We start from the raw sequence: 72089 nt of genomic DNA on the forward strand, positions 1-72089 counted from the left end.
GATTGATGTCAGCCTTTGACATCAAAGAAGGAAAAATGCAAGTGTCATTTCTGCAGCCCAATATACAGCAACCAAAGACCTCGACAGACTACAAGAAAAATAATTTTGAAATGTTGGCCAGGGATGTTCATTCCATTAATCAGATAGAGTTCCATAAGTAGGCTAGAGAAATGATTTACTCCACCCTCACAGCAAAGGCCATGGTTGCACACACGCTGCAGGATTCATTGGATAATGTGACAACCCAATACAAATTGGAGAAGGCCTTCTCACAGACCAAAGACAACAGGATAAAGTCCTTGGATGACTTGGTCATTGAACTCGGCCATGATTCAAGTGACATTAAGGCTGTTGAACAACTGATCAAAAAGAAGAATGGGGATATAGCAGCCCTCAAGAAACAAATTAAACTTCCTCATTTACAGCACCCACAGACGAAGGAGGTCCTAGAAAGTTAGAACAATCATGAAGAGATGATGGACCCAGTGTTGCAACTAAATGATTAGTTAAAGGAGATGGAGAAAGAGTTGGAAAACTTGATGCAGCTTAAACAAGCTAGTCTGGATGATGCTCCTGCAACTGTAATCCCAACATTTACCACTGTGGTACCTTCTACTTTGGCAGCATCCTTAGCCCCCACTGTTCCAATGGCTACAACACTACCGGCATCTACACCAACTACATCAGCAACAGGATCTACAACAATGGGCTCAACAGGTGATGAGGCAAACATGAAGGTCAAGGCAATGGAAGAAATGTCCATTTAAACCACTAAGATGATCAGACTTAAGGAGAAAGTGACCAGCCTGGAAACAGATTACAAACTTTTTCAAATCATGCACAAACAAGAACAAAAAAAGGCCACAAGGATGACCGAAAAAATCAAAAGCCTGGAAAAGGAACTAACACTCAATGAACCTTTAGGTCAGGCTAAGGAGAAATTGTGGGATATTTGGCCATCCATCCAGGTTATTTTTGAAAAAATTGATCTGATAAAGCAAGCTACAGAAGCCATTCAGAGGGTTAAAGCAGAAATTGGAGATATGCCAGAGGAAGCCGCAAGGATCATTCATTTCCTCAACTCCAAGAACAAGTATGAGATGCAGGAGTTAGAGATACCTGACAGGACAGGTATAATTTTGGAAGTTAAAAGAGTCCTTATTAAGAGGAATTTGATGTTGAACTTAGAGGATAAGTGTCAAACCATGCAACTAGCCATTGACAGGTTCATGGTTAAATTCGAGATTTTGAGGCAAAAGGGATTACCAAATCCCTTGGTTATAAATGATAAGCTAATGACACAGGAGGATTATAATAAAAAGATCAGGGAAGTAGCCAAAGATCAGGTGAATACTTCATCCATGAAAGGTATACCTACTGGCAAAGTATTGTATCAAACATTTGAGAATTTGTTTTACCTCCAGCATGAGGTAAAACACCTTTTTATTAATAAGCCAACTTTTGCCAAGTATACAAAGGCAGATGAGATATACAGAAAAATGCTCAATATCCAATTACTAGATGCTGAGACATGGGAAAAACTCAATGATTTACTGTAGGAATACACAATAAAAATATGAAATGTACAGTAAAAAGTAAAAGAGCACAGTAAAAGGATATTGACAGGTCAGCAAGGTCAAAGTGTATCAGATGAAAGGTCAAAGTAAATATAACATCCAGCGTGAAGACCAAACAACAAAGCAAATTAAAAGGCAAAAGATCAAAGCCAACAGAGCCTAAATAATAGGGACAACAAACACTAGTTCAATAACTATCTCTATCTTCTTGCACGAAGATATTTTTTTCTCCTAGATTAATTCCCAAGACAGTTTGGGATATTTTGTAAATTCTTTTTGTATAAATACTTCATAGTTTGAAGTATTGGGTGTGGATTGCTATACATTTGTAGAGTTATTTTGATCTTAAACCTAAGGGTTATTCTACCAATTTTCAAGTCAACAGACTGGAGCAAGTAATAAAAAGATTGCACTACAAGATTCATGAGATGAGATATTGCAGTGAAGTATCTTCTTTGTCTGATTTTGTTACTTTCTTATGTGTTTCATAAACTTAAATGTTATCTATATTTGAATGAATTAACTAGAAATTTAACTCAAAATATGTTTAAGTACACTCTATTTTGCACAGTTAATCACTTATATGTTTTCCTCTGATAGGCAGATTGGAGAACCCTTAATTGCTCTCCCACCCCGGTTGACCTCTTTCATTTCTCTTCATAATCTGGCCTAGGGAACTCTTAATTGCTCCCTGGATCCGATTGGAAACCATTTCACCATCAAGCCTTTGAGATCTATAGTAACTTCTCTATCTTGCCCTGTAGACACTGTTTTTAGAACATAATCCAGTAATGTTTATCTGACATTTGACCCCATAGCCCAGTGGTAAAAGACAACCCTTTTCATCTAAGTAAGTGATCCCACCACCCAAGTTCAAATTAAAAACCAAAGCACAATCATAACTAGCCTAAAATCAAATAACTAAACAAAGTTAAATTAAAAAGAGAGAGCCCTTTGTGAGATTAGGAAGGCTAGATCCTGATCTCCAAAGTTGGTTTGTGGTTACCTCTATCATTTATTTTTTGAACAACTTAGAAGAAATTTTGGAGTGATAACATTATTGGCGACCATACTAGGGACTTTGATCGTTAGTCAAATAAAACTTTAAGGAAACCTTAAATTTCATCTTGAGCCCCTTAAGGTCATTTTTATAATTTGTCCAAAAAGTTTCATAAAAAACAATTAAAAAGTTAAAATTCTGGCTCCCAAGAAGACTCACTATACCAGGGCAAACCCAGATCCAAACCCTGCTAATATAGTTGATGACCCAGACAGGATTTTAAGAAAATCAAAAAAGGCAGAAACTCAAGCAGGTAGTAGCCAGTTAGTTAAAGCAAATTCACTCCCTGAAGAATTATCAACTTTAGAGGAAATTCCATTTGATTTGTCATTTGATCTCTCATTGTTTAGAACTAAATCAGAGAATGCAATTCATGAAACTGTGTTAGACCCTGATTTTATTCAACTTATTGAAACAAAAAGGGTGCCTATCCATCCGGATTTAGATAAATTTGTCTTGGACACTTTTGACAAGTTAGAAGCTTTAACCTCCACATTGATAAGCCATATAGATGATGCTTACCTTCAACAATCTGTTGAACTAGCTGCCCTTACTACTGCTGCCTCTGAAATTTCTACACAATCTTCAATCACTGTAAATACACCTTCATTTACCACCACCTCACTAATAGTATCCACCACAGTCCATTCCCCTAAACTAGTTATTCATCAGCCAAACACCTCATCCTCATCTAGTTCATTTCCATCCATTTCAAGCCCTTCCTCAAGTACCAGCTCCTATCCAAGCCATGGCAGACCGACATGCACCCCTGGTTTTACCAACACAACTCCATGCCATGCCCCAATATTATCAAAGAAAAATATTTTTGTTTGATGCTACTGGTCAGTACACTGCCCAATAGCATGTGAACAAAATGACTGACTATTTTGAGTTGCATGAGATAGATGAATCAGATGTCCAAATGAGGTTGTTTGCTCAAACATTAACTGGGGATGTTAAGAAATGGTTCAAAGATTTACCTGCCCACCATATTGCAGACTTAGCTGCTTTTCATAGATTATTCATTGATAGATGGGAGAGAAAGAAAAACCCTCTACAAATACTTTCTGAATATGATAACATTAGAAGAGCTCCTAATGAGTCAGTTCAAGATTATTGTACTAGGTTCAATAACATCTACAATGCAATCCCTGCTAATATCAAGCCTCCACTTGATCTAGCATTAATCAAATTCCCTGATGGTTTTGACACTAACATGTCATACCAATTAAGGGAAAGAAACCCAGAAACATTGGAACAAATGCAAAGTAATGTTGTTAGTGTAGAGGCCAACCCATTAGTCAAGAAAGCTATAATGACAAATGAAAGGAGAGTTGTAATTAAAAAGGAAACTTCCACTTCTGATGGAAAAATAGACAATTTAGCAAAGAGTGTAGAGAGAATAATGGATAGATTATAAAACATGGAAAGAAAAAATCAGTGGGAGAATCGACAACCACCCCAATAAGAAACCCCAACTTTAGGAAGAATCCTAACACTGGAAAGAATGTTATACCAAATCAGCAAATTAGGCCTCCCTTCCAGGAAAACTATGTTGAGGGTTCACGGAGCCATGAAGGAGAGGATAACACTCAGATAAACTTATTAGGAATAAAGAACGAAGATGTTGTTTTTCTTACTCAATAAAAACAGGAGTTGTACATGTTGCAATAATTGCAATTAGAATCTGGTGAGTCCTTCGACTTTAAACAGGGTTATGAGTCAACCATATATGAGGTTCACAAATAGTATAACTTAAGAAGTAAAAAGAACAATGAAGCTCCCACTAAAAGATCAATCCAGACCCACTCGGGGCACGGATCTCTCGGTTAACTGCTGGAATGGCAATGGCTCCTTCTGGTCCTCACCAGGCCTACTTTATGAAGCCCTTAGCTCAGCAGACATCCTCCTAGTTATCGAGACTCATGCAAGCCCAGTCCGTCCTCTCCCTGACATTACAAGATACCAGTGGACCGCAGTTAGCAGACAGGAGACAAGGAGCTCAGGAGGTGTCAGAGGATCAGGGGGTGTTGCTTGCCTTGTCCGTGATAGCCTCAGGAGCAGAGTTTCAGTGGTTGCGACAGATGAGCATGCCAGATTCTTGTGGATCCAGATCAGAGCCAGAACACCACCACCGAGAGACATTTATGTCGCAGTCTGTTACTTCCCACCTATCTCATCCTCCTACGCTATTCACAATAGCTCAAATGGAGACCCTTTTACAGACCTGTACTTTGACATCACCAGGTTTTCGACAATAGGGGACATCATTCTCATGGGGGACTTCAACGCCCGGACCAAAGATCTCCAGACCCCTATACACGACAGGACAGAAGATATATTTTGCACTCGGGGGATTGACCTGACCACGATTGGCATGTACCAGACCTCTGAGGATCACTTGGGACCCACCACAACCTACGAGAGATATCTGTTACAGTTGGGAGAATCTCATGAGCTGATAATTTTGAATGGCCTACCTTGTTTCCCTTCCTCGCACTTCTTTACCTGCAGACCTTTTGGAGGCGGGCAAGTGTGGTTGACTACGCTCTTGCAGATCCAAATCTCCTCCCTTACATCAAAAATTTCTCAATTACCCCCATCCCTCTCGCGGACCACGCACTCCTCTCACTCTCACTGCAGTTTGATTTCCCGAATCCACCCCCTACTCTTCCCCGAAGCCCCCCCAGAACCACCTTCCGATTTGAAGAGAGTGACCCTGATCTCTTCTCCTCTATCCTTAGACAGAAACTCCCATCGATGTCCCAATTCACCTCTCTCAGCGCCGCCAAGGACAAATATCAGTGTCTCTCTTATGCTATCTGGAAAGCTACGCCCCAATCCTTCCCCTTCTCCACTCGCTCAGCCACCACCTCCCGCAAACCGAGAAAATGCCCTATGAACAACTGGTATGACCAAGATTGCAAGTCTTTGCATCAAGACCTCCATCACGCCTTCTGGAACTCTTTGCCAACATACCCAGACCTATGTTCTGCTTATCTTCGCCTCCTTCACCGCAAGAAGCACCTTTTCATTGCCCATAGGAGACAAGTTCTTTCTACTCTCCTCCTTCGCTCACCTAAAGATTTTTGGGGAGCCATCCTTTCCCGGCGCTCACCTACCCCTATCGACCTTGATCCTGCCTCAATGTTCTCTCACACCTCCCAGCTGTATGACATCCCTGGGTACCCTCTGATTTAGGTTACTTCCCCCCCACCTCCTGCCATCTTTTCTCTGACAAAGATATCAGAGAAGCAATATGGACAATGAATAGCAGCAGGGTAGCAGACGAAGAAGGTTTCCAGGCATAGTTCTTCAAGCATGGACTTCGCCCCCTAGTAGGATATCTGGTGGACCTTTTCAACCAGGTGGTTCGAGATGGATTTCCGAACAGTTGGTCACACCACATTATCTACCCGATCCACAAGTCAGGGCCCACTTCCGACCCCAACAACTACAGGACAATCATGGTTAGGCACACATTCTCCAAGTTATATGCCACAACACTCCACAGGAAACTCTCCCACTTCCTTGAGCAGAGACAACTCAGGGCCAAGGGCCAAGTAGGATTCTGCCCAGGCCACCAGACGATCGACCACATCCTTACTCTCCGTGCGGTAATCGAGGAGGCCAGGTATCGATCTTCTAAAGTGTACTGCTGTTTTGTAGACTTCCAGAAAGCTTTTGACTCAGTCCCGAGGGAAGATCTTTTTCAAAGGCTAAGCGAGATTGGAATTTCCTCTACTCTCCTAAATGCTATCATGTGCCTATATGAGGCCAGGCCGTCCTTGGTCGTCTCCACACAGTTGGAGGAATGCCGGATTTTATCCAAAGCACCATTGGAGTCAAGCAAGGATGACCCCTTTCTCCTACTCTGTTCGGGATCTATATCGATGAACTTGAGTCCTTTCTCCTGGAGCATACTCAGGATATGGATGGATGTCTTCTTAACCAGGTCCTAATTTCCATCCTTCTCTTCGCAAACGATATTGTCCTCATTGCCTCCTCCCATGAAGGCCTTCAAAGACAGCTGGATGCGCTCGCAGCCTTTTGTGACCGGAGGCATCTCACTGTAAACTTGGGCAAAACCAAAGTGATTATCTTCAATGGAGTAAAGAAAACCTCTAATTTCCATTTCCTATTTAAAGGAGAAGAGATCGAGATTGTCAATGCCTATACATATTTGGGAGTTCAGTTTTCAGGACCTCGATTCAGCGTGTGGCCAGCCCTTCAGCCTCGGATCAACAAAGGGTATGGCTCCCTAGCCCTTCTAGAGAGACAGTGTTTCCAGAACCATTTCCAGGACATCTCGTCCAAAATGTGCATCATGGATACTTTGATTTGACCCACAATGTTTTATGGCTCAGAGATTTGGGGTCTCTCTCTCCTAGAATCAGATTGGGCTTCAGTGGAACGTGTCCAGACTCTCCTTCTACGTCGTTTTATTAGGTGCAAGCAGACAGTTCCCCAGCACATCCTTCTAGCCGAGTTCGGGGCTCAACCTTTCCGCCTAGAGGTGATATTCAAGCTAGTGTCACTCCTGCACAGACTCCGTGGCCTGGCAGAAGTGAGGGAGGGTCGTGACAGATACCCATATTTAGGATATTGCTCCTCGGAGAACATCGCCCGTATACAGACAGGCCGATCCAAATGTTGGTACACCGGTGTGACAGAGATTCTGGAGGCTTTGGGAATCTAGATTGAGTGTCTCCCTCCTTTTCAATACTCTCTGAATGCTCCAGGCCACCTCCTTCCCAATCAGCAAGAGCTGAATAAAATCATTAAGGAAGATATTTACAAACGTTACATTCAGATTACATGGACCAACCCTCCCAATGGGTTGCGCCCTAAAATGGCCTTTTACGCGGAACATTGCTTGGAGATCAAGGATGGGCTCATCATCAGACCCCAATACACGTTCCAGCATTGGATGCATGCCCTTAGAATCCCCCTCGGGCAGCTCAGAGTTGGATCTCACAGACTCCGGGTGGAAACAGACCACCACATTGATAGAGCAGATAGGATCTGCCAGCTTTGTCACTTACAGGAGATAGAGATAGAGACACATTTCATCTTCGGATGCCCCGCATACTACGAGATCCGGGGCCGTTTCCATTGTCTCTTCAGGTCTTCTCAGACCCTGTCCATCTTCCTGAGATATGTTGACCAGAGATGCCTAGCACTTTATCTCCAGGAGGCCTTCAGATTCTGGGCCCGCTTTCTTCAACCACCAGCCAGACCGGACACCACACAAAAGATCACAGACTTCTTTAGAGCACTACCCTCAGCGCGAGGCACCAAAAGAATCATAGACCAACCCACAGACACTGAAACCAGATCAGTGTGGTCCCAGGGGGGCCGACCCACCAGACTGCACCAGCGCTCCAGGATCAGTTCCACCCCTGTGAGGCGTTTCAAAACTTCTAGGAGACATCAACGACAACCCAGTATGCCCACAAGACAACAGACTTTGATGAGCTTCTCTCAGTTTTCTTCTCTCGACCTCGGATGTTAGGAGTAGGGGTTAGACAGGCCCCCCACCCTTCTTCTTCCTCTTCTCCTTCGCTGCTTCATCATAGCGCTTTGTTCCGAAGTCGTGAGCTTCTTGACTCTTCATTTACCTTTAGATGTATTTCTTGCTTTTAAAAAGAAATGTTAAAAGGGACCGTCTGGTCCACCGACTTGCATAATGTAATCATTTGTAACCGAGAGTCCTGTTGACCTATTATGGTCATTTGTTGGACATTAATAAAATTATCTTATCTTATCTTATCTACTGAAACTTAAACTGAAACAATTACTGAAATCAATCCAAACAAGAGAAATCAAAGCAAAACAATTGAAACGTAGACTGGATTGCCTAGTAATGAGAAACAAGATAAAAACACACATACTACATTTGTTAAGGAGGATCTCATCCAAACAAACAAAGCTCAGCTGCCTTTCAACCTCAAAGTTGAAATAACGAAATTGAAGATATCAGCTCCTTTGATCGAGTTAGTAAAGAATGAATCCTATAGATCACAAATAACTGAAACTTTAAATATAGGAGAGGGAGAAGATGTTGCCAATTTGAATGATGATCAACCTGAATTATTGTTTGGCCTTGAGGTGAATGGTACTCATCAGCAAGGGGGAATCCCTCCTTTCTACATTAGCCTGAACATTCATGACAAAATATTACATAATGCTATGTTAGACTCAGGGGCATCCCATAACTTGATGCCAAAAGCAATCATGGAGAGACTAAACTTAGACATTACCAAACCATATAAGGACTTGTTTTCCTTTGACTCTAGCCAAGTTAAATGCCTTGGCTTGATTAAGGATTTATGTGTAACTCTAGTCTAGTGCCCAGCAAAGAGTATTGTGATGGACATAGTAGTTGCAGACATCCCACCCAAATATGGAATGCTGCTATCTCGCTCATGGGGAGCAAAATTGCAAGGATCCTTGCAGTTAGATATGTCATATGCCACCATATCTGTTTTTGGTCAACAAAGAAAACTATATAGAGAGACCTTGATGAAATACATGGTGAGTAGTGTAGAAAAACCACAAAATTTCCCAATATACTCTATGCATTATGATATGGACTCTTTCATCTTGTACAATTCAGACCATGACAAAAAGGAAATCACAGTTGAAGAACTGAAATACAAAACAACTGACAGTGAAAATATTTTTCATGAATCACTTTGGCATTTAGACTTTGATGGATCTATGAATAGACTAGGGGCAGGAGCAGGAGTGTGGATCCACAATATGGAGAATAATCATTCTGAGGGACATGCATTTAGGTTAAATTTTAAATGCACAAACAACATGGCAAAGTATGAAGCTCTGATCTTAGGATTACAAATGGTTAGAAAACTTGGAGCCAAGAGAGTTTCTATACTTGGAGACTCAAAATTGATTATTAAACAAATTAATGGTGAATACTTTGTAAACAATCCCAGACTGAGTCAATATAGAGAGACTGTCCTAGATTTGATCAAAGACCTTCTGGAAACAAACTTTGCTACCATTCCTAGAAAACAGAATATGCAGGCCCACAGTCTGGCTACTTTTGCTAGTACCTGCAAATTGCCCTTTCAGCCCAACCATCAGTACACTGTAGAAGTGAGACATAGGCCTGTCATACCAGACAATTTGAAGTATTGGCAGATTTTCTCCCAGGATTCTCAGATTTATAACTTCATGAATGCTGAAGGTGAGTTTCAGAATTGTAATATAGATACAGACTGTACAATAGACAATGACATAGATAGTGACATAGATGTAAATATTTTAGAAATAGGTAAACCCACTAATTTCACTAAATTAGAAGTAGATAACTTAGAAAATGTAGAAATAGAGGAAATAATGAATGATGATCCTAAAATTCTTAATCTTAAAAATATTTTTTTGCCTAAGGGATTAGTCCCCTTAAAAGATTTGTTTGATTCCAACGATGTAGCTAGGAAGCCGAAAATGGAACCTTTGAGAGCAGATATAGAAGAATGTAACATAGGAACGGAAGAAAAACCTAAGCTCATTCAATTATCAAAATCGTTACCCCCAAATGAAAAGTTTAAATACAAAAATCTGTTTAAAGAGTTTCAAGATATATTTGCATGGAGTTACGAAGATCTAAAATCTTATGACACCAACATAATTCAACACAAGATACCTATCAAAGAGGATCATAAGCCCTTTAAATAGAAACTTAGGAGAATTAATCCAGTTCTTATGCCATCTATTGAGAAATAAGTTAAAAGAATGTATGATGCCTGTTAGACTCCGTCTTGTCAGCCCGCTGCAGTCAAATTCTCCAAAGTTCATTCCTTGTTATGCACAGTCACTGATGTTACTGTGGTCCAGAAAAGAGTCATTTTAATTCTTGAGTCCAGGGTTTTGTCTGCAGACTAGAGGAAGGTTCAGTAAGCTTTTATTTTTATGTCATTGTTAATAATGTGAAATTGATTCTTCTTCAAAACAATGTTTTGAAGAAGAAATCATCAGATGTATCTTTTCACCATGTAGTTCCTCAGTTGCAGATGCTGGTTCTCCTTGCCAAAGTTCGATGTTAATTATCCCTGCAAGCAGACAGAGGAGCCATCATTTAAATTCAGGAAATCAGAGAAAGCAAAAATTCATGAATAGAATAACCACTAAATTTGGAGGCCAAGCTTGTTTAGCAACATCAAGCCGAGGGAGCATAGGTCGTTATAATCTAGCGCCACAACATTGTACATGGGTGTTCAGAATAAAGATGTTAGCAGCTTTAATGGCATATTTCCTTTTCATACGTGGACAAGCATTATAGACTGTAGTATGCAGACCACAAATGAATTGGCAATGCAGTCAATGGAAGCCTTGACAACAAGCACTTGGAAAGAATCATCCAAATACCGATCCATTCTTTATTAACCACGCTAAGTATCACAGATCAAGCAATAATTGGTAAGGTTACAAGTGATACCAAACATGCTGGCATTAAGGGTGCGCGCTACCCATATAAGGTGCGCTACCCACTTAAACTTCCCAGCCCTTTGCAAAGAACACGGGCGCTACCCATACAGTGACAACACTAAACAATTTTGTCTTTGCGTCCGATTTCGAGCCAAAACGCCACGATCAGCTTGCAAGTGTGTTTTTAATGGTTGCTCAGTGATTTTTTTTAACAGGATTGTGGTGTTTTTAAAGGGGGAAATTAGCGTGTTTGATGTGGATGTTTGCTGCTTTAGAGAAGATGGAAGGTAATTTGTGGTTGAAAGATACAATTGGTGTTGTACCAAAGAATGCTTGGGCAATAAACCCCTTCAGTCACTCACCTACAATGGCATATTTGCTTCGTCGAATGGGTTTCAAATAATATGCTTATTCAGAGAACTCATGATGAAGTAAAGAAGGAATTAGCGCAGGAAACACATGAAAAGAGCATATTTTACCCAATCGTGAAATAGTTACTTTGGATGATGTGGCAGGAGGAAGTCGACGCACCAAACTTTCACACAATATTATTTTTGTAGCAGCTGAAGTTGCTCCATACTCAAAAACAGGAGGTCTTGGAGATGTCTGTGGTTCTCTACCTATTGCCCTTGCTGCTCGAGGTCATCGTGTGATGGTAATATCTCCGAGATATATGAATGGTGTGACAGATAAGAAGTACAGTGGGGCTTTTGATGTTCAGTGTCGCATCAAAATCACGTGCTTTGGTGGGGAACATCAAGTCGCATTTTTTCATGAGTACAGGGCAGGCGTTGATTGGGTATTTGGTGCTAGTTCCGCTTCACCCTTCTGTGCTATGCTGCTTGTGAGGCTCCTTTAGTATGTGGACCAGAGCCTGTTATATGCTGTCAATTCGACTTTGGTAGGATGCTTGGTTTTGGCTATGGAGTTTGCCCATGGGGTTACAATTCAGTTGAGACTTTCTCTGTGAATGTGCAGTACTTATTGAAGATAGGTTTGATAAAGGAGAATACAAGGTTGACCGATTGACTGAGTATGAGCATGAGCAAATCCGATCTAAGTATGACGTGCAGCCTTTGCATAGAGAATGAAAGAGACCGAGGAAACCTAGATAGAAATCTTCGACAGGCATATGAAATATGTTCCACAGATATCCTTTACTCATACCATCACTATGTATGAGCGAAAGTTATGTATGGAAAGCTGCTGGAAGCGATAATTTGATAAAAGCGCCCCCAAAGTTACAGAGGATGTTAATTATAAAAATTTGGTTGTTTTCAAATGGTAAAGGTAAAAGTAAAGACCCAAATTAAACGCAGAATATCAACCATAAGCAGAGAAATAGGGTCGATTTGCCTATTTTGATCTCAGTTGCATTTCAGATGGTCTACGCTCCAGATTTTGCCCATTCATTGGTCATCAGAGGTTGGAAAATAGTAAATGTAACGTGGCAATCAAAGTCAGAAGCCAAATTGAAGTGCAGATAACTATCCCAGCAGAGCCATCAAATTGATTGGCCTATTTTTGGTTTTCAGTTGCAGTTCAGAAAGTTTAGCTACAGGTTTTGCCAGTTCATTTGTTATCAATAAACAAATTGTAACGCTGCTCCTTTTTAGGGCAGACTTTCCCTATTTTTATGATCTTAGGTGAAACGGCTCCTTATTTTCATCCATCAGTTATCACCTCTCATAGTTTATTTAATGTATTGAAAAATCATTTGTAGGGGGGAGAGTTCTGAAACGCTGTTGGAGAAATACAGAGTTTTCACTGTACAGTTTTTGACAGAGAAATAATTAAATGGTGCAGCTCTGATCTGTAAGATTCTTGTGGTGTGAAAATTTAGCATTTGTCTTTTCTTCTGTTTTCATATGTTTCCTTGTTATGTTCACAGTCCATTCATAATCGTTTCAAGCTGAATGCTTTTGCAGTAAGATAGGCAGAATCCAATTTATTTGCTCTGCCTTGAAGCAGCGTCAGTATTTGTGTAATTTTCTTTTGTTGGAAAGGACTCATTGTTTAATGCCCTTTTCTGCTTCTTAAATAGTCTTTACATTGCCATTTAATTTCAATTTAATTGTTAAACTTCACTCCTACCTCGCCTCATGGAATAATCTGTGCCTTTGATTAAATCTCTGCTCTTGCTGTCTTTGCCCCACACAGCCCAAAAAACCCAATCATTTATTAAAAACCCCTTTCCATATCAATTTACTAGCCTAAAATCAGTTCCCTTTTAAAGTCATCTCAGCCCCTTTTAGAAGACTTTTTGCTGAGATAGATTGGAGAGAGCCCTCTCTTTTCCTCGTAGGGCTAGCTACGAGGCTGAGCTTGGTTTGATGTTGCCTTGAGTTTTTCCTTCCTCAGCCTGAGGCAGATTTGAGCGCTAACATAGTGGCGACCATACTGGGGAGAAATTTGCTTATTACTGTCATTTGCTATAGACGGAGTCTGAAGTCACGCCAGGTAGCCTTCGAACTGCTCTTGCTCTGCGAGTGCATAGTAGATAAAAGCTGCTTCAGTCGATCTCCGGTTTAGCTTGTGAATGTGCCCCTTGATTTGTGAATTTCCCTAGTACGTGTATCAAGTTCAGATCTGATGGTTGATGGTGAACAACGATCAGACATATGAAGGCTGAAACATTCACCCGGCGACTCCAACTCGATCCAGAGATTCCAGTGCTCGCTGATCCACTCATGCAATGGTAGGGTATGTGGCAAACCCTGCACTGTGTGAAGCTGTAAAAGAAGTAAGAAATCAGTTAGCAGATTTTGAAATTAATGAAGATTTTTTCAGTGCCTTGCTTCAATGTTTGAAATCTCCGAAGTTTCCTCTTGAAGCTAGAACTGGTGTCTGTGAGTTAATTGTTGAAAAACTTGAGAAGGAGATTCAGTATTTGAATGAGCAGATCCAGTCATATGATTTCCGAGATCCTAAAAAGTTCTTGGAAACTCTTCCTCCTTCGAAACAAGAAATAATAGAGTTGCCTACAGATGTTTGCATTGACAGTGTGCAGCTGGAAATATGTATTGCAGAGTTGGGGCAGCAAATGGAGTCTGGCTTTCGCGATCCTATTGCGATGTACATGGAAATGTTTTTCAGTTTGACTGACAAATCAAACTGTCTTTTACATGATCAGGCTCATTACGTGCATGAAGGGCTGCCAGCAATTACATCTGTGTCCTGGTGGAAGCATTCTCAAGTGGCATCATTCTCAGGTTTACTTGAATGGTTGATCTGGCATTTCAGTATTACCTGATCTATTATTTTTGCAGCAAAGTAGGGTATATTTTGTAAGTAAATAAGCAGCCAAAAGGCAGCGTTTTGTTCCAGTTTCATTACAGTTTAGTTTGAAGTTTGTTGTTTCAATCATTTCAGTCAGTTTCCAGTGAATAAATTAATCGTGTCGTTTCTTCGCAATAATGACTCCATTGCCCAATGGACGGAGGCACTGTCTGCTCTCCCAAAGCTCTGCGGTTCTTGGCACCTCCAAGAAGCGGCAGCTGCCATCCCCATTGGAGCCAATGTTAGACTCCGTCTTGTCAGCCCGCTGTAGTCAAATTCTCCAAAGTTCATTCCTTGTTATTCGCAGTCACTGATGTTACTGTGGTCCAGAAAAGAGTCATTTTAATTCTTGAGTCCAGGGTTTTGTCTGCAGACTAGAGGAAGGTTCAGTAAGTTTTTATTTTTATGTCATTGTCAATAATGTGAAATTGTTTCTTCTTCAAAACACTGTTTTGAAGAAGAAATCATCGAATGTATCTTTTCACCATGTAGTTTCTCAGTTGCAGATGCTGGTTCTCCTTGCCAAAGTTCGATGTTAATTATCCCTGCAAGCAGACAAAGAAAAGCCCTCATTCAAAGTCAGCAAATTAAAAAAGGAAATTGGAAAGCAGAGTTTGTAATAATGTGAAAAAGTGTTGAGCCAAGACAGGCCACCATCCCTGCAAGAGACAACAAAGAAAACTCTTTTTCTTTAAAAAACCAAGGGAAGTTGCAGAAACAGAAATTGCCCCTGTAATTGTAAAGTATTGGGAACGAGCAGAATTTCCATTTGAGATTGTGCCAAAGCTCGCAAATATTAAAGTGGTTGGAGGCACCATTAAGGGATATGGCTGCCCTGGTCTATCTATTCTTGGGAGTGCTCTTGCAATAACTGAACTTGCAAGGGTAGTTGCTAGCTGTTCTACATTTATGATGGTGCATACTTGCTTGGCAATGTTTACAATTTCAATGTGTGGAAGTGAGGATCGAAAGAAAAATACCTACCAGCTTCAACTCGACTTGATATTATAGCATGTTGGGCTTTGATTGAACCCAACTATGGCAGTGATGCAAGCTCTTTGAACACAACAGCAACCAAGGTGGAAGGTAGTTGGAGGTTAGATGGCCAAAAACGATAGATCGGAAACAGTACCTTTGCAGACATACTTATAGTTTTTGCCAGAAATACAATCACAAATCAAATCAATGGGTTTATTGTGAGAAAGGGTGCTCCTGAGCTGAGGGTAGCAAAAATGGAGGATAAAATTGGACTGAAGGTGCGCGCTACGCGCAGAGGAGGCGCGCTACCCATATGAGGCGCGCTACCCACATAAGTTCCACAGCCAGTGTTAATTAACACAGGCGCTACGCACATAGTGTGCGCTACGCGTTGGGTTCGTGCGCAACCCACACAGTCACAGAGCCAAAGTTTTTTGTTCCTGCGTCCAGTTTGGTGTCAAAACGCCTCAAAAGGCTTGCAAAGTCATTATCACTGTGGCATCATCGCAGCAGTTGATGCTTTGGCAGCTTCTTTGGCGCTGAATGAAACAGTTTTGAAGCGAGAGATTGACATTCGTGGTAACTTCAGAAGCAAACAAGTGATGAACTCCAGGTTAAAGTGAACACGCTATCTTCCATAAAGACACAGCTTCCTTATATGACTGTAAACCGAAAACAATTGTCAACAGTTCCGAAAATCTCGGATAAGTTCCTCACGGAGATCACATTGAGATGAGATCCTTGGAGTGATAACAAAGGGGGACACACAAATTGCGTCATGCACAGTAGTTCTGGCCGCTTTTACAGTGCAGATGTCACACAACGCACTGAAAGTACATGAGGATCATTATTTCTCTATAATGTACTAATAGTAATGGTTAATGCTCATCGACATCTTATAAAGCCTGATCCGAGGGTAATATCTCTTGTGAAAGAGCTGGGAGAAACTGTGAAACACAAACAAAAGCGAATCTTATGCATGAATAAGGATGACTTAATTGAAGTTAAAAAAAAAAACTTATTGAAAGTTGCTTCCGAATTTGGACACCTCCCTGGATATGATAAATTTTACATGATAGCTGGAATGAGAGGTTCTGGTGTCAAAGATCTTGTAAAATATTTAATGGATCAAGCTGTTAAAAGACCTTGGGGTGAAGATCCCATGTTGATGGACAAGGAGTACTTGAAAAGTTTATCTCTTGAAGTTGTATGAAGATGTTGGATTGTATTCATCAGGAAATACCATATACAGTGGATCAGTGCTTGATTGATTGGAAATCAATGCGAGATGGGTCTTTACGAATAGAGCAACATTTCATTGTGTTTAAGCTCGGCCATCAAAAAATTCTTGTTGGAAAGAATGGATCTAAATACAACAAATTGGAATGGTGGCAAATGAAGAATTAAGAAAACTGTTGAAGAGCATTGTACACCTCATAATCCAAGTGAGGGTGAAGAAGTGAGAATGTTAACGAAGAAGGAACAGAAATTTGAAAAAGAGCGATCAGAGTTTGTGCAGTAGTTGCGGAACTCTGTTTGCTATTTTTATTAAAATTTGGTTTTATTTGGTAAGGGGAAATAAATAGTCCGAGAGCCAAAATTAGAGAGAAGATATCCACAACAGCAGAGCAATAAGATTGGGGGCCTATTTTTGTTTTCAGTTGTGATTCGGAAAGGCCTTCAGCTACGGTTTTTCTCCCTTTCATTGGTCATCAAAAAACAAATTCAACGCTATTCCTTTTAGAGCAGAGTTTTCCTATTTTCATGATTATTGATGTGACAATGCCCTATTTTCATCGATCAGTTATCTCCTTTTTGAGTTTTATTTAATGTATTAAAAAATCACTTGTAAAAGGGGGAGAGAGTTTTGGAGAGGTGTGTGTGGAGGAAAACAGAGAGCTTTATTGTACAGTTGTTTGACAGAGATTAATTGAAGAGTACAACTCTGGTTTATAAGATTCCTGTGGTTTGAAATTTGGCATATGTTTTTCTCTGTTTCATATGTATGTAATGTTTTTCATTTCATTCATAAATCGTTTTCAATTTGAATGTTTCTGAGTGAGAAGGGTAAAATTCAGCTTACTGCTTTGCCCTGGAGAAGCATTCATGTTTTGTGTTTCTTCCTCTGTCTGAAAGGGATTCATACATTAATGCCCCTTTCAGCTTTCTTAACAGTCCTTCCATTTCATATAATTTCAGTTTGGATGCTTAAGCTCTCGCCTACCTTGCCTTATGGAGTAATCTGTGCCTTTGATTAAATCTCTGCTCTTGCTGTCTTTGCCCCATGCAGCCCAAAAACCCAATCATTTATTAAAAACCTCATTTCTATCAATTTACTAGCCTAAAATCAGTTCCCATTTTAAGTCATCTCAGCCCCTTTGAAAATCTTTTGCCGAGATAGACTCGGAGAGAGCCCTCTCCTGTCCTCGTAGGGCTAGCTACGAGGCTGAGCTTGGTTTGATGTTGCCTTGAACCTCGCCTTCTTCAGCCTGAGGCAGATTTGAGCGCTAACATATGGCATAGGAGAATGGGACATCTACACCATGGAGCACTCAGAATGCTCAAAGAAATGGTAATAGGGGTTCCTAAACTTGGCATAGAGCATCATGATGTGTGCAGAGGGTGTGTACTTGGGAAGTATGTTAAGGAAATTTTTCCAAGAAGTGGAAGCAGAGCTAATGGCGTGTTAGGACTTATACACTCAGATATTTGTGACCTGATGTCCACTAGAGCTCTCACCGGTGTTGAACATTTCGTCACCTTTATTGATGATCATTTCAAGAAACCCTGGATCTACTTGTTGAAGACCAAGGATGAGGTCTTCGATCATTTCAAAGAGTTTAAATCTCTCATGGAAAATGTGATACGGAATAAGATCAAGGTGTTGCACTCATATAATGGTGGAAAATATATTGATAAAGACTTCACATATTTATGTGTGAAGGTATCAAGAGAGAATGAAAAACTCCATATAGTCCACATCAGAATGGTGTAGAAGAATGGAAAAACATAACCATTGTTGGAGCTGCAAAGGCTATGTCATATGACCAAGATCTACCCAGATTTCTATGGGTAGAAGCATGTAACACGACAATGTATATTCAAAACAGGATTCCTCATAGAGCATTGGGGAAGAAAACGCCAGAAGGAGTCTTCATAGGGAAGAAGCCAGAAGTTAACCACTTCAGAATTTTTGGCAACATTTCCTATTGCCACGTGCCAGATGATAAAAGGACCAAATTGGATCAAACTGCAGAGAAGGGGTTCTTCGTTGGGTACAGTGAAACCTCAAAGGTATACAAAATCTAGATTCCCAACAATAAGTAGATTGTAGTAAGGCGAGACATAAAGTTCATGGAGGACCGAGCTTTCAAGAGATCTTGTGAGATGCCTACAGGTGATCAGAATCAGTGAGCAGAAGCTCCTTTAGCCCAACAATAGGGGTAGCCAATTGGACAAGCAGGAGGACAGTCACAAGGATCAAGTACTATGACCAGTACCAGTATTTCCTCAAGGATAGGAAATTCAAGGAGTTCCCATTAGATGGAGCAATATAGACAAAATGAGGAGCTGGCAAAACCTCCCACGACTAGTGGTCAACCCAGTGGATAAGTTCATTAGACATTGAGAGATGCAGAGGATTTCATTGGAACTCCTAGGATAAGAAAAAGACAACATAGACAACCTGATAGGTACCAAACATTGGTGGCTTAGGTTGCAGAACCTTCCAGCTTTTAGGAGGCCACACAACATCAAATATGGGTAGATGCCATGGTAAAAGAGTATAGCTCTATCATGACGAATGATGTTTGGTAGGTGGTGCCGAGACCTGAGGACAGGTCAGTTGTAGGTTCTTTATGGATCTACAAGATCAAGTATGCTACATATGGAAACATGGAGAAATACAAGGCTAGGTTTGTGGCAAAGAGATATGCACAAAAATAAGGGATAGATTATGAAGAGACCTTTGCCCGAGTTGCCAAATACACTTCTATCTAGGCAGTTATATCTCTAGCAACTCAGATGGGATGACAAATTCACCAGATGGACATCAAGACAACATTTTTGAATGGGGTGATAGAGGAAGAAGTGTACATAGAAAAACCAAAGAGCTTTGATACTCATGAGAGGCACACTCATGTGTGTATATTGAAGAAAGCGTTATATGGACTCAAGCAGAGTCCCAGGACATGGTGTGGTAGGATTGACAACTACTTGCAGAAGATGGGATTCGTCAAGAGTGACACAAATCCCAACACTTACTATTTGATGGTAGAGGGTGAGCCACTCATTCTATTTTTGTATGTGGATGATCTCTTTTTGACAAGATCATCAGGGCTCATAGAGGATTGCAAGAAGAACTTGGCGGCATAATTTGACATGAAGAATTTGGGGTTACACTATTTCCTAGGATTGGAAGTGTGGCAGAAGGATGTGGAGATATTCCTTGGGAAAGGAAGTTTAGCTACAAATATTTTGAAGAGGTTCAGGATGCAAGACTGCATCTTGTCTACAACCATGAACACCAACTGGAAGAAGATAGATGCATCAAATGACAAACATGTTGACCCCACCTTGTATAGACAACTTATTGGGTCTCTCACGTATTTGGTCAACACTAACCCATATTTTTGCTTCGCAGTCAATACCCTCAGTTAGTTCATGGTAGAACTTGTTATCACTAAAGGAAAACCCTAGCTATAGGGAAAAACCCTAAGGTAACCTTAGAACCTCTTTTAGATTGAAAAGCTAAAGCTATCCCTTCAACCCGGAAAAGGATCTCTTCATAAAACTCAACTACCCTATGGTCAATGTAGTAGAAGGTTTTGTGAAATTGAGTTCAAGTGGCTGGATTTAGGTCTATGGATAAATTGGTTGGGTGATATTCAAAACCATTGGGCATAGAGTCCAGCTATTAAACAAATGAGATCACATCTCCAATGATCAGGTGTACAAAGCATGAAAGTCACAAGTCCTTTAACTATTTGGGAGATTTAAAAGAAAAATCACTGAAGGAAAACAAAGTTTATAAAGGGCTAGAATAACAAATATTAATGACTAATAATTTTAAGAAAGGAACATCAAAGAAATCCAATCTCATAAATTAACATTCTCAGACATTGAAGAAGACAATTATATAATAGAGAAAATATTGTCAGGGAGAAGTAATACATGAATTTCCTACTAACTGCTCATTAAACACTATAAATACATTCAAGATTTGTTCAAATATCTTTGGATTAAAAGTGTTTTTCCAATAAAAGCCAATCTCGTTTCAATATTCATAAATTGTTTATATAGTGCTTACATAACAGTTTGCAAAATAATAGTCATCACATAAGTACAAAAACTAAGATACTTCAAATATCTTTCAAGTTCATGTATGCAAAGATAAACTTAAAAATATTTTATCTTTTCTAGAATAACTATAGGATAATATATTTGTATTTAGGCAAAAATAAGTATCTGGTCAATTGCCTCCCTTGAAAGTAGAATAGGTCTCTAAATTGTAGTTTAGCATTTCTGCTAGCATAATAGGTCCCTCTACAACATCCATCAACACTGCTCCTTTGTTCTTCTTCAATTCTACGGGAAAATCTTTAGCTTTCAAATCTAGAAATTAGTTCATTAATGTTGATCCTCTGCCTTGGAATCTGGATTGGTTGAAGTTGTTTTCGCAAAAACTTGTTGATTGTCCATTCAAACTACCAACCCTTATTTTCCTGCGATTCAATAGTTGCCAACTCATACACCTTCAACTCTCTGTATTTGAAGAAGTTTCCTCCTTATTGCTTCATTAATACTCCTCAGCCCCTTGCGCTTTGCTCCTTTGGAATTTGTTTTGTTATATGACCAGGCCAGTGATTATTGGCTTAATGCCATATTGGAGCCCCTTTATAACGTAACTTAATGCGAAGTTCTGATTTTTTCTTGGCTCCTTTTGCTTTATCCCTTCCCGCATTTCTCACCATAGGACCGAGGGTTGTGACCTACCGCATAGCCTTGAGGTGCTAGGGTGTTTTGTTTGTTGTCAGGGGCTATTTTTCCTTTATTAAGTGCTTAGTGCCTTAGTTTTTTTAAACCCCTCACGACCATGTGCAAACCCAATATCGAAGCCCCTTTATCGGAACTTTTTCAGGTGCCAATTGTTATAAAGTGTCGACATCCTCAACGTCTGATATGCAATCTCCAATACAACGTCATCACTCCACGTGGCACCTCATGAATGGTGACATGTGTCACCCAGATTTGTCCCCTTAAGCCCCTTCAAAACGCCATAACTTCCTTCCATGTGTCCTTCTGTACTGCCACATCATGCCGACGTCAGATGCCATTGTAGCTTATCGAGACCAATCATATGCCACCATGTGTCCCGCTAGAGGAAAGAGAAAGAGTCCGTCCACCTTTGGTTTTGCGATGAAATCTTTTGTTAACCTTTATCAACCTTCCCCGATGGTTTTAACACTATCGGAACATTTGCATATTGCAACTTCTTAAGGTTGTCACCTTAAGAAGTTTTGATTCTCCAATTCGTCGATGTGTCAATCCATGATATGCCCTGGACCTGTGATATGTGATCACTGATGTGTCAATCATCGATATGCTTTGGACCTCCGATATGTGATCGTCGATGTCTCTTTCCTTCCTAAGGCTTCAATCCTTGAAACTTCAACAAACCATATATTTTGATTCAAGAGTCCATTTTTTGACTTCCACACACTGTTGGAAAGCTTGTTCAAAGCACTTTCCAATGGAGAGTGCGATGTAGGTTTTGAGTCCTTCTGCTGCTTGGAAAATGACAGCAAACATCTCTGCTTATTTACTCAGATTGCCAAAAAATGTTGACAGCCCTGCTATCAAGAAATTTTCCTTGTTTATTACAATTTTAAACACTTACACTGCAACTATCAGCATTTTCCAAAAAAAATTAAAAATGTGAAATGTTTATTGTGATAACAAAGCCAAAGAGGGTACATTTGGCAGCAATGAGGCATATTCTGAGATATATTCGTGGCACAGTCGAGTATAGATTGAGATATACTCGAAGGGATGACGTCAGATTTTGTGGGTACATAGATGCAAATTGGGCATGCAGTTCAGTTGACAGGAAAAGTACCTCGGGGTATTGCTTCAGTATTGGATCAGGGATGGTTTCTTGGTGTAGTGAGAAGCAAAAGTTAGTAGCACTAAGCTCTACAGAATCCGAGTACATGGTAGCTAGCACAATTACGTGCAAAGCTATATGGCTTCGGAAACTACTAGTGAGCTTGTTCAAGTAGAGAATGGAGGCAACCAATGTTTATTGTGATAATCAGAGTTGCATAAAGCTCTCTAAGAATCTAGTGTTTCATGACAGGTCAAAGCACATCAATATTCGGTGTCACTTCATCAGAGATTGTGTACAACGAGGAGCAGTCCAGCTACAATATGTTCCCACAGAAGAGCAGGTTGCGGATATACTCACGATAACCCTAGAGAGAGCTAAGTTCGTTTATTTTAGAGAACATATGGGTATGGTGGAGAACCCATTTCAATAGCAGGGACAAGCTATTTTGGATGCTTCTCGGTTGCAATTGTTGCAGTTGCAAAAACAACATATGAGAAGGAGTTGCAGTGCAGATGTAATGTTGGTAGTAGTTCAACAGGGTGAGTAGTAGCACAAATGCAGCATATATCAGAGTTTTGCAGTGGTTGGTGGGCAGTATGGCCATTCATCAACAGCGTGACAGGAGATGATGCAGATATAGGTTGTTGTCACAAGATGTACAGCAGAGCACTACAACGCATTTATCGCTAAGAGGAAGTGTTAGTTTTTGTAACATCAGATGTGTTCTAGCCATGAAATTTTGTGGAGAGACTAAAATACATGAGATTTCCAAAACTCATAAATCGTTTCTGGAAATTCCACCTAGAAGTGAGCTAACTAGATTATTAGGCAGTTTTTAAAATTTTCACAAGTTTAAACTTAGGGAATATGGTTAATTAATCAAAATTAATTAAGTCAAGGTATGAATGTTCTAGAAACTCACACGGATCAACTTCTAATTAATCCTAGCTATTGATTAAGATTTAATCTTGTCCGTTGGAGTCCCAAGTTCCCAACAGGGGATTATAAGAAGTCAATGGCACTTGGAGAGTATACTTGAGCAGCAATTCCTTGTGTAGATCAAGCTAGCAGCAGTAGAGTTCGATCCAGAGAGGGACACAGTGTAAGTGAGGGGCAGGGACAGTGATCCAGAGGAAGATTTCCAGATCCAAAGAGGCAGTACCAAGAGGTTGAGTTATTCTCAGTGCAAGAACGTGAGTGCAGGAACGCGCGAGTGCAGGGGCACGAGTGCAAGAACAAGAGTGAAAGAACGCACGAGTGTCGTAACGTGAGTGCAAGCATCGCGAGTGCCACGGTTGCTTAGGGTATATCTTTGCCAAATTTTCTTCTTGTGGATTGCCAATATTCGACATCCAGATTGTACTCAAATTTTTTGTTGAATATTAATAATAGAAAGCCTCACTGTTGCACCGATTTTCCCACATTGGATTTTTCTGGGGACATTTGTCCAAAAATAACTGTGTCAAAATTATTGTGAGTGTACTAGAATTTCTCAGTTTTCAATATTTTATTTTTCCGCAACATATGGTGAAAATTACAGTTGTGATTTTATTCGTTATTTGTCGTAGAAAATAAACTGCATAATTTTTTTTGAGTTAGAATAATAATTTCCAGTAGCTGCAATAGATAAAATTTCACATAAAATAGTCCGCAAAGTAACAATGATCATAAAAGCAAGGATGCATAATCCAATTAAGATGTATGGAAACTCCAACGAAGTAGTTCATTTTCTTTAGTACATATGAACACAAACATACATCGCAAACATGAAAAAATAGTCTTACATTCATGATACATGCATGAAAGTACGTCTGGTTCCGAGAGTTTCAAAATATTAGTGAAAGTGTCAAGATACACAATTACAACGATGCATCACTTGCCCTAATAGTGGAACATGAAGCCACCACTTGCTCCTCCAAAGAATGATCTCTCTCTCCCATGTTAAGATTGAGAAGCGAAGGCTTAAAGTCTTTTGCTCGAGTTATGAGGTCTTATTTATAACAAACGAGATGACCTTTCACCTCCCATGTGACCCTTGACCTCCCTCATGACTCTTGAGCTCCCATATGACTTTTGAGCTCCCACATGACCTTTGGACTTCTTAGTGACTTTTCACATTCCATGTTTGCGCTTCGACTTCCACACATTTTACATTTTCTAATTTTCAACATTACAAAATTACATTCCACCAAAATTGTCACCAAAATACATGGAACAAAATAACACACTTGTGTTCACATTTTGAGAAGCTACAATTTGTCAACTGTGACATAAAACTTCATTATAATGTGTTGGTGCCAAGTTCTATTCTTTAATGTTATGTCTTCAACTCTTAATGAAAGGTCAAGAATGTACTTCATCTTCACCCTCCAAAGGATCTGGACAGAGTATTCGAGCCCTCTAAGTCGTTATGGGTCACCATATATCTACTTATACACACATAAAACACAAGATATGCTCTTTGGGAAACCCTTTCGGGATAAAACCCACATGGAAGGTGAGGTTGTCTCGCTCTCTTTCTCTCTCTGGAAATATGGTTGCATGTACAAAGAAGTAATGTTTGTGGCACGTGGGCTGCTATAGTGCACAGATCCTCTCTATGTGCTCTACCTCCTATCTCTCCTGGCTATCTTTGCTCAGCGATGGAACAAAATGCTCTCAAAAGAATGGAATGTCTCTTCCTTTTAGTGGCCTGGTTATAACACAACCTGATAGCCTACTCGTGGTTAATTTTGACTACATCAACTCTTAACTAAAGTTACAGAATAGACTCTTCTAGAATCTTTTACATTGCAAACAAATGGTTAGCCCATTTTCCATAAATATTGAGGGTTGATGCGGCATTATGCCAAACTATAGGTGTGAAAACATGGAGGTCAACTTCTGAGTGGCATAACTTTTGCATACAGACTCCAGTTGATGTGCTTCTTGCGCCATTGGAAAGGTCTTTGTGTATAGAATAGCACAAAAAGGTGTTAAAGTAGCAAAGTTTTACCCCCAAAAAACATCATTTAATGCCTCAAAACACTCATGGAAGATTTCAGACCTCATTTCACCAAACTGGGTCCCTCTAGTAAAAATGGTCTCATGAGTTGATTCCTCCATTTTTCCCACTCCAAATGCATCGAGATGGATGACCGACAATTCAATGACCCAATTCGGATCATTATCTCTAGGAATTGCAATAGGCCTACTTTAGGAAGGTACACTTGGCCTAAAGAAGAGGGATGCACCATGAAGGAAAGATTACTTAGGCTTGTAAAAGCAAGGTGGTTCGACACTTAGATATTCTAGGAGAAGACTTGAACACTATAGAAAACATGACCAAGCATGACTTTAATGACTTGAAACGAAAGATGACATTATCATTAAAGGTCGCCAAAATCTGAATGAAAGCAAAATTTTGGAGGGTGTTGTAACAGCTACAACACGCCTTATAACCATCAATGGACAATTTTGGATGTCCTTAACCCTATTCCAATTCCAATAGAGTGACAAAGGGATGGAAGTTCCAACCTCACCAAAAGAGAGTCCAAGGTAATTCTTTCACATGCTCCGAAACCACTTTGTCAAGGCTAACAAGTTAGAAACATTCCTTCAAATTACAGTAAGGAACCCAATGTTTAAATCAATAAACAAATAGGTCTTGAATGATGTTAATTCCTTAAAGTTCCAATTGCACCGATAGAGAATCCCAAGCAAGTACAAATTGTTGAAGAACAAAGAAAGTAAACGTAAGTCACAACCCTAATCTAAGTACAAATGTAATTCGCAAAACCCAAGACAATGGCTTAATGTTTTTAAATTTCTTTTTAGACTCTTCAAATAACCATTTCCTATAGTGCTTCAGAGAATGTTTACAAGGAAAAATGTATTTCCAAAAACTTTTGAAATGTTTGCCTAACAGTTATTTAAGAATCCATAGGGGCCCTAATCTAAGTACAAATCTAATTCCCAAAACCCAAGGCAATGGCTTAGTGCTTTTAGCTTTCTTTTTAGACTCTTCAAATAACCATTTCCTATAGTTCTTCAAGTAATGTTTAAAAGGAAAAATGTATTTCCAAAACCTTTTGAAATGTTTGCCTAATAGTTATTTAAGAATCCATAGGGACTTTGCTTTAGTACTAGGTTTTGGCCCATTATATTCTATATTAGGAAATGTTGTTGCAAAACAAACAACTTTTGTAATACATGGAGGAGTAGAAGCTTTCAGTTAAATATCCAAAATGCAGAATTGTATATCCATCCATCTATAGGATATATCTACTTCACTTCAACCTAGGCGAGTCTTATCACCTCACACATTGTTTAAGGAATAAAAAAAAACATCAAAAATATAAAAAGGCATGAAAAGAAGATCACTAATTCCCATCTTCATGGCAGGTTTTTACTTACTTGTCTTCCCCTGGCTCACTTATAACATCATCCAAGCACTTCTCTTCCTTAAATGCAACATCAAGATGGACCTCACCCATGTCTTCAACCAATTCCAAATTTCGAGAGCACAATACATCATTGTAGTCACCCTTCTTCCTTGAGCACTAATACTCTTAGCAAACACCAAACCAACACATTTTATCCACCACTCGTGCTTGACATTGAAACATGGAGCAAAGAGATATATAACTCATGCAAAATCCCAATGCCCAACCAAATAAGGTCACACCCCCACTACTCACATTTGGAGAATGTGTTGGAAGGCCAATGACAAGGGTAAGTAATTTAATCTACATCCACATTCTAAGCCAAACAAACCTACAAACATCACCCAACACCTCCATGGTGCAATTCCTAATTGTTCACGCCAAAGAGTGATGAAAGTGATGTCAATGTACTAACATGCTACTTTATGACATGATGTATTTGAGTCAAGTGGGTTTGTCATAATACTCGTACACATCATGGGGTCATATGGTGCCCCCCAATTCAAAAATGACTTCTTAAAACCTAGTTCCTTTAATCTACAAGCTTATTTTGCTTTCACAAGACATGTAAAAGCTTTCAAAATTGTGAACCTCATTATCATTTTCAGGTAAAGTATTTTCATGTAAACTTTGGATGCTTTGAAGCTCATGGAAGGCTTTTATAGTGCCAAGATCTTAAAATTATGGATGAATCTCCACTACCATAGCTTATTGATGAATCTCCACTACCATAGCTTTTGGAAGCCATCTCTCTCTTAAAAAATTTGGAACCCATCTATCTCTTAAAAAATTTAGAACCCATCTATCTCTTAAAAAATTTAGAACCCATCTATCTTTTGACATTAATAGTAGTTTATATGGTATAGTTTTTGCCTCGTTATTGAGATCCCACTCCCCTTAAGAAAATAGTAGTTTATATGGTATAGTTTTTGCCTCGTTATTGAGATCCCACTCCCCTTAAGAAAAAAGAGGGTAGGCACAAGAAATACCTTAGTTACAAATAAACAATCATGGCCACCTATTTTCATTTCCATTTGTTGGAGAAACAAAAGTTGATACGTCTACAAATAAGCCTCGTAGAATTTGAATGCATTGTAAACTTCTTAAGAATCAAAGAAATCGCCACATATGAGCCAATGGGCTTCCATGTCTTCTCTTTTAAGATCCTTAACATGTTTTTTTAAACATCATTCACCATTTAACATGTCTTTTCTTTTAACATCAGTCACCATTTAACATGTCTTTTCTTTTATCATCCTTAACATGTTTTTTTTAAACATCATTCACCATTTAACATGTCTTTTCTTTTAATGTCGTCCTTCACCACTAGATGTTTGTTAATCCAACATATTGCCATCCAGATTGAACATGAACATAATAAAAACCAGATGGATTGGTTTGGATTAGTGTCTCTAGGGTTTCACCAAAACTTCTGATACTGCCATCAAAACATCATAAATAGCTTCCAAACATGAGATGGCTCATATTACTCTGAAAAGATCATAGGTAGCTTCCAACCATGAGGTAACCTATTTGACGATTAATATCTTATGGTTCATGTGTCCGAGAGAGTGGACTCTACATGTGCATCAAGGATATCTGTCCTGCCCGAAGCATCAAATTTCTATCACAAATTTCTATCACAGCCTTCATCACATCACTATATATTTGGGAAGTTACTAGTTTGAGTTTGATGGCTCTTCTAAATACAAATGGAGGATGATTAGAACATACAAGCAGAAAAGAACATATCGTACAAAGTCGAATCCACAATACCTGAACCAATCGAGAATTGTACTTTTTAAGGTTTACATTACCATGTCGTTTGTTTTGTTTAGGGTCAAACTTACTGGTCATTTGTGAACTTTAATAACAACACTAACACATTCAACTCAATATATTGAAGTTTCCGACTCGCTATTTATCAATCTTGCATAAGAGTAAACAATGATAAGACAAGAATGTGCATCTAGTGCAAGTTTTTGGACGGAAATAAAGTAAAACAATATTTCATTAATTTGCAATATAAATTACAAATTTCGATTCTCTTCATTAAAAAAGTGAATTATAGCTATGGCAGACTTACATGTCAGATGTGGAAAAACACAGCATATTATAGCAGACTTGCATGTTAAATGGAGAAACGCAGCATATTATAGCAGATTTGTATGTCAAATGGAAAAATTCAGCATATTATAGAAGACTTGCATGTAAAATAGAAAAACTCGGCATCTTATGGCAGAGTTACATGTCAGATGGAAAAAAATTCAGCATATTCTCTACTGCTCCCATGCTAACAATGATGACTAACCGTAGTCGTCATTTGTTTCTAAAATACGTAGTTAACAGTATCACATGACCAATGTCAATATACTATTTTCACATAACAAATGTCGACTTCTCATGGAGACATATGATTAGATCATCAAATGCAATACTATTTTGTACGCTGTGATCTGACACCAACTTTCGTATTTTGACAGTGTTTTATCTTGTTATCCACTCACACGAGCAAGCATTTGTTTTGTTTTCAGCTATCCAGTTATTAATAAAAAGCATTCTCATGGTTTACCATTTCAAACTGAATTAACATCAGCAACAAGTTTGACCATTAAATTTATATTTATAGGTTTTTAAGAATTTATATTTATTGGTTCTATAATGATTTTAAAAAATGTTGTCGGATATCAAAGATATTAAACATATATTGTAGTGAATGTCGTACATTTTTTTCTCCAGTAGGCTGCGTTTAAGCTGGGAACCGTTTACATGTTAGATTGAAGAACAACGATCTACCTGGAGGAGAAAAACTTTCATATTCCTGGGTGCTAGATCAGTTTTTCAATAATCAGCCTGGAGTATATGCCCTGCCCTTCTTCAATGATTGGTTCCAGCCTCTGCTCTCAATATTCGGAAGTTAAATAGTAATCAATGAGTCAAAAAATAATTCTGTCATCTTCTTTTACGTTCTCTTCCATTGAATTTCAGGCTCAAGCTCGGGAACATTTTCAAAAGGCCAACTCACTTAAAATCCTGCTCTCAACATTCAGTAACATTTTCAAAAGGCCATCTCACTAAAATCCTGTTCTCAATATTGAGAAGTTAATTGTAATCAATGACGCAAAAATAATTCTTCATCTTCTTTTAAGCTTCTTTTCCGTTCAATCTCAAGCTCAAACTCAGAAACATTTTCAAAAGGCCATCCCACTACAAGCGTAGCAATTCAATCAATTTACCATGTTCTTAGAACGTGGTCAATCAATCAAGGTACAAAGTTAGATCCAGTAACCATAAGCATCAATAGGGTGAGGGCACAGCGCTGGCCAATCGATAATATCATGTTCTTAGAATGTGACCAACCAATCAAGGCACAGCGTTGGATCCAGTAATCATAAGCATCAAATAGGGTGAGGGGATCATTTCTTAATCCCCTAATCATCCACTAAATATTATGAGTTGAAATAAGATGATATATAAAGGACCCCATTTATGACCACATTCATAATGGGCCATGTAGCATTCTCATAAATACAGGCTTTAAATTGTATCCAACCTCGCCATCTGGTGAGCTTGCGGAGGGTGGCCGCTGCAAAGGAATTTTAGCATGGTACTGGGGAATCAATAGATTGGATGGCCCCATCATCGGGTGCACTTGCAGGGGGTGGCCTGTGCAAAGGAATTTAGCATGGTACTGGGGAAATCAATAGATTGGACCCTTTCCCATGATGGAGAAGAGGGATGCATTGAAAGAATGATGCCAGAAGGTTCAACGCATGATCTTATGACCTTATTCATTAGGGTTAGGTAGCATTCTCATGCACACAAGCTTTAAATTGTATCCAACCTCAATGTAGGAAAGATGGTAGAAAGTTTAATGAAGGCTTTTATCATTTATGACCTTATTCATGATGGCCACGTAACATTCTCATGCATAGAGGCTTTAAATTGTATCCAACCTCACAATCAGATGTGCTTATGGAGGGTGGTCTGTGCAAAGGAAACTAACATGGTACTGGGAAATCAACAGATTGGAACGACCTTTGACTTCTACTTAGGCTGGCAAGTTATTAACGCTGTTATTAAGTACATGCACCAGATTGCTGACGAAATTCAGATATTTTGGACTCTTTCCCATGCTGGAGAAGAGGGTTGCATCGTAGGAATGATGACGTAAGGTTTAGTGCAAGATCTTAATCCCCTAAGAGGAGTTGACAGTCGCAATGTGAAATTGTATGCTCTTCCTTGCACAGATTGGGAGTCCTACGCAGATTTTATGATTGTGCATGGAAGTAAGTTCTAAGAGAGTAACTGGTGGGCTTAATCCCAGTGGAATTCGACTCTCCCTCAGCAAGGTGGCAACTTTCTGTCCAGTAATTGTGCTCGGTAATTCGTTTATGAGGTTGTTTTATCAGTAATTTGTTTTTGAGGGCATTTTTATTGATTTTTAATTTTTTTATGCTTGCTCTATGCGCTGAATGGATTATATTGAGGAATTCTAGAGGAGTATGGGCAAGGATGCTATAGGGGAATCCTTTAGGCCAAACAGGGGATATCTCTGGGTATATGCGACTTTATTCCAGCAGGGAAAAAGCAGTAGAGTTCACATTTAATCTCAACTAATCAAAACCTCAAATCTAATTGGAAGCAGAATATGGTTGTAACAATGTTCAGGCATTGGAGACAGTATAGCAGGAGCTTCAGACACTGCAATGAGATGTACTCCAGTTACAACTCGGATATAATCAGGAAGCAGAATATGGTTGTAACAATCCTCAGGCGTTCACATGAAGACAGTAGAGCAGAAGCTTCAGACACTGCAAGGAGATGTGCTCCAGTTACAGCTTAGGAGTCCTACGCAGATTTTATGATAGTGCATGGAAGTAAGTTATAAGAGGGGAACTGGTGGGCTTAATCCTAGTGGAATTCGACTCTCTTCAGCAAGCTGGCAACTTTCTGTCCAGTAATTGTGCTCGGTAATTCATTTATGAGGTTGTTTTATCAGTAATTTGTTTATGAGGGCACTAATTGATTTTTATGCTTGCTCTATGCGCTGAATGGATTATATTAAGGAATTCTAGAGGAGTATGGCAAGGATGCTATAGGGGAATCCTTTAGGCCAAACAGGGGATATCTCTGGGTACATGCGACTTTATTCGAGCGGGGGAAAAGCAGTAGAGTTCACATTTAATCTCAACTCATCAAAACCTCAAATCTAATTGGAAGCAGAATATGGTTGTAACAATGTTCAGGCGTTGGAGACAGTACAGCAGGAGCTTCTGACACTGCAAGGAGATGTACTCCAGTTACAGCTCAGATATAATCAGGAAGCAGAATATGGTATCCATATTCTGCAGAACATTCTCATGCATACAGACTTTAAATTGTATCCAACCTCACAATCAGATGTGCTTATGGAGGGTGGTCTGTGCAAAGGAATCTAACATGGTACTGGGGAATCAACAGATTGGACGACCTTTGACTTCTACTTGGGCTGGCACGCTATTAACGCTGTTATTAAGTACATGCACCAGATTGCTGACCAAAATTCAGATATCTTGGACTCTTTCCCATGCTGGAGAAGATGGATGCATCATAGGAATGATGACACAAGGTTTAGTGCAAGATCTTAATCCCCCAAGGGGAGTTGACAGTCGCAATGTGAAATTGTATGCTCTTCCTTGCGCAGATTGGGAGTCCTACGCAGATTTTATGATTGTGCATGGAAGTAAGTTATAAGATAGGAACTGGTGGGCTTAATCCCAGTGGAATTCGACTCTCGCTCAGCAAGGTGGCAACTTTCTGTCGAGTAACTGTGCTCGGTAATTCGTTTATGAGGTTTTATCAGTAATTTGTTATGAAGGCATTTTTATTGATTTTTATGCTTGCTCTATGCTCTATGCGCTGAATGGATTATATTGAGGAATTCTAGAGTATGGGCAAGGATGCTATAGGGGAATCCTTTAGGCCAAACAGGGGATATCTCTGGGTATATGCGACTTTATTCCAGAAGGGAAAAAGCAGTAGAGTTCACATTTAATCTCAACTAATCAAAACCTCAAATCTAATTGGAAGCAGAATATGGTTGTAACAATGTTCAGGCATTGGAGACGGTGTAGCAGGAGCTTCAGACACTGCAAGGAGATGTACTCCAGTTACAACTCGGATATAATCAGGAAGCAGAATATGGTTGTAACAATGTTCAGGCGTTCACATGCAGACAGTAGAGCAGAAGCTTCAGACACTGCAAGGAGATGTGCTCCAGTTACAGCTCACTGCCATGATGGAAATCATAGTAGATTTCAGGAATCAACTGCACCGGATGGAAAACGAAATCGCTTAACTAAGGACTGAACGAAATCACTTATCTAAGAAATCACTCCCCCCTCCCCAAACAACTTTGTAACTCTTAACCAGTAGAAGTTTTCCCAATAAAATAGGTGTTGAACGAGGGTGAAACTGGCAGCTGAATAGATTGCACAATAGAACTGTCTTGAGAGAGTTATAAACCTGACAGAACATTCGGAACCTAAGAAGCTCATATCACAAACCCATATAACAAAACAATAAAATAATACATCCAATTGTAACCAAAATTAAAAAGCCAACTTTTCCACACAGTCTTGGAAATCGACTAACGATCTTCATCAGAAACACTTTCCAAAGGAAGCACTTTTCCTTCTCTGTATCCTCCCCACAATCTTGGAAATCGACTAACGATCTTCATCAGAATCACTTTCCAAAGGAAGCCCTTTTTCCTAGTTAGTTACCTCGTTCTCTGTATCTTCCACACAATCTTGAAAATCGACTAACGGCCTTCATCATAATCAGGACGCCTTTTTTCTTTTTTTCTAGTTGACCACCTCGTTCTCCAAGCAATGTAAGCTTTCTCCTATAGTCTGTGGATTTTCTGTAATCTGCTCTTTTGTACCAGCAAGGTCACCAACATCAAACTCATACTGCAGATCAGAGAACTTTCCTGAATTCATGAATTGTTTTTGATAAAATTCACCAAGAATCTCGCTTATCAGGTCTTTGACTTTCATTATTTTCATGGCAGGAATCAAAGGTTTTCTGTGCTTTCTCGATGCTGTCATTAAGGGTTTCTCTGTTATACCTTGATTCACCCTTTTGTAGCTCTCTGCAATAGAGGGTTTCTTAGTTACCTCATTTCTCTGCTTTATCTTTCACAAAATTCCTCGAGTGCATCATCGTCCAACGTTTTTGCCTCAATTGTGTTTCGCTTTTTCTTCATCCAAATAGTCCTAAATCTGGTCATTTTCTCTAATACAAAATTTAATTTGGTCAAAGCTACCTCGGATACTTTATTTGTTAAAGACCTAAGACCTCCAAAGCTTGTACATCCAGAAAATCATTATTAAAAATTTAAATGTAGCCACCATCAACTCTCCAACATTTCTAAAATTAGATCATTAATCAGGCTATTAACTAGCAGAAGAATACAGGGCTCAGCTTTTATAATTGGGTCATTTACCAGGCTATCAACCAGCCAAGGCCAAGGCTACAAGGTTCTATGCATAAGATAGTACATTGGGTCCAAGGCTATCATGGTCATCCATTGCTCACATTCTACATCCAAGGTGGGGAAGGGGGAATCTGTATGTATTCGTGCGTATAACCTTTTGTGCAAGGCTATATATATATATATATATATATATATATATATATATATCTTGGTCTCTCAAGGAATGAGGCCAACAAAATATCTTAAGAGTGTATGCTGTTGTGCCAAAAGGCACATTCTACAGCCCAAGGTGGGAAACCCATTCTATTGCACCTCAAAGACTTTAATCCTCTCAATACTCAATAGATTCAAAGCCTTTATTGTTCACCTAATTGCCAGAGGCAAAATTGGTATAGATGACTTGAGCAGAATTTAAATCAATTGATCCCTCTTTTAAATAAGCAATTGCCAACACGTGCCAGTAAATCAGAGGGGGCAGAACTAATAAATGTGAATAAAATAGAAGCAACAACTGTTGAAAATGATAGCAAGAAAAGGTTCTTTGATTTGTGCCTTAATTCAAGAAGCCATAACGATTTTCTCCTTAGCATGCTCTACTTCCCTATAAGTTAGGATGAATTCCTATAATTTAGGATTCGTCCCTAAAAATTAGAATAGGCTGAAGTGGAAGGCTCAGTTTAGTGTTTTCTAGTGCGAGTTAGCTGTGGAAGCTAGTGTTTTCTAGTGCGAGTTAGCTGTGGAAGCCAACATGCATGAGTTCTAAGTCTAAGTTTGGGCAGATCGATTTACATGAGCCAGTTAGACTCACTTAACTCACTCAATCACCAGTTCGACTTTCCAGAAATAACAACTTGCTAATTTTAGCCATTCGAATTGCTTTTAAAAGGAGGAACGAAGACACAGATTTTATCATTGCCTTGTGAGCACGAGTTGGTGAGACAAGACAATAGAGCTCACAAGTTTGTGACAAGGTTACACAGGTTTATGTGTGGAGATTGTGAGAGAAAGGTGTGCCAAGACTTTCCAGAAATAACAACTTGCTAATTTTAGCCATTCGAATTGCTTTTAAAAGGAGGAACGAAGACACAGATTTTACAGATTTTATCATTGCCTTGTGAGCACGAGTTACACAGGTTTATGTGTGGAGATTGTGAGAGAAAGGTGTGCCAAGACTTTCCAGAAATAACAACTGCTAATTTTAGCCATTCGAATTGCTTTTAAAAGGAACGGACACAAAACAGAAGACGAAGACACAGATTTTACAGATTTTATCATTGCCTTGTGAGCACGAGTTGGTGAGACAAGACAATAGAGCTCACAAGTTTGTGACAAGGTTACACAGGTTTATGTGTGGAGATTGTGAAAGAAAGGTGTGCCAAGAGAAGCTTGTGTGCATTATTAGAGAGAGGAATTTCCTTGGGAATTGTGCAAGAATTTAGAAGCAGACTATGCGCAAGGAATTAGGAGGAAATCAAGAAGCCAATCAGGGGTCTTGCAAGGAGTGTTTTAGCTTAGTACAAGCAGAAGGAATCATATCGTATTCTATATTGAAACAAGTCGTATTGTAAGTTGAAACAAGTTGTATGGTAAGAGATCTATTACTCGGTATTTCTTCAATAAAATTATCATTCAAGAAAAAGGATTTCCTAGTTGGGTTCCCTAGAAAAAATAGTGTTTCGCTACTGTGTGAGTGTGATTTATTTCTATTCCTATTCCGCTGCAAAATTTAGTACAGAAATTGTGTCTATATGAAAAGAAAGTAGTTTTCAGATTGTTCATATTAGTAGTTGCAGAATTTCGTAGATTTTCTACGACAACGAAAGGCATGCACCTAAAACTTAAAGGCTGATAAAACGCAAGGCTGATAAAACACAAAGATGCTTCATTGTTTTTCCAAAGATTTCAAATTAAATGACATCAAGCAAACTCCCTCAACCAAGGAAAAACAGTTTGCATACCTTTTTTAATGTTTCAAACTCATCCATTTGAAGTTAAAATATAAAAGATCTGAGTTTTTTCTTCCAGATACTTCTAAGTAATCTGCTTCAAACTTTCAGTTTCAAAACTTCACATTTTCCCTTCTTCCCATGAACAAATCAAGAAAACACTACAACTTCATTACATTGCTCAACTTTTCCACATACCAAAAAAACATAAAATATATTGATGTTGGTACCTTTTTGGTAACTTGTGTATTTTGTTCGTAGATGTGCCCAACTTTTCGGGTAACACTTCACCAAGCTTGATGTCCATCTTTAGGGACATGACGCTTGATGTCTAACGTCGGGCACGTCAAGAAACAAAATACGTCAACGAAACAAAATACAAAGTTTACGGGAAGTTATCAACATTAAATTATGAACTGTGGAAATATCCATGCCAAAATAAAATATATTCCCATAAATATCTACTTCATACTAGTGAAGGAAACGATTATCTTTTATTCAAAAGGAGACCAGCAACAGCTCACATCATCAAAGATAAAAAAGAGACCATGCTATAAATTATACCATTTAGTTTTCAGACCTGCACAGCAATGGTAATGCTCCAAACTTTATCAACTACCGCTATCCAAGAAGTTAGAATCAATATCGTTATTCTCTTGTTGTATCATCAGATATAACACGTTTCTAACCATACCAATCTAGTAGTGTTGGAATAACCAGTTCCAAGGCTCTTCGTAACAAAATAATAACGTCCTTTCAGAATTTTAACTCCTACCCTATCCTATAACGCCACTAAAAATTAGAAAAATATTCTTACAGCATGATATGCAACGCCCTCGGAAATAATTCCACCCAAACCCACACAAATATAACAAAATAACCATTGTCCATATACAGATTTATAAACATCCAAAAATATTCACCATGTAATTTAGATCAAATAAAATGCTTTTAAATATGGTGGAGAGTATCTTACTGTGCTGCATGTTTGCATCAGCGGCTAGAGTTTCAAACCCAATAGCATAAAGTTTCATTAAACAAAACAAGCTCGAAGAACCAAAAAAACGCAGACCTTAGAATACAGAAAAGGAAGTATAAAGAATCTTAAAGTTGTCTCATGTCAGTCTCTCTACATAAAATAAATTCCTGTCTGTTTATTTTCTTTTAAAACATCTCAAACAGACTTGATGTTATGCTCTTTGAGATTTAAGATCCCGTTTATTAGTATTTTCATTTATTGACTCTTCCAGCAGAAGAATAACCACCAAAGTTCAATCAAACCACCTGTAGAAACATTCGTTCCTTATGGGGTTTCTCACCTGTGTAAGGGAAACAGCTTTCCTGATTAAGCAGACATTTCATTGCAGAATGGGTAACGAGCAAAACCAGGACGAAGGAAGATATACCCCAAATCGTGGCATGTCAAAGTGCTGGAGTCCATTGTAATGTTATAGGACTATGGGGAAGGGCACGCTTCTCGAAATTGTAATCAGGAAACATCTTTTAATAAAATGCGAATACTAAATGCTGATTATATTTGTACTTAGGATGCCATTGAGAACCCAAACAATTGGGCCTATTAATATAAGCTCGTTGCAAACAAATTGTTATATATCCCACCAATAACAACAATAATCAAAACAACAATCTAGCTTTTAAAACCTAAAAAATAACCATTGCTCTCAAAATAAAATATCTTAACGCTCTATGTCAGTGTTCGTGCATGGCTTCCATTACTCTTTTAAATAAAGGCTTCATCCACAAAAACCCTAACCCTAATAAGATCATATAGAGCATGCCCTCAGAGCCTCCATGACTTCGAATATCTAAATGTCTTATATCAAATACAAACAACATACCTCTGGGCATTTACGTTACATGTATTCGAAAATTTAATTAAAAAAAAAAAAAACAAAGGAGATCAGACGGGACTGAGAAGCTGAGCAATACTAGGCTTCGGCTCCGAATTCATGCCGATGATGATAACCATGGGAATGAAGCCATAGTGGGTAACTATCTTGGCCTTTTTCATGACCCATGTTGTCCATTCTTTGACAGCTTTAATGGCAGATTTCGAGTCTCCTTGTTTCGATCCCTTGCCCATTTTGCCTTTGCCCTTCGAATTCGCACGCAACGCCATGAATCTCTAACTTTAGTTCTGCTGCTCTCTCCACCTCCTTCAATCCCGGATGCTTTACACGGAGCTAATGTGCAAACCCCGCTTTATACAACTCACTTCTGTTAAACCCTGGCACTCATTTTACTATGTGCCCTAATCTAACGGGTGCGGAGAAAGATCATCGACACCTTCAAGTTGTGCGTGGTCAACCGCCACGCCCCTCCCTCACCTGGTCTCTCGGTAGCCACGGGGCCATGGAACTTTGACTCCCCATCAAGGCCAAACGTTTCCTTTTAGCGACCATTTTCTTTTGGGGAGCACCACTTTCAATTAATGGACCATTTTTTTTTCGGGGAGCACCACATAGATTCATGTTAAGCCAAAGCTATTGAGTTAATGAAATGAAATGATATTTTAAGGTTTATGAGATTAGAAATAGTTTATGAAATCATTAGTTTTTTGTTTTTTCCTTTTTGTAATTCAATTTTTTTCCAATTCAAATTGATGATGAGCTGACCCAACCTTCCAATAATCCCTTTGCTAAAAAGACAATGCCAAGAAACTGATGCTAACATGTTCTCATAACTTTCTCTAATGTCTTTGAATGCATCACATTCCAAAATGAAATGTTTTTCCGATTCCACAGCCCAAGACGTGCAAAATGTACACACCCGTCCTTCCTAAGCTTCTTTAGGCCTTTTCCACCATCATTTTTCACACCGAAGTTGATGTGACTTGGTCCTTAATTGAGCAATAAGAACCTTTGCTCTCCACAAAATGCTAGCTCCAATGAACTCTTTTTGTTGTAGATCACATGTAGGGTTGAATTCTTCAATGTAATATTTCTTCTTTCTACCGAACTCTTTTCCCCATACCTTTTTACGAAACTGCTCCATAACAAAATCCTTTAGCTCCTTGCTATTTGTGGGACAGGCATTGACATAGATATTCCATTTTTGCAACCAAGCGTAGTTTTGTTTCATCCATGTTTTCTTTGTTTCACTCATGCCTTCATTGAAGATAACATTAGGCCATCTACCTACTCCCATATATCTTATGAGTTGCACCATAGCAATTGCTTCAATGGGAGTTTCCCATGTTTCACTCAACATTATCTCATAAGGTACTGAACTTTTTATTTTGAACTTGCTCATGATCAAGCGTTTTTGGATTTTCTCATTTTGTTTCCATTTTGAGGCAGGAGTGTTGCTAGCCCACAATTCACACCCATATAGCATCATTGGACAAACTAGGAGTCCAAAAATCACTTTAATCGTTTTCCAATCCCATCTCTACATCTCTACATCTGTTTTGAAGAGCATATAATGCTTTCCACCCTCCTAAAATTCTCTTCTTTTTGTAGTCCTCCCAATTGAGTTTGTTGTTGAAATCAATCCCAAGGTACTTGTATTCATTTACTTCTTCAAGAATGTTGTCTTCAAAGTAGAAAGTATGTTGGTTGTGCTTATTTTTATTAGAAAAAATCATTATTTTGGTCTTGCCAGTATTGACTTGCATCCTCACTACTCTACAAAAATGCTCAAGGGCATATAAGTGCATTTGCAATCTATGGGTCGATTTAGAAATCAATACAGTATCATCAGCATATAAAAGAAGCTTTATCACAAACTCCCCAAACCAAACACCATCTCCACCTTGCAGATTTAGCCACTCTTCCAATTTTTCGATATATAGACCAAAAATAGTAGGGGATAGAGGGCAACCTTGCTTGACTCCAATGTCACTTCTGAAGCTTTTGAAATACGTACTGAGGTTCTAATTTTGACTTTCACTTCTTCATAAAGTCTATGGATAGCGGCTCTATAATGCACAGGAATTTCAAGTTCTTCCATTCTACGCCACAACTTATCCCTAGGGACTATGTCAAATTCTTTTTTGAAGTCAACAAAGCAGCAAAATACTTCTTCTTTGTCCTCCCAAACCTTTCCAACAATGTGTCTCAACGTGATGCCATGATCCACTGTAGAATGTTTCGGCCTAAAACCCGCTTGCCCTCTTGCCCTCTTTTCTTTTACTTCTACCCACTTACTAATTTTGTCTTCTACCATGTTGCCGAAAAGCTTTGCAAACAAAGGATTGATCATAATTGTTCTATAGTTGGATGGATTATTAATGTCTCCACTTTTAAAAAGGGGTATTGCTAGGCTAGTTGTCCACTCTCTTGGGAATCCTTGTTGAATGATGTTGTTGAATATTTCCATGATGTGTGATGCAAGAGCATTCATTCCCCGTTTTAGATACTCTGCTTGAAGTTCAACCAAGTCCTTTGCCTTTCCTGTTTTTAGCTACTTAATTCCATTCTCCACCTCTTGTAATGTGAAGAGCTTTGAATTTGTGTTGATCCTGGGGGGGACTCTGCCTCGGATTCTTTCTCATAGAGTTGCCTTGCATATTCAAACCATTGGTTGGTTGTAATATTATTTTCAATTTGCTTCTTCCTTGGTTGCAGTACCTGCCAAAAAAGCTTTGGATTATTCTTGCTTAAATATATTAACTCTTCTCTACTTGTTTGCACGAACTCATCTTTTTTCCTTTTTAGTATCTGCTTATATAACTTTACATTCATCTTCTCCTTTCCTACCTTTTTCAAGTTTCTCCTCACCATTTTGCATTCCTCATCAAACCAAGCATTTACATGAAAACAATTTGATTTTGATTTCCTATTTTTTTCTCTTTTGCACTTCTCAAGTGCACTTTGAATTATATTTGTTAACTCATGACTGTTGAAGCTTTTGAAACCAGTTTTCTCCTTCCGAATTAATCTCTCTAACATTGTCTTGAAGATAGTACAATTTTCTTATGTTAGAAGAATTTTGTTCCTTGATAGTGATTGTCGAGAGCATTGGGTTTTCCTCCTATGCTACCTTTCTTCTAACCATGATAACCTTATATCAATTGGGTTATGGTCTGATTTTAAGTCCCAAATATGCTCTCCAATACTAACTGCATCTATATTTTCTATTAAGCTTTGTGAACACATCACATAGTCGACGACACTTGCCCCATTGTATGTGTTGCAAGTGAAGTTCCCAGAGATTTTCCATCTATCTGGACCATTGCAAATAATTAAGCCCCACACAGTGTAAGCAACTCCTCTCCAAAATGATTGCTAACTTTGTCATCTTCTGAACACCTCACCCATTGGGGATTAAAGAAATGATAAAAAATGATTTACCCTACTTAAAGTAAGAATGAAAAGTGTTTTACCCTAGTTAAGTGAGAATATAAAATAATTTAAATGTGAATCATTAGCTTGTTCCCCACACTTTACTAAAATTACTATAGATGGATGATTAAGTAAAAGAATAAAAAGATAAAAAATGTTGTATCCTAATTAGGTGGGGATACAAAAATAATTTAAATATAAATTATTAGTTAGTTAAAATATATTAAGGATTAATAAAATATAAGTTAATTATTTCATATTTATTACATTGATAGGCGTTTTTATTTTTTTTGTTAATTCAAAGTTTTTTGTTATAGTTGTCTATGGGGTCTTGGATAGATTGGGAGCGGGTGCTTTATTAGGGCACTCCTTGATGTCAAATCACTGGTTCAATTCCCCACCCAGATCAAGGTGATATATTGGACATGATGAAGATGTAGTCATGCCAAGCTTACAAAAAACTAAAGTTTTATATTATAGATATAAAAGAAAAATGTTGATATATTATTTACATTAATAGATGGAATTTTAGATATTAACTACGTTATATCTCTGAATCTATGTTTATTTTTTCACATTTACTTAATTGTGAAATTACCATGCAAAATATCAAATACCAAATAACATCATGGTAAAATAACAAATGACAAATGACATTTTCAAAAGGGGAAAATGATGCATATGGGCATATATGCTAGTTTTAAAATATATATTAACCACATTTAATATTGTACTTATGCTAGTTTTAAAAGATATTTATATGATAGGTGTTCCAACTCTTAAACATTGACACATCTTTATTTTAATCAAAATCTTTATTTTATGGTCATAAATGAAAAATACTTGCATATTCTCATCGTCTACTTTACATCAATGGATGGAATTTCAAATATTAACTACCTTTCACTTCTAAATCTATGTTTAACTCTCTCTTTTTTCCCTTTTTGTTTTGCTGCCTAGATTGTGTTAGGCCAAGCAGTAACTCCTCAAAACAATTCGTTGATTTCATTTAGGTTGGTGTTTATTATATACATGAGGGAGAGACTGTTCATTTCATCTTCCAGTGACTATTCATATTCTCTATTATTTATTTACATCATTTTTAGTTATTCACCCAATCCTGATGATTAGGTGTCAACATTCCCCCCCTTAATCTGAAGGGATGTTCGTGAGTCCAAGCATCGTTCTGAATCTTTCAAGCTTTTCTCTTCCAAGCGCTTTGGTGAAGATGTCTACAATTTGCTCGTTTGTGGAACAATGGTGGAGATGGATTGTTTTGGGCTCAACATGATGTCGAATCAGATGATATTTAGTATTGATGTGCTTCGTTCGATCATGGAACTTTGGATTCTTGGCCAACTTTATTGCAGAGGTATTGTCAATCATGAGTGGAGTTGATTGTACTTGTTTTACCTGCAAATCTTCAAGAATTTTCCTGAGCCACACAATTTCTTTTGTTGCATCACCTGTTGTCACGTATTCTGCTTCTGTTGTGGAATCTGCTGGAACTGATTGTTTGCTTGATCTCCAGGAGACAACTCCTGATCTAAGACTCATAGCATAACCTGAAGTAGATACCCCTGTTTCTTTGTCTCCATCGAAGTCTGAATCAGAGTATCCAATCAAGCTGAAGTCGTCCACCTGTGTATACTTGATTCCAAAGTCTTGAGTTCCCTTCAAGTACCTTAGAACTCTTTTTGCAGTAGACCAATGTCCCTCACAAGGCTTTTGCATAAACCTGGAGAGGATTCCAATAGCAAACGAAATGTCTAGTCTGGTAGTAGTTAGGTAGTTGAGACTTCCTACAAGCTGTCTATACTTTGTTGCATCCTCAAATTCTTTTCCTTCAATAGATGTGAGCTTTAAGTTTTGTTCCATTGGAGTAGAAAGAGGATTGCATTCTATCATGCCAAACCTGTTCAACAGATCTCCAATGTACTTCTTTTGAGAAATAAATATGGACTTCAGATTTTGAGTTACTTCAATACCAAGATAGTAATGAACATAGTCCAAATCAGTCATTTCAAAACCTTTCCTCAATTCCTTCTTTATGGATGCAATGTAGCTTTCATTGTTCCCTGTCATCAAAAGATCATCTACATATACCACAAGATATACAACTGTTTTGCCAACTTTCTTGACAAATAAAGTTGCATCATCAAGATCATAATGTTTGAAATTGAGTTTCAGAAGATGCTCAATTAGTTTTTCATACCAGGCTCGCGGTGCTTGTTTGAGGCCATACAAGGATTTCACAAGTTTGCATACTTTATGTTCATGTCCTTTCACAGCAAATCCTTCAGGCTGGGACATAAAAACATTCTCTTTTAGATCTCCATTCAAGAAAGCAATTTTTACATCCATTTGATGGACTTTCCAACCGTTCTGAGCTGCTAGGGCAAAGAGTGTCTAGATGGTAGCCCATTTTGTTGTGGGGGCAAAAGTCTCCTCATAATCGACCCCTTCCTTTTGTACGAAACCTTTTGCCACAAGCTTGGATTTGTGCTTGTCAAGTGAGCCATCAGCTTTATACTTGTTCTTGTAGACCCACTTGCAGCCAATTGGTTTGGTTCCTAATGAAGGATCAACCAGCTTCCAAGTGCCATTCTTTATGAGGGCATCATACTCCTTTTGCATTGCTTCTTTCCATTCATCATGAGAAGCAGCTTCTTTGAAGGAAGTTGGTTCAAAATCTATAGACAAATTCAATTCACAATCATAAGAAACATCCATATCAATAGGTGAATTAGAGTCATCTACATCACATCCATTTTGCCGGTTCGAATTTCTAGTTCCTGTCTTTCCAACCTTATCAGGATGAACACTTTCAAGTGTCTTTATCAACCACTTTGGAGGACCTTTCTCAAATGGTCCAGGTTGTTCTGTTGATTGAGTTGGGACTGAATCAAGATTGAGTCTCCCAATTCTATCAATCACATCACTTAAAGCATCATCCGTTGTTGGAGTTTCATGCGAGGGAGAGAGTTCTTCAGAAGAAGATTCCACATGTTGATCTAGTATAGGAATCCCCCCTTCAAGATGTGGAATCTGATTATCAAATTCTTGAAATGATTTTGCATTTGCGAATCTATCCAAGCGATCAAGTTGCCGCTCAACAACATTGTCAGTTTTGGATGATTCAAGAAAAATTACATCTCTAGATACAACAAACTTTTTATTGACTTCATCATAGAGACAGTGTGCTTTGGAGGTGTTTGAATACCCCAAGAAGATACACTTACAACTTCTTGCACCAAGTTTATTTCTATGTACCTTTGGTATCAAGGCATAACAGGTGGAACCAAAGACCCTGAGATGCTTTACCGAAGGAATGTGCCCATACCACATTTCATAGGGAGTCTTGTTTCTGATAGCATTAGATGGACATCTATTCTTTATATATGCAACACATAGAACAACATCAGCCCAAAACATTATTTTTACATTTTTGAAGAAGAGCATGGAGCGTACCATATTTAAGATTGTCCTATTCATTCTTTCAGCTACACCATTCTATTAGGGATTATAAGGCACATTTGTTTGATGTTTGATCCCATGTTGGCGAAGATAATTTTCAAATTCATTTGATGTGTATTCTTTTCCATTATCAATGCGAATAGACCCAATATGAGATTATGCATCATTTTCAATCCAATTATGAAAGTTCTTGAATGTTTGAAAAGCATCAGATTTGTTCTTCAATAAATAAGCCCAACACATTCTGGTGTAGTCATCAATAAATGTCATCATATATTTATTTCCATTTGCAGAAGGAACAGGCATTGGACCACATAAATCTGAATGAATGAGTTCAAGTTTTCTATGTGCTCTTGAATGTGAATCATGAAAAGGCTGTTTGCTATGCTTTCCTAGAATGCAAGCATCAGATTGCTTAAATTTCCTAGGAATTGTGGGCAAACCAGCAACACCATTTTTCTTCAACAAGCGGAGGTTGTCATAGTTCAAATGTCCAAATCTAGCATGCCATAATAAACTTGATGGAAGTGTACCTTCTTTATAATGAGAATTGTATGAGAAATGTTGTGCACGAGCATAGGTACCTTGCAGCTTGAGAAGCCTTTCTTCTTCTATTCCCCTCATGACAAGTGAGTGGTCAGATGCTTTTCTCACCTCAAGCTTGCCATCAAACATATGAATGGAGTGACCTTGTTGGCGGATGTGGACCAATGATAGCAAGTTTCTCTTCAGCTGTGCGAGATATAGAACATGATGTAGAAGAAAGTCTGGAACACCAGGTAATTTGAGCCTGATTGTGCCAAGCCCTGATGGCTTGATTTTTGATTGGTCTGCAAAGTATACTGCTCCATCAACATTGTCAGTAAATTCTTCAAAAAAATCTTTTCTATGAGTCATGTGGCAAGTTGCTCCTGAATCAAGCAACCAATCATTTTTCCAAGAAGCAAGTGAAGCATTAAATAAGTCTTCATTTACTCCGATATTACATTGTGCCACAACATAATGAGCGGATTCAGGTGCTTTACCTTTTTTGTGTCATTAGTTTTACCTTTATGTTGGTTTCTTTGCTGCTCAATTTTGTCCCATGGTAACTTGCATGTAGAGGCATCATGTGATCCATTTCTTTTGCAGCGTATGCAGTGCAAGTCTGACTTTTCTCCTTGAGAGTGTCTGCCCCCCTGCCTCTGAAATATCTTCCTCTTTCTCTTCGACCACCTCTTCCTCTAGAAGAATCTTGAGCATGATTCTTTTCTTTATGAACAGGCACACAGCCTCTTCAGAAGATTCAGGGGCTGTCTTCTTTCCAAAAGATTTCTCTCTTTCAACATTTTTTTTCACAAGAGAGTCAAAGGTAATATCTTTAAGATTTCCATTTGCTTGCAATGACTCGAGATAATTGGAGTAAGTGGAATAAAGTGCCTTAAGAAAAGCGATAAGAGGAATATCCAATTCAACCTTAGTGGCTTTGATATCATGCATTATAGACTTTACTTCGGATGCAAGAGCAAGAGGGTCATTATTTTGCAATTCAAGAGTGAAGAGTTTAATCATGAGTTGAACAACTTCAAGTGCAGAATGTGAGTCATAGAGTTCTTTCAGCTTTTGTAAGGCTTCGAAAGCAATTGAAAATAGCGAAATATGGCGACTCACCTCTTCACTTATAGATGTTGTGATTAATGCATAAGCTTTGTTGTTCTTATTTTCCCAAATGGCGAGCTCTTTTTCTGAGGTACGTTGTTCTGGCTCTTTGTCTCCATCTCCAATACACACTCCTTTCCACAACTCATTGAAAATGAGGGTGTGTTTTATCATGTGGGACCACTCAGGATAGTTCTCCTTGCCAGTAAGAACTATTCCCACAATAGATATGATTGAATGCATATTGTAAAAAAAAACTTCTACTAGCAAAAAAATATGTGTACTGTTTTCAAAAAAATACTTCTGCTGGCAAAATGTGCTTTTGATGTAAAAAAATCATAGGTCAGGTTCTTGTGCACACAATCATCAAAATATAAATAATCTTTCATATCCCAACCAACACATTAATCGATTTTTGTTTACAAGAGCTCAACCCATATGATTATTGCAGCAGCATTCGGCATTCTCCAAAAACACACACAACCAATGAGGCGGTGTGGGAAAACAATATGGCTACCGGTGGGGAGGCAATGCGCATGTATTAAAATGATATATTAAAAAAGCCACAAACCACGATTGTATACACTTATTCATATACCTCCCGCGCATTTATGTATATAAAACACAGTTTTTTTTTTTTTGGAGAAAACCTTTAAATATATATCAGTGTTATATATATCAAAACAGCGGCTTTATATATACCAAAAATACTGTGGCGCCAGCATGTCAAAAATGGAGGAACCGCACCAAAATGGGATGGCTTCCACCATGCTTCCACTGTGCAAGACCGTGAGCACCTCTGCACCTTGTGTGTTAGCGATGCACCTTCAATCACAATGCCTCTCGCTCCAAGGCAGTAAGGTCTACACAGTAAAATCTATGTACTGTAACTCCTGCCATACACTGGCCCATTACGGTTTTCTGTGGGAATATTACCATAGTTCAATGCAGCTCCAATCAAAGGTCAAATATAAGAGAGCATTAAAAGAAAACGCTTGTGAAAATATGGATGGTGAAGAAGTAATTTTAGAGGAGGAGATCTATTCGTATCAAGCTCCGAGGATTGATGCAGATACGGTAGTTGCCACCATATTCAACACCTCTATCGAGTCCCTGCCATCCATCCTTGCTTTGAAATGAGAGAATAAGCGCGAGGGTAGTACCAAAGGTTTTGCGGCTCACCATAAACTTGGACTTTCAGTTGCGGTTACGTTTTTCTACATCAAAAATGAAAATGAAGAGCACCAGCGTTCAGCGTTCACACACCAGGTCTCTTGACAGAGGGTGCAGACTTGACAGAGGGCGCAGATTTGAAAAACGTATATGACACTGCCTGGAGCAGGCTTTAGGAAACCAGGCAGAATATAGGCAGGAAACTGACACTAGGAGTTACACAAAAACTAATTTCGAGAGCTGGCTCTGATACCATGTCAGGCCAGGCAGTAACTCCTCAAAACAATTCGTTGATTTCATATAGGTTGGTGTTTATTATATACATGAGGAAGAGACTTTTCATTTCATCTCCCGGTGACTATTCATATTCTCTATTATTTATTTACATCATTTTCAGTTATTCACCCAATCCTGATGATTAGGTGTTAACAAATTGAGCCTAGGTCGGGGCCACCCGTTTATTGGATGGAAGAAGAATAATAAACCCATAATGGAATGTTATCACCAGGATTGTGTGAGGCTTAGTCGAGCCTGAATGCCCCTTGATATAGTTTAATTCCCCAAAGTAACTTTCGTGCTCAACTCCTCCCCAAATCCATGTTTACTTTTTCACATTTACTTAATACAATTATGGCATTAGTATGTGATTTGTAAATTGTCATGGATATTCCACTGGGCAATTCGCTATGATTCTGATTGGATCAATAAATTATTTCTCTTCCATCTTGATGCTTTCAAAGTGGAAAAATTGGAAGAATCGTCTCATAGGACCATTTTTACCAGTGGGGCCCAATTTGATGAATTGAGGTTTGAAACTTGTTGAAGGTAGTTTAAAGCATTAAATAGCTTTTTCGGGGGTAATACTTTGTTGCTCCAGTATCGTACCCTTAACATTATTCTACAAATACATTTTGTAGTGCTCGGTCTAGTTGATTGACAGTGATATAACACTAACATTTATTTAGCCCTAAGGCCCACACATTATTCTTTGAGGACCTCAGGTTGAGGATCCAGGCACATGACGCTATTATTATTAGTGATTGAGATATTCATGGTTGTGATGTTTATGTATGTCCTCCATTGATATTATGATGAAGATAGCATGAATGGTTATGTATGTTATCTATTGGTATTATGATTGTCAGGCGGAAAGAGTCGATTATGCGGACACAACCAACCTCCCTAGGAGCCTAAGACTCTCTAGTGACAAACAAGACAAACTAGAACTATCCTTCTCTAAACATGCATTATAATATGAGAAATCAAGTGTTTTGTTCTTACCTTTGTCCAAACGCTGTTGTAGAAGTCCAAGCTTTGTTGATCTGGATGAGCCCCTCCTTTTCTCCAAAACCTGCAATCACCAACAGTCAAACAATTAAATAGCACCTGATTATAACATAAAACAAAGCATATTCAACATATAGACCAAGGAGTACATGAAATAACTCATAAACAACAAGTTATTGAGAAGAATGGACCAATTTGCATTAAAGGTAATCAAAAGGAACCATTACAACCTGAGCCTTGGTGTTGTGCAAGCTCCTTCCAGGGTCCACAAGAGTCTTCCTTTACTTTGACAAAGCTCACCCACTTCCAAATAGAACAAGCAAAGATGGCAATCTCTCCTCACAAGCTTCTAAATGGGAGTCCTAATTCCTGCAGCATTTACCCTTAGAAATGTATAGCTTTCAACCTCTCTTCCTTCTGGCCCAATGCCTGTACTTATAGTGCTCAAGAGGAAGTTAATCAGGTCCACCATCAATGGGATAATCCCCTCTTTGGATGGGATAGCTCCCCTATTGATGGGATAAGTTCCTCTTTGGTAGGAGTGCATGAACCATCTGGAGGCACTCAATACACGTCGAACAACCTTCTAGAATGCTCTAGAAATAACCACAAGTGACTTTTTAAAGATGAAACTTGCGCATTTTAACCTTTTCAGGGGGACGCACCTGCACCTTTACATACAGAGCGTCCAAAGACGCAGTTTTTGTGAACATTGGGTGCGTCCCCGCAGGTAAGGTTGAGAGAACCTGCGTCCCCAGAGATAAATACATTTAGAAAGACTTTCTCTCTTTTTTGGAGTTTGACATGGAAAGCAGAGGCATAAGACTTGCCTAAGAGGGTAGCATGACTGTTGATAGAGTCATCCTAACTGTAAATGGTCATGGTGACATTTTTTAGTGTAACAGATTGCCCCCTAAAGTGCGAAGCCTGAAATAGATTAGGGTTTTGTATTATCTAGGAAGGGTGAAGCGCTTTATCATTTCAAGGATTATCTCGTGGAGAGCCTGGTCAGAACCTGCAATTTTCAACACAAAATACATGTATAAGATTATATCATCACTGAGGTAGGCATTCCCATACTCAGATTTAAAACTTTAACTAACAGACTAACTACTCTGATACAGGAATGATCTTGCAGTACATCATAATCATAGACTTTTGTAGACACAGTATGGGCGCAGCCATCTGTTTGTGATTAGTCTACTTAGATAATGAATACAAAACTCCTCGCAGCCTGGATGGTAGAAACTAGATCCAGGGTCTTCATTTCTACTTCTCGAATTGGTACGATTCTAGCCATGCGAATAAATGAGTTGATGTCGAACATGGTAGAAACCACTTGATTACCAGTCAATGATGTAAACTGTTAACAAGCGTGAGAGAGACCACCAGTAATGTCAATGGTTCTCAAAGTACCCAGTACAATCCATGAGATGTGAATGAATGAGTTGATGTCGAACATTTCACGGAATCCTTTGATCGAAAGTCAATGATGTAAACTGACGTCAAAGGCGAGAAACCTGCCATTGATGCATGCAGACTTCAAGGTACTGACGATCTCTAAGTCATCTCTCTAGATAATGTGCTGATGTCGATAGAAAGCGACTCGTTGCAGGCAAGCCCGCAACACGAAATCATTGTTCAAGTTGAAGAAATGTTGCTGTAAGGACTGACTCAGGGATGGTCAAATGGATGACAAGTATTTTGCAGATGAAAGTTTTACTTGCAGACCTCTTGAACACATAACGACACGACAGATGGCTTGGTGATGAATAATTCAAAGTTAATCCCCGGAACCCGGTTAAAGACTTTCAAAGTGGTTTGATCAACTGTGAGGTAAGGATTTCCCAACCCAGGTGAATGAAAAAGTGTCGTGTTCAAGAGTGGTAATAAAGTTTCTTCTGAGACAAAAGGTAACAAATAGGCTCATTCTTCTCTCTTTTCCCCCACCATTTCTGGCAAGTACCTCTTTATTTTTAACAAGCTTGAGGAGGATAACATATGCTTGATTATAAGCTCATCCTTCGGATGAGTCCAACCTAGTTTTGATTCGAACCCTAGGAAGGAGTGGTTCGTTCCTGTTTGTAATTGAACAGGTCCTTTACTGTGAAATGTTTAACGAGCCCAGTATAGGAGAAACTCGGCGTTTTTCAATTTTAGAGAGTCTGAAAAACTTAAGAAGACTCCAAGTTGAACTTTTTCGTAAATTTGTGTCCCTCAAGCCCGAAAAAGTATAAAATAATACCTGGGGGAACCGCTTGATCTTGCGACCAAGGAGTACTTTCATAATTAGTGTCACTGACCTGAAAAGTAAAAAGCGATCAAGGACACGTCGTTTTATTTCCGTATCGAGTTTGAAACGACAAAAACCCGGCAATCTTTTCCTGATTTTACGGTCAGAAAAGAGCTATAAGGGGACCGTCTTTTAATTCCGTTTTAACGAGTGTAAAAGAAACGCTCGGCAATCTTTTCATTTTTTAGGAGTCAGAAAAGGGCTTAAAAGATGACTCTGATATTTTGGTTCGTGAAAAATGACAATTTTCCCTCTAAGTCCCTTTGTCCTGCACAAAAGCAACACATTACTCATACCTGTTTAAGATAGGCAAAAATACATCGAAAAACATCTTTCCATGGTGAAAAATGAACTAATTCATCCAAAAAACCTATAAAAAGACTTTTTACAATATCATTTTTACCATTTTACTGTTGAGGTTGAAAAAAGGGCTTTTGGCAAGAAACTTCCCGTGGTTGCTGCGGAAAATCCGACCGTCAGAATCGAACGCCGTCTCTTCCAGGTATTTTACAACATCCTACTCTTCAATTTCATCCAATTAAAATTGTATTTTAGGTTTTAGTTTTGATTTTTGGGGGGTTTTAGGTTTCAAAATGCGCTCTGCGGTGGACGCAGGTGCCCTTCGGGTGACCTGCGTCCCCCGACTTTTTTCTATACAGAAAAAAGGTCGGGGGACGCAGCCCACCTTCAGGCCAGCTGCGTCCTGACGCCCTGTGTTCTAAACGCGGGGTGCGTCCTCCGCAAAATGCGGATTTTGAAACCCCAAACTCCAAAATCAACCATTCAAATTTCCCAAAATTAATTCTAATGCCTATTTATTCATGTGTAGGGCACTTACCATGTTGGATTGGAGAGAAAGAGAGCACGAGGAGGTTGATGAAGCTGCAATCGAACATCAACCTTCCCTGGATGCCCTAAAAGCATGCGGGTTATATAAATACTGGGCCATACCGGGCATGAGGGCTCAGGTAAGATTCTTGGAATGGCTGGTTGAGAGATGGAACGTTCAAGAACAATGCTTTTACATAGGAGGGCACCAGCTCGAGATAGAGCCCTCTGATGTATACTTTCTCACTGGCTTGCCAAATAGAGGCGAGCAACTCAATCTAGCCGGGACTAGGCCGGGTGGCCAATCCCTTGTTAGTCTCCGGGAAGATTGGTGCACACCTGGGGCACACCATTCGAAAGGCGTGGAGATCAAACACATCTCTCTGCGTGAGCTCAAAGTTATAGCGTTCACGGTTACCAGAATTTGCGGCGCAGCCGCTTTACACATTGCTTCTGGGTCCCAAATGCGGATGGCAATTGACTGTTACCAAGGCACCATTTTCAACTGGTGTGATGCTGTGTCGGCTAATGTGAAGAGCCAACTGACTAAGGCAAAGAACGGACGACTGAAAACTTTTGGATATGGGCCTTTAGTCGTGAGCTTTGCCTTAGAGAGAGTTCCGATGTTGATCCCTCAGCAACTCACTGTTGATATCTTGGGTCCTCGGGAGCCAAAGCTGGTACGATGGGTTGCGGTGATGGCCCGGCATCCTGACGAGGGCGCGGCAGTTGTTCGATTTTCTGATAGTTACTTTCACTGGTTGGAGGACCAGGTTTTCTCGATCCAGGACTTTCCGTATGCCGGAGTAGATTTTCGACATGATCCGGACATGGTTCTTCCACAGGGAGAACAATGGGATGACAGAGGTACTTTATTTTTCACAAGTTTTCAAATTATGTACTTTTTTTTTGTTTTTATATATATCGTCTCAAAACTGACAGTAAAAATTTTCAAAATGCAGATGTTGGTCCACAGCGCCCAGCCAACCTCCGGCCTTTTGAGAGGAGACATCCAGTTGCACCGGTACCGGCCCCACAGGACACGGCGGCTACAGAGGTACTGGCTGAGTTGGAGCATGATCTAGAGCGTCTGACGGCGGATATGCCTGAGACTACCATGGATGATATTCCTATCAGGCTTCAGCGCTATGTAGTCGCGGTCCCTGGACCGTTTAGGAGATTTTTGCGCAAGGTAGCCCGTGCAGTGGTGTCGTACAGGGAGCACCACCAGTGATTGGCTAGTCACTTTGTAGACACATGTGACATTTTTGACTTTTTGTACTTTATCATTTTTGCCGATCATAAGGTGTTTTTCAACCTATGATCGAAGACGATGTATATTTTTTGACACACTCCTATCTATATATATATCACTATTACCGGCTTATCTTGTTTAACATATGTGATGAAATGTTTTTAAATTTACTTGCATGATTATTGTAAATGTCTGTCCAACATTCGAGAAGCAATTGCATCTGCTAATGTATTTAAAGACCTTGGAATATGCTGATATTCAATGTAATCAAATTCACGTTCCAAGAGACGCACTCTCAAAAACAACCTTAATAACACAGGATTTCTAATGGCATAAACTCTATTAAGCTGTAATACAACAAGTTCAGAATCTAACCTCACTATCAAACGTCGAATTCCAAATGAAATAGATTCGGATAATAATTCAACCACTGCACTGTATTCTGCAATGTTGTTCGTTGTTTGACCGAGGCTTACCCCATGCATAGAAACTAACTCGTCAGAGGGTGAATAGATAACCCAAGCTGCGGAAGAGATATTCCGTGTACTACGACAAGCACCATCAGCAAATCCAATGTATGTTTGGAGAGGCGTCGACATCTGCAATATCAAGAGTAAAACCAAGATAAGCCAGAATAACGACGAAAAACACACTCTCTAAGCTAAGCACACTGACTAACTAACAAACATACTAGCTAGAAAGAAAACCTAACCTAACTAAAAAATTCTCCATACCCACCATTTAAGCATAATACCTCTTTAGGTAAAGTCCATTTCTGGGTTTACCCAAAGAGTCCCCATCAAAATCAACCAGCTCATAAGCCCCTTTTGCTAGCTTTCGCTTTACAATGTAGGGTCCATGCCACATAGGAACGAATTTTCCAGCACCTAGCTTATCGTTAGCTTGATCATATAATAGCACTAGGTCTCCCTCCGAAAAACTTCGAGGGGTCACATTTCTATCATACTGAGCTTTCATTCGCTTCGCGTGAGTCTCGATTGCCAATGTAGCGTCACGTCGAGTCTCATCTAATTTAGCTAAGTATAATAAACGTTTCTCCTCTTCGGAAGTAGCTGGGAGTAATTCGACAGCCATTTGAAGTGATGGGATTTCGCATTCAATGGGTAACACAGCTTCCAAGCCATAAACTAGCTGGAAAGGAGTGAACCCTGTTGAATTTTTCACTGAGGTTCGGTATGCCCATAGCGCTGAAAATAACATGTTGTGCCAATTCGACCGATGAATACCAATGGTTCGTCGGATCATGATAACCAGAACTTTGTTGATAGACTCAACCAAACCGTTGGCTTGCGGATAATAAGGAGTAGAGCTATCGTGGCGCAAACCAAGCTGGCTTGTAAGCTCAGTCATCATGATGTTTCGAAAATGGCTCCCATGGTCAGTAATGATTGCTTGTGGGACACCAAACCTAGTTATAATATGATTGAATACGAAAACTGCAGCTGTTTTGCCGCTTGCGTCGAATGTAGGCATCGCCTCGGCCCATTTAGTAAAATAATCAACCGCGAGGATGATATACGCATGCCCCCCGGCCGAGTGAGGGTTACAAGTAATAAAGTCGATACCCCATTTGGCGAATGGACCAACGGCAATTATAGGGTGGAGAGGAGCAGGTGGTGCGCGCATCTTTCGATCAAACACTTGGCAGTTGTGGCACTTCCGGACTGCAATGATACAATCTTTAAACATAGATGGCCAGAAGTAACCAGCGCGCAACACCTTCTGAGCTGTGGCATACCCAGACATATGACCGCCACATGCTCCAGAGTGACAATCATTCAAAACCCTCTCAGCCTCTTCGTGAGTTAAACAACGTCGAAAAACTAAGTCTGCCCCCCGGCGATAAAGTGTATCTCCAATAATTTTATATTGCTGGGATTGAAACCGAATTTTTCGACGGTCCGCTTTGGAAGCTTCAGGCCGAAAGGTTTGGGTTTGGAGATAGATGATTATATCCCCGTACCACGGATCTAAAGTACTGATAAGAAACAAAGATTCGTCCGCAATGGACTCCTCTGCCACAGTCTCTGTGTCAGCACGCGGGAAATCACACATCAATTCCGCAAAAACTAAGGATTTCTTAGACTTGGACTTCTCGAACTCCAAGTCGAACTCTTGCAGGATAACGATCCATTTAGAGTACTTGCCCCCTAGCAGTTGTTTTGTCAAAATATAAATCATAGGGTTGCAATCCGAAATAACTGTAGTTTTACGGAGAAGAATGTAGTGACGAAAACGCTGGACAGCTTGAACGGCTGCCAGGGCCAATTTCTCCACATGCGAATATTTTAACTCAGTGGGATTTAAGGTCCTACTAAGATAATATATCACATGTTCCGCTCCGAATTCATCTTCTTGAACTAACACCATTCCAATGGTGGAATGCGAAGCTGCGAGGTATAAGAAGTAGTCCTGGTTGTAGTTGGGAGGATGCAACAACGGTGCATGGGTCAACGCGTGTTTAAGTGCATCAAAAGATTGTTGGGCAATCTCGTCCCAAAAGAATTGAGCGTTCTGTTTCAACAACCGTGTAAAACCTTTAGTGACCTCGGCGTAGTTTGGGATGAATCGGCGTAAAAAGTTCGCTTTCCCTTGCAAACTTTGGAGTTGGCGCAAACTCGAAGGAGGAGGCAATTTGATGATAGCTTCGACCTTCGAGGGATCGACGCGAATGCCGGCTTTTGAAACAACAAATCCCAGCAATCGACCTGTTTCTATACAGAAAACACACTTGTGGGGATTCAACCGAATTCGATAATGCCTACACCTCATAAAGATTGCTCGTAAGTGGACAAGGTGATCAGCTCGATGTAAAGAATGAGCAGGCAAATCATCGAGATACGGTTGCACAATGTGCTTGATGTCATGAAATGCGTAAGACATCGCCCGTTGAAAAGTGGCCCCGGCATTCTTAAGCCCAAAAGGTAATTTGCAATAAGCAAATGTCCCCCATGGACAAATGAATGCCGTTTTTGGTTGGTCGGCAGGTAGAATATTGATTTGATTATAGCCCGAAAAACCATCCATAAAGGAAAACATTTCACTTCCGGCACAATCATCAATAATTTGATCGATATAAGGCGTAGGATAGTTGTCTTTTGGACAAGCTCGATTGATATCCCTATAGTCGATACAGATTCTTATTGTTCCTTGTTTCTTGTTGACCGGAACAATATTCGATACCCAATCCGTTAACGGGATCGGATAAATGAAACCTGCTTTCAACAGCTTTTCGACTTCTGCTTTAATCGCAGCCGCTTTTCGAGGGTGAATCTGACGCAACCGTTGCCGGACGGGTTTAGCATCCGGGTAGGTCTTTATTTCATGAACAACAATGGCAGGATCGATTCCCGGCATTTCCTCGTAAGACCAGGCAAACACATCGCGGAATTCTTGGAATAGGGCCTTGTAAGTTTGGATTTCATCTTCTGTACATGCGGCACCTATATGAATGTTCTCCTCAATTCCGGGCTTCACTGAAATATCAATGGGAATAGTACGAGAAATATTCCCTAAATTCAACTCTGAATCAGAATGTTTCGTTGGATTCTGAGCGTCTTTGACATATTCAGCGGTAAAGATAGATGAAAAATCATTTTCAAAACATCATCCTTAGGTAAAAACGAAGATCTGTGATGGAGATCTTCCCATGGTAGATCGTCTACACTTAGGATTTCGCGAAGTTGTTCGTCAGATGACACGACTTCGGGAAACGCTATCCGTTCTAAGGTTGAGGTGAAAAGTGATTCTTCACTGACCACATTCATTTGGTCGATTTGGGTTGAACGCGAGTCGGTAAAAGACATGACAGCTTCATAAGCAATTTCATATGGACTCAAAGGCATAGCATCACCGAATGAGTCTATCTCAGATTCAGATGGGACAATCCAAGGATCATCATAAATAATGTTTTCTGATGTAATCATATGAATTGATGCAAATGAAGGGTCTGCGTTGATTGGAGGGAAAGGAAAAGTTCCCAGTAAACCGGAATCTTTAACTAAACCTACGCCAACGTCCCTATAAGGGATTGTCGTCTTACCGACATGCTGGATACTCTCTGAAGAGGCTGGGTCGGATGAAAAGTATGTCAGCTGATCAATAGTCACGATCTTACCGTTATGTGGAAACTTAATTACTCTGAAGACCGATGAAACGACCGCTGTCATAGCATATGACCAACTTCGACCCAAAAGAAGGTTGTAGTCTAGAGGGGCATCAACCACTTCCACATCCAGACTAACGGTTTTACCTTCTACCCCTATAGGCAATTCCTGTAGAATACCAAACGGACGGAACCCACGGCCATCAAAGGCCTTAAGGATGGTGGGGGATTGGTTCAACGAAGGAGAACCAAGAGATCTCCAACATTGAATCGACATAATACACGTAGAAGCTCCCTCATCAATCACAGTCCGATGAATAGGCCTGTTTTTTACTATCACTGGAATTTGGAAAGCCATTTGATGGGGTAGACGTGGTGTACTATTTTCTAGATCGAAGATTATCAGGTTCGGGTCCTGAACATCAACAGCTCCGATAGCCGACAAAAGTAATTTTCGTTGTGCTGGGCATGATTGCAGCACTTCTAACGCCGACATTGCTGAGGGTGAAACAGCTAAGTCCTCAACAATGTTGTAATTCTGGGCTGCTCTCGCATGTGGATTGAAAGCAGACCTTCGAAGTACACCCTTGGCGGGCGGTTTAATTACTAAGTCCGGGTTAGGTTTCTCGATCTGTAGTGGATCGGAACCAGGAGCTGAGGTTGATGGGTTAGAGTGAGAAGATTCTGCTTCCTTACCATCAACAGGATTCTTACTACCATAATCTTGCGATCGAGTCGCAATCCTCACATGAGACATCATCAAAATGGGTTCTTCACTGGCATTCGAGGAAGAACCTATCATCTTACTCTCCTGCTTTGGAAATGGATTTTTTAACACAGCAGGAGTGGGAGAACCTTTGACTATTTTCACAACCTCGGCCCGATGAGGGCAATCTCTCGTAAAATGATCCTCTTCACAAATAAGACAAGGATATCGAGGTTTGCGCTTTTCGTCATTGGTTTCCGACTTTTCTGTTTTCTCCTTCGGAGCCTTGTCTGCTTTAGCCTTCTTCTTTCCTTTCTTCTTTCCACCGTTTTTTGATTTGGCCGTAGATGACTCTACAGCGTGAATATCGGCGGAAAGTTCAGGAGAAGACTCTCCTGTCGGGGAATCAGGCAAAGTGATTATAGGAGTAGTAGAAGCCTTGGAAGACTTCTTCTTGCTCTTTGTATTCACGATACCAATCATACCATCAGCGGCATGAGATCCCGAAGGAGCAGCAGCGATTTGATTCGATTTTGGAAGATCCGGAATCTTCTCGTGTAACGTACCCGACTGAGTATAAACTAAGTCAAGGTATTGCGCCTGAGCAATGACTTGCTCCTCAGTAACTACTCCGGCCTTAGCTACATCTTCAGTAATCTTCGGTAATAATGATTTAACAAACCATTCAGCTAAGATTTGGTCCGGAATAAAAACTTTCACTAACCTTCTTCGACGTCTCCACTCATGAATGTGATCAGAAATATACGTGGACGTCGATTGTTTTAGTGAAGTTAATAACTCCGTGCCGTTATCGTATCTGACCGGCAACTGAAAGTGAGTTAAGAACGAGGTAGCTAACTGGCTAAAATTGTAAAAAGAGGCCCGTGGTAACTCAATGTACCACTTGGCCGCGAGACCAATGAGTGTACGCTGGAAAAGACGTAAGCGGATCGAATCATCCGAGATAGAATTTGAAGCACACCAGAGGTGGTAAGTCATCACATGATTGGACGGATCCTCTCCAGACTTACCTTCGAACTTGGGTATATCACTGGGCAACTTATTTGGCATTGGCGGCCAGAACTGAAGATATTGAATTGGATCGTTCGTTAGGCGCGTCAAGTCTGGTAAATCCAAAGTTGCGATAAACGGTAACTGCCGGTTAGGATCTCTAAAACTCTGGGTCACAACACCAGCCCCAGGAGGAGGATATCCAGGATAACTAGGAACAGGAGTCGCATTTGGGATATTATATCCTCCTGGAAAACCAGGATTAACCGGACCGTACTGGGGTTGTTGAGGTTGTTGATAAGTGTACCCAGGATACGGTTGATACTGGTAAACCGGTTGTTGGACAGCTTGCCCAGGTTGGTACTGTCCCTGGTACGGTTGTTGAACAAATTGAGGTTGAGTAGTGACAACCGTACTTATACCAGGCTGACCTGCAGGCATCTGGACCGTGGTTTGAATCGTAGATCCAGACAACGGTAAAGATGTCTGAGGAGTGGTTACAGAGACAGTAGAAACCGGAGCCGTCGATACTCCAGAAGTAAGTATGGTAGATGTGGCGGTAGTTGCAGCAGCCGTTTGAGATGGAGTACTAGGTGCAATTGGCGGCTGAGTAACTACCGAAGTTACAGAAGTTTGAACATTTGACTGGACAGGTTGCGGTTGCTGGGGTGGACCAGAAACTACGGGTTGTCCAGCTTGAGGTACCAACTGTATACTTGGCTGCAACACCTGTTGACCCTGTGATGGATCCCACACTAACATTCCAGGGTATTGACCCGTAACAGGTTGAGGATACTGAGATCCATAACCGGATTGAGGATAGGATTGATAATTGTAAGGTGCAGTTCCCATACCTTGACCATATGACTGACCTTGAGGTGGTTGATAACCTTGACTCGAGTATTGACCTTGAGGTTGATAACCTTGAGGTAAATACTGATACTGGGGTTGACCTTGACCTTGAGGTTGGTACCCTTGAGGTTGATACCCTTGGGGTTGATACCCTTGGGGTTGCCATCCTTGAGGTTGCCATCCTTGAGGTTGATATTGATACTGAGGTTGACCTTGGGGTACATATTGAGGCTGGGGTTGACCTTGAGGCATGTATTGCACCATAGGTGCATACTGACCTTGAGGTTGCCCCCAGACACAATTTGTGTACCTTGAGGTTGCCCCCCAGGCGTTAACTGAGGCTGCCCCCCAGGCGGTAATTGGCCACCTTGAGGTTGGGAAACGGGAACTGAACCTGACATCATGTAAATGTCTCCTACACCCAATGGTATATTACCACTGTTTCCAGCTAATAACCCATGATCAACGGGTTGAGGAGATGCCCCCGCAAAGGTACCAGAAAGTGATTGATACCCAGTGGGAACAGAAGGACCGCCGTGTAAGAAAGATTCAGGACTTTGAGTAAACACGGACGACTGACCAGACATATTTACAGGAGTATGAATACCTCCAGGTGGAAAAGGAGTACGAGGTGTAGAAAAACCTATCCCTGAGTTGTCTAAATAATTGGTTAACGAAAGGTACCAAGTAGTACTTCTAGGAGGACTGTAAAAGATAGATTCACGCTCCCTTAGATCAATAGTAAGTTGATCTTCAAGGTTAGAGACGCCTATTTCTTCCTCTGGAGCAAGTTCTTCAATAGCAATCAAACCAGTAGGAAGATTTTCGGTGATAATTCTTTCTATTCTCGGTGAATCAGGAACACTAGAAGTCGGAGTAACAGGTTCAGATATTTCTGGTTCTTCGCCTGTATCACTAGCAGACGAAAAACTACCAACAAGCTCAGAAACTGTAACAGCTTCGGGATTATAACCTGTCTCTAAACTTTGGTAATCTGGATGGACTACCAAGGAAGATTCTCCTTCTTCAGGTGAACCTACTCTACTGCCACTAGGAGGAGTTACAAGGACCTTCAACCCTTCGTACTGACCCGGGACGTCTTCAGGAGATCCACCCCGTGATCTACGGAGTTTTCTCAACAAATCAGTTCCGGTAACAATCTCAGGTGACTTGCCCCGAAGTCTACGGGACTGTCTCGGTAATTCCGCCACAGCTAAAAACTTTTAACTACTACACACGAAAACAAAATAAAATTTCAAATCAAACCACCTAAAGTCTCTAAAGAACCAAACAAATTTGAATCACACGCCTAAAGAATCTAGGGCGTCAAACCAAGCACAAACAGTAGCCTTCCAGACCGAAAGCGCTAGTTGGTGATGAAGCCCAACATCGCTGGATTCAGTACAGAAGTGGCGGGTGGAACAGTTACCCCGGCAACCTGCTTAATGAATAGACTGGACCAAGTTCCTCCACTTTAACCGTCTCGAGTGAAGTGAACCCCCCAGAAAATCCAAGTGAGTCTAGCCGACGTCTGCTCCAGGTACAGTGGGATCTTCCCTCCACCGTCACCTCGGTAGAATCCTAAAGATAATGGTCACTAAGGTTACCAACCGCAACAAATGCACCTGGGGGAACAGTCTAAACTCCGACAGCACGCAAGGGCAGAGTATCAAGCTCAATCCCCTTGCCGGCTCCTTGACAATAATCCAAGGTTTACCGACAAGTGACCCCTGGCTCCTCGACAATGGTTAATCCGAGGTTTACCGTTTGTAATACGTGCGTGTCTGGCGTCGTTCCCAACGAGGGGGGATTGATCCCCTCACTGGTTCGGACACGAGCTCGTGCTTCTCCTTTAAGAGGAGCTTTCCCAGAGTACAAATGAGACAATTGGATTTATTCTATCACAAGATAAGCTACTTGTTTGGTTTTGTTGTCTTGGAGAGTTAATTACTCACCTACTCCAAGACACTAGCCTGATCTAAATTGGTGTTTCAGAGCCCTAGTAAATAAAAGTTACTACGTCGATTTTACTTTAAGCGTTAATTTTATGGTTTTCTTAAAGACAAAAGGTAGCGGAAGTGAAACCAATGGTGTGTAGACTCGACTCAAACCACTACAAAGATGCACCTAAGATGATTTACGCTACTTTCCTTTTTCAATGAAATTCTTAACTAAGAGAGTTGAGAGATGCAAATTTTATAGAAAACAACTTTCTTAATAAAGACAATCAAAGAAACAATTCTCTTTATCTTTTCAAGCATACAAACATGACCACTCTTTACGTGCACGAAAAACTCTTTTTCTTTCAAAACTTTTCAAAGCTACTTGAAACAAAACTTTTCAAAGGAGATGTTTTTGTATTTTCTCTTTTTAATAAAGCATATAAATCTATTTTAACGAAAATCAATCTTAAAAACTATAAAATCTATGAAAACTTGACTCACAAGCAAATCAAAAGGGAAATTACTCTAAGCAAACCTAACAAGGCAAAAGCTCACAAAGATGATTCTAGGTTGTTTTACTTGACCAAAATCAAATCAAGGACCAGCTAATGCAGAATCAAAAGACTAGTCAAAACAAAACTCAAATCTTTTTGTTCTTTTGTAAAATGGAATTCAAGACTCAATCAACAAGCACTTCGAAATTTGCCCAAAGAGACAACTCAATGGTAAGTTGCTCTCACAGGTAGACTTTATGACAGGTCTGACTTCTAAGAATGCTGACAAAACCAGAGAGATCTAAGGCTTGACAACTTCTACCGCCAAAGTCACTACAAGACCTACTCAAAAATCAAACCCTAGGGCTTAAACTTCTATGAAATCCACTAAAACACTCAATGCTATCGAAACAAGTTCAGGTGAAGATCTTTGACAAAGGACTAATGAATCTGGGCAGTAAAAACTAAGAAAAAACAAAATCTAAGAGCAAAAATGCAAAAAATGGAATTTTCTCAAATTTTAGCAGGGGACGCAGGCGACCCGTTAGCACAGGTGCGGGCCCGCTCTGTGCACACAGCGACAGTGCGTCCAGGGACGCACTGTGCAACACTCAGAGGGTGCGTCCTACTGAAAAATTCAAGAAAAACCAAAAAGAATCTAATCCTAAGCTAACCCACCCACAGACAAAGTCACAGAGCCAAAACCAGAAAAATAAACCAATTTTCTCAGAGCAAAGTTCACACAAAGGAAAAGACTTTTCACATCAATGGATTCCCCAGCGGAGTCGCCAATTTGTCAGGCGGAAAGAGTCGATTGTGCGGACACAACCAACCTCCCTAGGAGCCTAAGACTCTCTAGTGACAAACAAGACAAACTAGAGCTATCCTTCTCTAAACATGCATTATAATATGAGAAATCAAGTGTTTTGTTCTTACCTTTGTCCAAACGCTGTTGTAGAAGTCCAAGCTTTGTTGATCTGGATGAGCTCCTCCTTTTCTCCAAAACCTGCAATCACCAACAGTCAAACAATTAAATAGCACCTGATTATAACATAAAACAAAGCATATTCAACATATAGACCAAGGAGTACATGAAATAACTCATAAACAACAAGTTATTGAGAAGAATGGACCAATTTGCATTAAAGGTAATCAAAAGGAACCATTACAACCTGAGCCTTGGTGTTGTGCAAGCTCCTTCCAGGGTCCACAAGAGTCTTCCTTTACTTTGACAAAGCTCACCCACTTCCAAATAGAACAAGCAAAGATGGCAATCTCTCCTCACAAGCTTCTAAATGGGAGTCCTAATTCCTGCAGCATTTACCCTTAGAAATGTATAGCTTTCAACCTCTCTTCCTTCTGGCCCAATGCCTGTATTTATAGTGCTCAAGAGGAAGTTAATCAGGTCCACCATCAATGGGATAATCCCCTCTTTGGATGGGATAGCTCCCCTATTGATGGGATAAGTTCCTCTTTGGTAGGAGTGCATGAACCATCTGGAGGCGCTCAATACACGTCGAACAACCTTCTAGAATGCTCTAGAAATGACCACAAGTGACTTTTTAAAGATGAAACTTGCGCATTTTAACCTTTTCAGGGGGACGCACCTGCACCTTTACATACAGAGCGTCCAAAGACGCAGTTTTTGTGAACATTGGGTGCGTCCCCGCAGGTAAGGTTGAGAGAACCTGCGTCCCCAGAGATAAATACATTTAGAAAGACTTTCTCTCTTTTTTGGAGTTTGACATGGAAAGCAGAGGCATAAGACTTGCCTAAGAGGGTAGCATGACTGTTGATAGAGCCATCCTAACTGTAAATAGTCATGGTGACATTTTTTAGTGTAACAGATTGCCCCCTAAAGTGCGAAGCCTGAAATAGATTAGGGTTTTGTATTATCTAGGAAGGGTGAAGCGCTTTATCATTTCAAGGATTATCTCGTGGAGAGCCTGGTCAGAACCTGCAATTTTCAACACAAAATACATGTATAAGATTATATCATCACTGAGGTAGGCATTCCCATACTCAGATTAAAACTTTAACTAACAGACTAACTACTCTGATACAGGAATGATCTTGCAGTACATCATAATCATAGACTTTTGTAGACACAGTATGGGCGCAGCCATCTGTTTATGATTAGTCTACTTAGATAATGAATACAAAACTCCTCGCAGCCTGGATGGTGGAAACTAGATCCAGGGTCTTCATTTCTACTTCTCGAATTGGTACGATTCTAGCCATGCGAATAAATGAGTTGATGTCGAACATGGTAGAAACCACTTGATTACCAGTCGATGATGTAAACTGTTAACAAGCGTGAGAGAGACCACCAGTAATGTCAATGGTTCTCAAAGTACCCAGTACAATCCATGAGATGTGAATGAATGAGTTGATGTCGAACATTTCACGGAATCCTTTGATCGAAAGTCAATGATGTAAACTGACGTCAAAGGCGAGAAACCTGCCATTGATGCATGCAGACTTCAAGGTACTGACGATTTCTAAGTCATCTCTCTAGATAATGTGCTGATGTCGATAGAAAGCGACTCGTTGCAGGCAAGCCTGCAACACGAAATCATTGTTCAAGTTGAAGAAATGTTGCTGTAAGGACTGACTCAGGGATGGTCAAATGGATGACAAGTATTTTGCAGATGAAAGTTTTGCTTGCAGACCTCTTGAACACATAACGACACGACAGATGGCTTGGTGATGAATAACTCAAAGTTAATCCCCGGAACCCGGTTAAAGACTTTCAAAGTGGTTTGATCAACTGTGAGGTAAGGATTTCCCAACCCAGGTGAATGAAAAGTGTCGTGTTCAAGAGTGGTAATAAAGTTTCTTCTGAGACAAAAGGTAACAAATAGGCTCATTCTTCTCTCTTTTCCCCCACCATTTCTGGCAAGTACCTCTTTATTTTTAACAAGCTTGAGGAGGATAACATATGCTTGATTATAAGCTCATCCTTCGGATGAGTCCAACCTAGTTTTGATTCGAACCCTAGGAAGGAGTGGTTCGTTCCTGTTTGTAATTGAACAGGTCCTTTACTGTGAAATGTTTAACGAGCCCAGTATAGGAGAAACTCGGCGTTTTTCAATTTTAGAGAGTCTGAAAAACTTAAGAAGACTCCAAGTTGAACTTTTTCGTAAATTTGTGTCCCTCAAGCCCGAAAAAGTATAAAATAATACCTGGGGGAACCGCTTGATCTTGCGACCAAGGAGTACTTTCATAATTAGTGTCACTGACCTGAAAAGTAAAAAGCGATCAAGGACACGTCGTTTTATTTCCGTATCGAGTTTGAAACGACAAAAACCCGGCAATCTTTTCCTGATTTTACGGTCAGAAAAGAGCTATAAGGGGACCGTCTTTTAATTCCGTTTTAACGAGTGTAAAAGAAACGCTCGGCAATCTTTTCATTTTTTAGGAGTCAGAAAAGGGCTTAAAAGATGACTCTGATATTTGGTTCGTGAAAAATGACAATTTTCCCTCTAAGTCCCTTTGTCCTGCACAAAAGCAACACATTACTCATACCTGTTTAAGATAGGCAAAAATACATCGAAAAACATCTTTCCATGGTGAAAAATGAACAAATTCATCCAAAAAACCTATAAAAAGACTTTTTACAATGTCATTTTTACCATTTTACTGTTGAGGTTGAAAAAAGGGCTTTTGGCAAGAAACTTCCCGTGGTTGCTGCGGAAAATCCGACCGTCAGAATCGAACGCCGTCTCTTCCAGGTATTTTACAACATCCTACTCTTCAATTTCATCCAATTAAAATTGTATTTTAGGTTTTAGTTTTGATTTTTGGGGGGTTTTAGGTTTCAAAATGCGCTCTGCGGTGGACGCAGGTGCCCTTCGGGTGACCTGCGTCCCCCGACTTTTTTCTATACAGAAAAAAGGTCGGGGGACGCAGCCCACCTTCAGGCCAGCTGCGTCCCGACGCCCTGTGTTCTAAACGCGGGGTGCGTCCTCCGCAAAACGCGGATTTTGAAACCCCAAACTCCAAAATCAACCATTCAAATTTCCCAAAATTAATTCTAATGCCTATTTATTCATGTGTAGGGCACTTACCATGTTGGATTGGAGAGAAAGAGAGCACGAGGAGGTTGATGAAGCTGCAATCGAACATCAACCTTCCCTGGATGCCCTAAAAGCGTGCGGGTTATATAAATACTGGGCCATACCGGGCATGAGGGCTCAGGTAAGATTCTTGGAATGGCTGGTTGAGAGATGGAACGTTCAAGAACAATGCTTTTACATCGGAGGGCACCAGCTCGAGATAGAGCCCTCTGATATATACTTTCTCACTGGCTTGCCAAATAGAGGCGAGCAACTCAATCTAGCCGGGACTAGGCCGGGTGGCCAATCCCTTGTTAGTCTCCGGGAAGATTGGTGCACACCTGGTGCACACCATTCGAAAGGCATGGAGATCAAACACATCTCTCTGCGTGAACTCAAAGTTATAGCGTTCACGGTTACCAGAATTTGCGGCGCAGCCGCTTTACACATTGCTTCTGGGTCCCAAATGCGGATGGCAATTGACTGTTACCAAGGCACCATTTTCAACTGGTGTGATGCTGTGTCGGCTAATGTGAAGAGCCAACTGACTAAGGCAAAGAACGGACGACTGAAAACTTTTGGATATGGGCCTTTAGTCGTGAGCTTTGCCTTAGAGAGAGTTCCGATGCTGATCCCTCAGCAACTCACTGTTGATATCTTGGGTCCTCGGGAGCCAAAGCTGGTACGATGGGTTGCGGTGATGGCCCGGCATCCTGACGAGGGCGCGGCAGTTGTTCGATTTTCTGATAGTTACTTTCACTGGTTGGAGGACCAGGTTTTCTCGATCCAGGACTTTCCGTATGCCGGAGTAGATTTTCGACATGATCCGGACATGGTTCTTCCACAGGGAGAACAATGGGATGACAGAGGTACTTTATTTTTCACAAGTTTTCAAATTATGTATTTTTTTTTGTTTTTATATATATCGTCTCAAAACTGACAGTAAAAATTTTCAAAATGCAGATGTTGGTCCACAGCGCCCAGCCAACCTCCGGCCTTTTGAGAGGAGACATCCAGTTGCACCGGTACCGGCCCCACAGGACGCGGCGGCTACAGAGGTACTGGCTGAGTTGGAGCATGATCTAGAGCGTCTGACGGCGGATATGCCTGAGACTACCATGGATGATATTCCTATCAGGCTTCAGCGCTATGTAGTCGCGGTCCCTGGACCGTTTAGGAGATTTTTGCAAGGTAGCCCGTGCAGTGGTGTCGTACAGGGAGCACCACCAGTGATTGGCTAGTCACTTTGTAGACACATGTGACATTTTTGACTTTTTGTACTTTATCATTTTTGCCGATCATAAGGTGTTTTTCAACCTATGATCGAAGACGATGTATATTTTTTGACACACTCCTATCTATATATATATCACTATTACCGGCTTATCTTGTTTAACATATGTGATGAAATGTTTTTAAATTTACTTGCATGATTATTGTAAATGTCTGTCCAACATTCGAGAAGCAATTGCATCTGCTAATGTATTTAAAGACCTTGGAATATGCTGATATTCAATGTAATCAAATTCACGTTCCAAGAGACGCACTCTCAAAAACAACCTTAATAACACAGGATTTCTAATGGCATAAACTCTATTAAGCTGTAATACAACAAGTTCAGAATCTAACCTCACTATCAAACGTCGAATTCCAAATGAAATAGATTCGGATAATAATTCAACCACTGCACTGTATTCTGCAATGTTGTTCGTTGTTTGACCGAGGCTTACCCCATGCATAGAAACTAACTCGTCAGAGGGTGAATAGATAACCCAAGCTGCGGAAGAGATATTCCGTGTACTACGACAAGCACCATCAGCAAATCCAATGTATGTTTGGAGAGGCGTCGACATCTGCAATATCAAGAGTAAAACCAAGATAAGCCAGAATAACGACGAAAAACACACTCTCTAAGCTAAAGCACACTGACTAACTAACAAACATACTAGCTAGAAAGAAAACCTAACCTAACTAAAAAATTCTCCATACCCACCATTTAAGCATAATACCTCTTTAGGTAAAGTCCATTTCTGGGTTTACCCAAAGAGTCCCCATCAAAATCAACCAGCTCATAAGCCCCTTTTGCTAGCTTTCGCTTTACAATGTAGGGTCCATGCCACATAGGAACGAATTTTCCAGCACCTAGCTTATCGTTAGCTTGATCATATAATAGCACTAGGTCTCCCTCCGAAAAACTTCGAGGGGTCACATTTCTATCATACTGAGCTTTCATTCGCTTCGCGTGAGTCTCGATTGCCAATGTAGCGTCACGTCGAGTCTCATCTAATTTAGCTAAGTATAATAAACGTTTCTCCTCTTCGGAAGTAGCTGGGAGTAATTCGACAGCCATTTGAAGTGATGGGATTTCGCATTCAATGGGTAACACAGCTTCCAAGCCATAAACTAGCTGGAAAGGAGTGAACCCTGTTGAATTTTTCACTGAGGTTCGGTATGCCCATAGCGCTGAAAATAACATGTTGTGCCAATTCGACCGATGAATACCAATGGTTCGTCGGATCATGATAACCAGAACTTTGTTGATAGACTCAACCAAACCGTTGGCTTGCGGATAATAAGGAGTAGAGCTATCGTGGCGCAAACCAAGCTGGCTTGTAAGCTCAGTCATCATGATGTTTCGAAAATGGCTCCCATGGTCAGTAATGATTGCTTGTGGGACACCAAACCTAGTTATAATATGATTGAATACGAAAACTGCAGCTGTTTTGCCGCTTGCGTCGAATGTAGGCATCGCCTCGGCCCATTTAGTAAAATAATCAACCGCGAGGATGATATACGCATGCCCCCCGGCCGAGTGAGGGTTACAAGTAATAAAGTCGATACCCCATTTGGCGAATGGACCAACGGCAATTATAGGGTGGAGAGGAGCAGGTGGTGCGCGCATCTTTCGATCAAACACTTGGCAGTTGTGGCACTTCCGGACTGCAATGATACAATCTTTAAACATAGATGGCCAGAAGTAACCAGCGCGCAACACCTTCTGAGCTGTGGCATACCCAGACATATGACCGCCACATGCTCCAGAGTGACAATCATTCAAAACCCTCTCAGCCTCTTCGTGAGTTAAACAACGTCGAAAAACTAAGTCTGCCCCCCGGCGATAAAGTGTATCTCCAATAATTTTGTATTGCTGGGATTGAAACCGAATTTTTCGACGTTCCGCTTTGGAAGCTTCAGGCCGAAAGGTTTGGGTTTGGAGATAGATGATTATATCTCCGTACCACGGATCTAAAGTACTGATAAGAAACAAAGATTCGTCCGCAATGGACTCCTCTGCCACAGTCTCTGTGTCAGCACGCGGGAAATCACACATCAATTCCGCAAAAACTAAGGATTTCTTAGACTTGGACTTCTCGAACTCCAAGTCGAACTCTTGCAGGATAACGATCCATTTAGAGTACTTGCCCCCTAGCAGTTGTTTTGTCAAAATATAAATCATAGGGTTGCAATCCGAAATAACTGTAGTTTTACGGAGAAGAATGTAGTGACGAAAACGCTGGACAGCTTGAACGGCTGCCAGGGCCAATTTCTCCACATGCGAATATTTTAACTCAGTGGGATTTAAGGTCCTACTAAGATAATATATCACATGTTCCGCTCCGAATTCATCTTCTTGAACTAACACCATTCCAATGGTGGAATGCGAAGCTGCGAGGTATAAGAAGTAGTCCTGGTTGTAGTTGGGAGGATGCAACAACGGTGCATGGGTCAACGCGTGTTTAAGTGCATCAAAAGATTGTTGGGCAATCTCGTCCCAAAAGAATTGAGCGTTCTGTTTCAACAACCGTGTAAAACCTTTAGTGACCTCGGCGTAGTTTGGGATGAATCGGCGTAAAAAGTTCGCTTTCCCTTGCAAACTTTGGAGTTGGCGCAAACTCGAAGGAGGAGGCAATTTGATGATAGCTTCGACCTTCGAGGGATCGACGCGAATGCCGGCTTTTGAAACAACAAATCCCAGCAATCGACCTGTTTCTATACAGAAAACACACTTGTGGGGATTCAACCGAATTCGATAATGCCTACACCTCATAAAGATTGCTCGTAAGTGGACAAGGTGATCAGCTCGATGTAAAGAATGAGCAGGCAAATCATCGAGGTACGGTTGCACAATGTGCTTGATGTCATGAAATGCGTAAGACATCGCCCGTTGAAAAGTGGCGCCGGCATTCTTAAGCCCAAAAGGTAATTTGCAATAAGCAAATGTCCCCCATGGACAAATGAATGCCGTTTTTGGTTGGTCGGCAGGTAGAATATTGATTTGATTATAGCCCGAAAAACCATCCATAAAGGAAAACATTTCACTTCCGGCACAATCATCAATAATTTGATCGATATAAGGCGTAGGATAGTTGTCTTTTGGACAAGCTCGATTGATATCCCTATAGTCGATACAGATTCTTATTGTTCCTTGTTTCTTGTTGACCGGAACAATATTCGATACCCAATCCGTTAACGGGATCGGATATATGAAACCTGCTTTCAACAGCTTTTCGACTTCTGCTTTAATCGCAGCCGCTTTTCGAGGGTGAATCTGACGCAACCGTTGCCGGACGGGTTTAGCATCCGGGTAGGTCTTTATTTCATGAACAACAATGGCAGGATCGATTCCCGGCATTTCCTCGTAAGACCAGGCAAACACATCGCGAAATTCTTGGAATAGGGCCTTGTAAGTTTGGATTTCATCTTCTGTACATGCGGCACCTATATGAATGTTCTCCTCAATTCCGGGCTTCACTGAAATATCAATGGGAATAGTGCGAGAAATATTCCCTAAATTCAACTCTGAATCAGGATGTTTCGTTGGATTCTGAGCGTCTTTGACATATTCAGCGGTAAAGATAGATGAAAAATCATTTTCAAAACATCATCTTAGGTAAAAACGAAGATCTGTGATGGAGATCTTCCCATGGTAGATCGTCTACACTTAGGATTTCGCGAAGTTGTTCGTCAGATGACACGACTTCGGGAAACGCTATCCGTTCTAAGGATGATGTGAAAAGTGATTCTTCACTGACCACATTCATTTGGTCGATTTGGGTTGAACGCGAGTCGGTAAAAGACACGACAGCTTCATAAGCAATTTCATATGGACTCAAAGGCATAGCATCACCGAATGAGTCTATCTCAGATTCAGATGGGACGATCCAAGGATCATCATAAATAATGTTTTCTGATGTAATCATATGAATTGATGCAAATGAAGGGTCTGCGTTGATTGGAGGGAAAGGAAAAGTTCCCAGTAAACCGGAATCTTTAACTAAACCTACGCCAACGTCCCTATAAGGGATTGTCGTCTTACCGACATGCTGGATACT

The 72089-nt window shown here is 40.1% G+C and overlaps 1 protein-coding gene and 1 pseudogene across 1 annotated transcript; one reads left to right on the forward strand and one right to left on the reverse strand.

The window, feature by feature from the left end:
- The first annotated feature begins 515 nt into the window (after positions 1–515).
- LOC149264881 (GTP-binding protein ERG pseudogene) lies at positions 516–16811 on the forward strand (annotated as a pseudogene).
- A 21186-nt stretch (positions 16812–37997) lies between these two features.
- Positions 37998–38698, reverse strand: LOC149264882 (mitochondrial import receptor subunit TOM7-1-like). Its single transcript, XM_089429028.1, has one exon. The coding sequence runs from the start codon at positions 38447–38449 to the stop codon at positions 38231–38233; it is 219 nt and encodes a 72-aa protein (XP_089285154.1). The 5' UTR covers positions 38450–38698; the 3' UTR covers positions 37998–38230.
- Positions 38699–72089: the final 33391 nt, after the last annotated feature.

The sequence above is a fragment of the Pinus tabuliformis genome, chromosome 6, assembly GCF_031772625.1.
Source record: "Pinus tabuliformis cultivar Carrire ecotype Pingquan chromosome 6, CPIR1, whole genome shotgun sequence".
Classification (NCBI taxonomy): Eukaryota; Viridiplantae; Streptophyta; class Pinopsida; order Pinales; family Pinaceae; genus Pinus; species Pinus tabuliformis.

What these genes read in the sequence shown, in the direction of transcription:
- LOC149264882 (XM_089429028.1), bottom strand. Translation starts at nt 38,449, where the DNA reads ATGGCGTTGCGTGCGAATTCGAAGGGCAAAGGCAAAATGGGCAAGGGA.